Source organism: Canis lupus, chromosome 32 (assembly GCF_011100685.1).
Source record: "Canis lupus familiaris isolate Mischka breed German Shepherd chromosome 32, alternate assembly UU_Cfam_GSD_1.0, whole genome shotgun sequence".
Classification (NCBI taxonomy): Eukaryota; Metazoa; Chordata; class Mammalia; order Carnivora; family Canidae; genus Canis; species Canis lupus.
In genome coordinates this window covers 38,280,030-38,352,118 of record NC_049253.1, presented here as the reverse complement: position 1 = coordinate 38,352,118, position 72,089 = coordinate 38,280,030, and the positions used below count along the sequence as shown (strand labels likewise).

General features: G+C 38.2%; 1 long non-coding RNA gene across 1 annotated transcript; it reads right to left on the bottom strand.

The window, feature by feature from the left end:
* Positions 1 to 17,901: 17,901 nt before the first annotated feature.
* LOC111093629 lies at positions 17,902 to 50,039 on the bottom strand. The gene is made up of 3 exons (XR_005382935.1): positions 49,915 to 50,039; positions 49,582 to 49,679; positions 17,902 to 18,482 (listed from the first exon to the last, which is right to left on the bottom strand). It is a non-coding gene; the product is annotated as an uncharacterized LOC111093629 (long non-coding RNA).
* Between the last annotated feature and the right edge of the window lie 22,050 nt (positions 50,040 to 72,089).

Here is a 72,089-nt window from a genome sequence, read left to right as displayed (position 1 = left end):
CTCAATAAGGGTATACTCTGTATACTTCGACCAGTCCCATATAAATATATGAAGCTTTCTTAAGAAGTCTGGTTTCTACCTACTGTCACTCTGGAATTAACCTTACTCTCACTGGCAGCAGGAATCATGTCTTAAAATTCTATATGAAGGCAGATCTGCACTTAATAACCTGGATAGTTCTTCTGTAGATACCCTCACCTGGCTTATTTGACTAGATGGGTCAAAAACCAGGATAGGTGGGCACCTGGGTGGCTCAGTGGTTGAGTATCTGCCTTTGGCTCAGGGTGTGATCCCAGGGTTCTGGGATTGAGTCCCACATCAGGCTCCCTACATGGAGCCTGCTTCTCCCTCTGCCTGTGTCTCTGCCTCTCTCTGTGTGTCTCTCATGAATAGATAAATAAAATCTTTAAAACAAAACAAAATAGGCCATTTACGTTGGTCTTACTCTGTGAGTGAGGTGCTTGTAAAGTCCAGAAATGACGACATGTGAGTTCATAAGTCATTGTTATTGGCTGGTTTTCTAAGAACTATGCCTTCAAAGATGTGGAATTCCTGAGGTCTTCTCCCATCCTAGCTGGAGCATGGGTGGAAAATTAGAAAAGGCCCAAGGGTAAACCATGGGGTAGACATATGGGGATTACACTCAGTATTTTGGCCAGGAGATGGTAGCACTCAATCATACAATAGAGCTCCATGTTTCTTTTTTAAAATTTTATTTATTTATTTTTTAATTTTTTTTTTGCGCTCCATGTTTCTTGAGACCCCCATCTGTTTGGCTGTTTTTGAGATGGCTTCTGTGTGGAAGGAACCAGCAGTGATGGACTAGTTGGTCCTAAGGGAGATCTTGGTATACAGCTCTGGATGAAGGCAGTTTTTGGTAAAGAGAATGAGTGAAAAGGAAAAGGGATCTCTGTAGATGAGGTAAAACAAATGCTGTTAAGCAGAAAGAAGGGGACCTAAACAGACTTTGAAGGCTAAGGCAGAGCAGAGTACTCCCAGAGAAGTAAGAATTATCTCTTGCCATGTTATCAGTGACACACACCTAGATGAGTGGATTGTGTTGTCGTAGTAGGAGATATCGCATTTTTAAACCTACCTATGCTTGAACAGCGTGGTTCCTTTTCTACAAATACACATTTTTCTCTTGTGCATAGAGAAAATGGGCCACCAGAAGCAGTAAGTGTATGGCTAAGTATGTCTTTGGGTTCATCTTTCAGGATGTTTTATCACGTACTTCTTCCCTGAACACAGGAGCTTTTCTAGGCCTCTAGGGCTCATCTAATTTTCTTCCTTACATGGGGATTCAGGACAAGACACTGTAAATCCTACAATGAGAACATGAGGTGTGGACCTTGGGGGTTGGGGAAGCAGAGAAGACAGCAGCTCATCACCATCCACCCTTGACCATGCACAGCTGTGCATCTACAGGTTCTTTAGTGTGTTTTGAACTTGCATAGTGACTCCTGGGTAGAAAGACTTGCCAATCATAATAAATTACAGATGATAAATTCAGATTGCAGGGGATACCTCTGTTTGAACTTTGGTTCAAATTTTTTTTTTTTTGTATTTTCCACTTTTTTGGAAAAGCTGTAAAATAAAAGATGGAATGCTAGTTAAAGGGCTGTATATTAGTCAAGGCAGTTCTTATATAGTTCCATAGGATTTTTTTCTTCTCTGGGGCTATGATCTGTGACTATCTCTGGAAGTTATAGGTAAAGATCTTCAGGTAATTCAGCTTGGTGTGAGACTAGGTATAAAACCCAGTTCTCTGTGTATTTTATAGACAATGTTAAATTTACATGAGCAGAGAATACATTTACATTTTCTCAAGTATTCTGGAAGATGTAGCAGTAGAGTTTTCAATTTCTGAGAACTTCAGTGGTGGGAACACGGATATTTGGTAACTCATTTCTCTTTGCTGGTGGTACTACCCTCCTTGACATTACAGAACATATGGAGTCAGTTCTTGAATTCTACCCAGACCACTGATGATCCTTAGTGGGTTATGCTCTCCCTTAACTCTAAAAGAAAGATTTAGCTTTTTAGACATTTGTCTATTTGGGCTGGATAGAGAAGATACAGAATCCTTAGATGAGGTGCTAACATGAGGCAGGAAAGCATAACAGAAAATAAAATTATTGGAATCTAGGGCTATAAACATCCATAAGAATTGGCATGTAACTAATAACTAGAGGAGTCTGGAAATCCTAGAAGTGCTAGGTCTGTGCCAATTTCTTAAATTAGAGGTTAGAGTTGAAGCACCTTGTAATGATAATGGGTAGGTATCCTGGAAAGACAGAGTGGAATCATGTTCCTCTAGACCCCTGTTGCCTAATGTTACAGGTTTTGGTTTTTCAGGATTAGATATTGAAGTGGAATTTAGCATAAAGAACTCTGTAAAAGGAATGAAAAAGAGAGCAGGATTGGGAAGTGGTTGCAGTTAACTGTAGTGTAGATACAACAGTGTTTGCCTCAGGAGCATGGGCATGTGTAGGGTCCATCAGAGTTGCTCCATAGTGGCCTGAAGTGGCCAGCTTTTGTATGCCCTTTGCAGTCAGTAATTGGTTATAGGCTGCTAGGGTAAGGGCGTGACCTTATAGCAGAAAAAAACCCTTTGGAGATGACACCTAACAGCACTCCCAGCAGCTGGAGCAATAAACCCTTTCTTGTGGGGAGGTTGTGTTCTTCCAAGTCCTCTGTATCAGTGACTTCATGAACTTTATCCTGTCTAGTGTCTGGCCTGTTATATACATGAATGTGCTCAGTGTAAGGTTTCCTCCTGAGGGCTACTGTCTTTCCTATAGAACCCCCCCCCCCCCCACCCAAAGTGGGATCTGATTTTAATTACTAGATGCTTGGCAAATGAGACAGAAGCCACCGGGGACTAGGATTAGTTGTGTCCTTAGGAGAATGTGAAGATTTTTGGAGGGCAACTAATCTTTCAACTTCTTTCATCCTACATAGAATATAGTTTGTAGGAATCTAACTCTTCAGAACATATAAAGCACATATTTTAGGAATATTCTGCATATTTTAGGAATATTCACACTTCTCTTAAGTGTGGCCTCTGTAACTTATATAAAATAAGATAGTTCAACATATTTTCCAAGTGCCAGATGGTTTGGACTCAGTGCAAGGCTTGTTTTCCCTGATCTGGTTTGAAAGTCCTAGGACCTTTGGCAGAAGGCAAATCTGCAATGGTTACCCCCTGTAGCCCCTCTCCAGTAAAATAAAGTCCAGAATTTGTCCTAGTGCCTGGACAGGAGCATTTTAGGCCACTTGCCCAGTCCTCAGTTTGGAGTATCATCCAGGGCATAGCAGCCTTATGCTAGTGGTCTCAGAGGCACAAGGAAAAGAGCAAACCAAAGTGGCTTTACCTGTGACAGTGACCAGAACTTTGTTTGCCTCATGATAACTTAAGTCATAAGCTTTGAACCTGAGCTTTCAGGACAAGAGAAAGAGCCCACAAAGACTCCTTATTGAAATAATTATCCTAGTGTAAACATGGGGGACTGATAGGGGCCATATGGGCTGGTTAGAGGTACCAGTGATCTCTTATGGGAGGATCTCCTAGATGAAGGCCAATGTATCAGCCTCACAAACATGAAAAACATCTCTTAGTTCATAGTGACATTGTAAAGGGCAGAGAGGTTATGTGTTAATGCAATATAGGAAAACCAACTCCTGGCCCACATTCTGGGAAGTGTCAGCCCATATCTTTATCCACACTGTTCCTTACTTTAAATTATCTAACTTTCCTTGTAGTTCATCAACAAGGTAAAGCCTATTTAAACCTAAATAGAATGGTTGCCTTAATATGCTTAGAAATCTTGGTATTGTCTTTTGAAAAAGGGATTGGAGGGAAGTGGGAATAACACAGAGTACCTTCCAGAGAGCAGAGCAGAACAAAAAGGAGCAGGCATACCAGGGCCTTGCCTAGAGCATCCACAGCCTGGATGGCCACCCTTTTGTACCACTATAGATATCGGCCTCCTGATACTTGGGAATTGTTTTCAGCACAGGGAACTACCTCTTAATTGCCTTCAGGGCAGCTCTGTCCAATAGAGAGATAATTTGAGCCACGTGTTATTTTAAATAGTTTTGTAAGCATAATAAAAAATAATCAGATGAAACTTAAAAATTATTGGTTGAATTCAGATTTACGTTCAAGTCTCAACTACTCCCATTTTTTAGTTGTACTTGTGATTTTCATTTAGAAACGTCTGGCCTGCAATTCCCTGTGTACTTAAAGGGAACTGCCCCCACAGGCTTTCTGAAGATCAGCTGATAAAATGCCATCCCTTCCTAAAATGTTCCAGCTTTTAGGGATCTTGGTAGATATTCTAAAAGGCACAGTGAAATCTAAGTGCCCCTATTTTTCAATGGGTTCGGGTGGGGGTTTGGCCCAGAAGAGTTAACTTTCAAGACTGAGAGTTGACAATTGTCAATTCTTATGCTGTTCAGTTGAGGATGGATAGTGACTCTCTAGAGAAAATGTGGTTTAGAGGTGGCAGCAGGGACTGGGTCAGCTGTGGTGGCAGCCAGTGTCCAAACAGTGAACAGAATATTGGCAGCATTCACCAATGTGAGGGCCACCTAGTTTTCTACCTAGGAGGAAAGTACGTTGGAATGGCATGCACTTGATTATTCACTTCCAAGTGAAAAAAGTGAAAAAAGCTAGCCTGCAGAGGATAAGGGTAGATGTGCCATGATGAAGTGTGCCAGTCTCACCATGGTAAGGTCTGTGCAGAACTTTTCAGAGAAGTCTTATTGTTTTGGATCTAGAGCTCAGATTTATGTGGCTTTGGAGTACGACGGAGGGATGCTTCACTAATGGTTAATTGTTGAACGACTCAGAAGAAACCTTATTCTCTGCTTTCAATTGGCAGGGAGATTTTGAATGAGAACTGATCTTGAGTTGATAGCTCATGGTGGACAATCCTAAAGTGGACCCACTCCTTTAGCCTGAACTCCCTACCTCCCTACCTCCTTGTGTCAGGTGTGAGCTATAGTCATGAAAGTTATATATTGTGTGCTTACAATGAGACAATTCTATAAACTAGGATTCTTTTTTTTTTTTAAAGATTTTATTTATTCATTCATGAGAGACACACAGAGAGAGGCAGAGACACAGGCAGAGGGAGAAGTAGGCTCCCCAAGGGGAGCCCGATGTGGAACTCCATCCCGGGGCCCGGGGACTATGACCTGAGCCAAAGGCAGACGCTCAACCACTGAGCCACCCAGGTGTTCCAAAACTAAGATTCTTGTACTAACCTCACACATTTGGCTGTCAGGACTTCTTATGCTTTACTTTTTAGAGTAGACCTAATGCCAGCCTAACATTTTTGTTTTGTTTTATCTTATTTGTTTAAACTAGACCTAGTAGCAACAGGTCAGGATGGCATAGTCTGGCTGGAAAGGGGGCAGAAGTACAGAAGTACTTTAAATACTAGCCCCTTGACCTTCCCTGATGCTCTGCCCTGACAGGCATATGACCACCTGAGCCATATGTCCTACTCAGCCTTGGGGGTGTCTGTGACAGAAAGAGAGATCTTCTTACTAGAAGAAGGGCACAGCTTATTTTGGTGCTTGGCTTTTGTTGTCTTGTGATACGTTCTGCTAGTTTCTAGTAAGAAGTATCTTGGAGCTAGGATATTGGATATTTGGGTGCTAGTCCAATGTTTACCACCAACCTATTCTGAGTCTTGGTGAATTCTACTGGATAATTAACAATTCAGAAAAGACCATACTGGTTTAGTTACCTCTTTACCTCCTCTACCTTTTCATTTCTTCCCAGGAACTTCTAGAGACTACTACCACATTTGTCCCTTAGCTTCTCCAATCTTCAACTTTACTTAATTCATACTGGACCAGAAGCAAAAAGAGTCCAATTTGGGCAATTATTGATATGGTTCATGTGTATCTTCATCCTTCCTAGCCCAAAGGTTGAAGATGCTTTTTATCCAATAGATTTCAGCTGAAATGTTGCTGTCTCAGCTTTAGGTGCCTCAACTTCATTCCTTGTTTACCACCTTATTTGCTACTTCCCACTTATTTATGAACTAAATATATTCATTAATTTACTTTCTTCCACCAGACTGAGCATCTCAAGGATAGATCATGTCTCTTGGCAACACTCAAGTTTGTAATGTGTAGCTCCATGTTTTAAACACAGTTATTTGTTAAAATATCAGAAAGGAAGCTGGACATTAGATAACATGCTTGCTGGTCCTATGAAGGCTTTTGGACATTATCTTTTATATGTAATATGGAAGCTAATAAAAAGTTTTAAGTATAGTTGGGGATAGAAGGTACATTTATGACAAAACTTCTTTTTAAAATTATTCTTGGGATATTATAGAAAATAAAATTGGAGCAAGTTGTGGGCAACTGATATCCATTTTGACTGAGTCCTAGTGTGTATAGGTGGTGGCTTGGACCAGCATGGCAGGGTTGAAAATGGAGGAAATGGACTAGCAAGAAGAATGTTTAGGAAGTGTAATCAACTGGATTTGACAGCTGGTTATGAGAAAACATCTTTCATGGAATTCATGGGATTCTGAGCAGAGCTTCTTTGTGAATGGTGGTATCATTTACTAGGACATAAGGCATGATAGAAGGATCTGATGTTTACATTTAAAGGCAGCTATTCTTGGGGTGCCTGGGTGGCCTAGTGGGTTAAGTGACTCTTGATTTTGGCTCAGGTCATGATCTCAGGGTTGGGAGATTGAGCCCCCACATTGGGCTTTGCAGTCAGCGGGGAGTCTGCTTGAGATTCTCTGTCTTTCTCTCCCTCTGGCACTCCCTATATGCTCTTGCACTGTTGCGCTCATAAATCTTAAAAATAAATAAATAAATAAATAAATAAATAAATAAATAAATAAACAACAAACCAGCTATTCTCAAAACTAAATTCCTTGAGAATGGACAATGTATAGGGTGAGGGATTAGCTATATAATTCTTTATCAAGTAAATCATAAACTTCTATTGCATAAATCACCAGTATTTCATTCAGTTCCTCAGGGAAGCATTTCCCAACTCTTTAATGAGGTCAGCTCCTCTCATTTTTTAGGAACAACCTTTCATTACCTAGCAAGATTGTGACTAGTATGTTGTACAAACTTTGAATGACTTATATTTGTCTACTTCTGGGAGACTACCCTAAGGAATTAGGGCAACAGAGTCAAGATTTAGGTATACTTTCCAATTCTTTTATGTTAATTGCCCTTAGAGTTGCACTAGCAACAGGCAGGCCCACCTTCCTGCATCCTGTCCAATTCTAAGTGACATTTCCTAATCCTTGCTATCCTGAAAGTTGAAAAATGAGAAAGCACATTTCTTTGCTTGCTTGGGGAATTGAGTACAATTCATAATGCTTAATGCCTATTTGTTTCTCCCACAAGTTACCTATGCCTGTCCTGTACTCCTTACCTTTTGAATATTTTATTCGTAAGATTTTTGAGTATTGGAGATATTAGTCTTTTACCACACTTTTTTTTCACCAGCTTATCTTGACCTCATAATTTTTCATCTTTTGAATTTCATGATATTTATATGTAAATCAATTACTCACTGAAAAATTTTAGTCTCTTCCGAGTCTTTTCCCCTAGCAATCCGACTCCTCTTTCTAAAAGAAATCATTTTTATTTCCTTCTACAGGTTCTATGTGTATACTTAATTTTCTACAAAGTGGAATCCTAGTACAAACACTATTTCATACCTTAGCACACTAAAAATAATTTATAATTCTTTTCAACATATTGTAAAGATCTTTCTCTGTCAGTACATCCAAAGCTTTTTGGCTTACTTTGGATTCTCCAAAAACAGAACCTGATATCAGGGGTTTAGTAATTTTTCCATCATGGGTTCTATATAGGTGATAATGTATGATATAATATGGTATGGTTCTTGGTAGCTCATCTGTCAAAAAATCTAGCCTGTTGGCTGTAGTTGACATCTATATACAAATTTTTAGCATTTGAGATTTTCCTTTCTTGTACAATCACTGTCACAACAAGAAGAGCCTTAGCTTACTGTGCCAGCTACCTCTATAGGAGTAGATCTTAGTTGCCTCTGTCCAGATCTAGCCCTTCAGGGTTAATCAGGTGCTCCTATGTTGTTAAACCAAGCTCAGTCTCTGGTGTGAAGTTAGACTAGTTTAGCCATAGGCCTAAATGTCCAAAAGCTTAAACTGTTAGCTTCGTAATTCTGTGGTATAAATGAAAATAATTACATACCTGGTTAAGTCAATTATCCAAATAAGGTAATATAATATAAGCAACCATTTTTGGAATTTATAAAAACTGTTACATAAGAAATGTAGCATTTCTAGATAAACTAAAGCTAAAGCAATTCAGATGTCTTCTATAACTGTAATTTCAGTTTGAAACCATGATATGGTGATTATTTGGGTGTAAATGGATCTGAGTTGAGAGCCCATCTTTATTTAACTGCTATGTGACTTTTTCTTTCCTAATCTATCAAGCATTATACTTAATCTACATGACCAGAGACTACCAGTGTAAAGTGATAAATAAAAATACAACCTAAATGCTTTTCTATGATAATGTAAAAAAAAAATCATTACAAGGAGCAAGAGAATGTGAAATCTGAACTACAGTTGACTCCTGAACAATGTGGGGGATAGGAGTGCTCCCTGGCTGTGTAAAAATCTCCCAAAACTTAACTACTAATAGTCTACTATTGACTGGAAACCTTACTAAGAACATAAACACTTAACATGTATTTTGTATGTTATATATATTACATGCCATGTTCTTTATGCTAGAGAAAAGAAAACATTACTAAGAAAATCATAAGAAAGTAAATACATTTGCAGTACTGTGTTGTTGATCAAAAAAATTCATGTATAAGTGGACCTGCATAGTTCACACCCATATTGCTCAAGGGTCAACTGTATATTCAACTCTCCAAAGTTGGATATGCTTTTAAAGGAAGAATGGCAGAAAAATTACACCTTTTATAGACCAAAACTTGCTGGATTCCTTCAATTAATTGGGGGTTCACTAGACCCTGTGGTTGGACAAAATAGATCTTTTTTTTTGTATTTTTTGTATATTTTTTTATTGGAGTTCAATTTGCCCACATACAGTATAACACCCAGTGCTCATCCCATCAAGTGCCCCCTCAGTGCCCGTCACCCAGTCACCCCGTCCACCTCCCCTTCCACTACCCCTTGTTCATTTCCCAGAGTTAGGAGTCTCTCATGTTCTGTCATCCTCACTGATATTTCCTACTCATTTTCTCTCCTTTCCCCCTATAATCCCTTTCACTATTTTTTATATTCCATGTATGAGTGAAACCATATGATATTTGGACAAAATAGATCTTAAAGTGAGGCAGGTCTCTGTTACATGCTGGAAGACCTTAAGCACCTAACAGTCTCAGACCACCCACTTTCTCACACCACAGTATGTGTGTTCTGTCACTTGCATTCTATAATGAAATAATAGTGGTAAAAGTCACCACCTTTTTATTTGGGCTTAGAGCTAAACCCAGACATGGAAACCATACAAATAACCAGATGTGTGCACAAAAGCTATTTGAGTGTGCCAAGTAAAAGAAGGGGAAGTGAAAATGACAGCAAATATTTCAAAACGTAATCGTTCAGTAATAGTCAATGCCAGACTCCAGTAATCTACATGTGCCTTTCTCATTGGCAACCTTATTTAATATAGCTTCCTTCCTCTCACTCCTCAGTCCATAACCTGTTGTCTCCTGTATAGTACTCACAGTACTACCTAATTGTCTCCACCATTACAGTTCAAACTCCATGAGGGCAGAGACTTACTGTTTATTGCTGTATCCCTCAGTGTCTACGATCACACCTGCCTGATACCCAGTAGAGCTTGATATATTGATTATTGGATGCAGTGGGCAGATAGGCTATTATACAGAATATTAGTCCTTTTTTGGGAGGGGGGGTCATTGCTTAGAAAATGAATTTTTGTGCTTCTGAGATTTTTTTTTTTTAACCTATGTTCTCCTAGAAAAATCCTGTGACAAAACTTAGGTACATTAGTTTATTGGGAGAAGATGTGTGTGACCCTAGGGCAGAAAAGGGGGGATTGGGGATGCTTGGATGGCTCAATCAGTTAAGCATCTGCCTCAGCTCAGGTTATGATTCTGGAGTCCTGGGATCCATCTCCACGTTGGGCTCCCAGTGCTCAGTGCGGAGCCTGCTTCTCCCTCTCCCCACCGCTCATGCTCTTTCTTACTATCTCTGTCACTGTCTATCTCTCTCAAATAAAATCTTTAAGAAACAAAAGAACTGGGATTAAAAGTGAGGAAGGAGTAGAAGGAATGCACATAAAAGGTGTTGGGTGACTTGAGCTGATCATAGCTTTATAAGAATACATATGGCTGCTTATGTCATGCAGATGGAATGAAAAAATGAAAACATTTTGTGGGGTGGAGCATATTTAAAATTTTTGAAGATGGGATGCTTGGGTGGCTCAGTGGTTGAGCATCTGCCTTTGGCTCAGGGCATAATCCCGGTGTCCTGGGATAGAGTCCTGCATTAGGCTCCCTGTGGGGAGCGTGCTTCTCCCTCTGCCTATGTCTCTGCCTCTCTGTGTCTCTCATGAATAAATAAATAAAATTAAAAAAATAAAATTTCTGATGAAAAGTATAACATACAGGATATAGTCAATAAGATTGTAATGTTTGACAGATGACCACACTTACCATGGTAAATGTGGAGTTAAAAAAAATTCCAATAGTATTGGTAGATCGATCAATTTCTCAATTTTTCAACTAAAGTAAGTTGTAAACTTAAGCCTCTATGAATCTAATAAACTTAAAATTAATTTCTGGTGAAGTGAAACTTGTTCATATTAGGTAATGACCTTAAGATAAGTAATGATCTTGATTTTTAACTATATACTACTATTTTGTTGATACATTACCATTATCTAATTTTCCAACTTTTTGCTTTAAAAGTGACATACTTAACGCTTAAGGTATCAGACATTTGATTATCAAATGCAAGTATCCAAAGAATCCAAGCCTGGCAATTTTACTCTAACCAGAATTCTTAGAAATCACAGAGGTCAGCTTAACATTCTACTTTGTGCTTTCTGTTCTGCTTTTCTGCTCTAACTCTGATATCCCTGAGTTTCAGAAAAAGCAAAAAGGTGCTGTGTTACCAAACTGGTCATTCTCTCATTGATCCCATATGACCTCTCTCATGGCTTGGATTCTCTTGAAGTCATTGGTTTGAGGGACATTGGGTTCAAGAATGTCCACCTGTGAAAGGAAAGGAAAGGAGGTAGAGCTAGGCAGAGAGAAAATGAAATGTGATTCAGGCCAAAACCTTGACCAACAGGGTGGGGTGCTCTGGAGTTAATATTGCTCATCAGTGTCCTGTCAGGACTCAGTGGCCAGACACCAAATGCAGGCTTCCCTGGGAGAGTGCAACCTTAGGAAAAGGAGTTCTCTGCAGCTGTCACTTAGGGGCTGTCTGATAATAGTACTTCTCCAGCTTAGAATCAAGCCCTTACTTGAAGCAGAGTCTGGTTCAAGAATCTCCATATCTACCACCACATCTATTTCCAAAGTATGGTGGTTCCTTGTGGTTGGTATGGAGGAATGAAGGTGGGATAACATGCTGGATTCCACTTACCCTTATTTCCTATTGGTGTCAAATCTCCTGCATTTTGAGGTTGTCACTTGGCCTCTGCAGGAATGCTGGAAAAGCTAGATTGCATTCTCCACAGTGCATGGTGTTTTGCCCAAGTCCACAATGGTAAGTGAAACTACAGACTCTGGATCTTATCAGGTTGGGCTTGGGTTCTTGTGTCTCCTGCCACAGTAGATGCTATGGACACAGGGTCAGAGTCCAGTCTTCTCTCTGGGGGGAATCAGGTGACTGATAGAGCTGGAGATGAGAAGATGATGGCAGTTGGGACTCTCCATTGCAGTCAAGCACCAAGAAGCAGGTAGGTGTGAGCAAATTTGAGAAGTGTATTCATTTGGTATTTGTGAAATGTAACTTCTTCTGTTTTAAAAGTTCACAGGGCATGGTTTAGGTAATATGTACAATAGTGGCCACAGTTGATATTATTCTAGGCCCCTTCTCATAAACAAAAACAAACTTGAATAGTCTTTTCAATATTAGCATATCTTAACAAGGAAAATTAATTTTTACTTTCATATTAAATATTACAAATAGGCATAATTATGATATTAACATAACATTTAAAAATAACTACAACTACAGCAAGGCAAATGACTGCTTATTTTCCATCTCTAAAATAATCTATCACTAGGATAGAAGACACATTGATTGCAGTAAAGTCTGAGTTCATAGAATAAGCAGTGAGAGAAACAAAGCAGTATGAGAATAAGAATCTCTAATGTTGCTCTCCAAGGTCACACATTATATAAATGGAGATTACTTGGAAAATAACTCCCCTCCCCAAAGAATTGCCTTCATATGCTGTTATAGGCAAAACTTGCTGCAGGAGTTAATCTATATTTCAGTTGGGTCAGATTTCAGTGAATGCTATGTCATTGGTAGAGATTGTTCACTATAGAACAAAAATCCCAGGGCAGAAAACATGAAGGGAAGAGAATCTTAAATTATTTCTTACCACTAAAATGTCAGAAACCTGATGAACAAGCCTTAGGAAATCTTTCAGTTAACCTTTCTCTCTCTTTTTTTTTACTTTTAAGATCTTATTTATTTGAGAACAGAGAGGGAGAAGCAGATTCCTGCTGAGCAGAGAGCCCAACTCAGAACTTGATCCCAGGACCCCAAGTTATGACTGAGCTAAAGGCAGACAGACACTTAACCAACTGAGCCACCCAGGCACCCTTTCAGTTTTCTCTTAGCTTATTGCATCAGGAATGAAATTTCCCATATGGACTATGAATTATATATGACAGATCAACTGGAAGCAAATTGTTGGGAGAAGCAATGGTCTCTCAGAGTTCATTGCCACTCAGTTATGGGCCTTGAGTGTTCCTATATGTGTTTGAGTATTCCAAGAATGCAAAGCCCTGATCATTCTTGACCTGGACCAAGTCTGAGTTGTATTTTCAGTGAGCAACTCTGAAGGATGAGAATGTTCTCTTTCCAGGGAAAAGAACAGGTTTCTTTACCCTTTGCTCTAAAATAGTGGGTTTCTGAAATTGAGTGTTCCTTGGCTGCAATGCAAACCCACTGCCTGTGACCTATGCCTAGGTTCTGCCACGTTTTTCTCATGGGATATAGGGAGGCGTAGGGACGTGGAACCAACATGCTTATGTTGCTTGTTTTACTATTAGTATAAAATTCTTGTCTCTCATGTCTCTTTTGTCTGTTACATTTAAATATTTTATTTATTCATAAGAGACACAGAGAGAGGCAGAGACATAGGCAGAGGGAGAAGCAGGCTTCCCGCAAGGAGCCCGATGTGGGACTCGATCCCAGATCCCGAGATCAGGACCTGAGCCAAAGGCTCATGCTCATGGATCAGGGGTCCTCTCGGCGTCACCTGGGAGATGCGTTCAAGCCGGACCCCAACAGCAGCAGCTTCAAGAAGCCCACTGGGGAGATGAATATTGCCTCTGGCTGCCCAGTGTTCGTGGCTCAAACTGTGCCATCTTGTGGTTGTAGTGGCAGGTGGGAGGTTATTAGCATCCCTGATAAGCAACGAGATGGAGCCCATGGCACTTTTTTTCTTCTCCGTCTCTCCTTCCTTTCTTTCTGTCTTCCCTTCCCCCTTTCCCAAGCAACAATAGTTTTGCTTGTGGTCTCACTGAGCATCCATAAAATGGTAACAAGCAAGCTTATTAGCTTGCAGGAAGGGTAAAATTCCAAACCCTGACCAACATGCCTGACTTTAGACAAATGTGATGTCCAACTGGAAATAGGCAATATATTGTAAAATAAGTAGTGGCATGAGAAAGTGGCATAGGTAGAATGATGTGAGAACTGATGTGATATTGGAAAAGGGAATGTCTCTTGCAGAAATGAAATGAGATGGTACAAAAATGAATCTTGGAGTTTATAAGCATTGTGCTTTGTGAAAGGGGATTTTTTTAAAAAAAGATTTATTTACTTAGAGCACAAGTGGGGAAGGAGCAGAGGAAGAGGGAGAGACAGAGACAGAAACAGAGATAGAGAATCTTCAAGCAGACTCGCTGCTGAGCACAAGGCTGACTCAGGGCTCAATCCCATGATCTTGAGATTATGACCTGAGCAAAGTCAAGAGTCTGACACTTAACTGATTAAGCCACCCAGGTGCTCCTGAAAGGGGAATTCTATGGATGTTTCTTGGCTGTACATAAGTTCAGTGGTGGTAATTTAGGGAATCATCCAGAGAGAGTTACCTATAATCCAAGTTTGTGGTAACATCAGAATTATGGATAAAATGTCTGTTATAAATGGCCAACAGACACATGAAAAAATGCTTCACCATCACTCAGCATCAGGGAAATACAAATCAAAACCACAATGAAATGCTATCTCATACCAGTCAGGATGGCTAAAATTTCTAACTCAGGGAACAGATGTTGGCAAGGATGCAGAGAAAGGGGAACTCTTACACTGCTGGTAGGAATGCAAGCTGGTGCAGCCACTCTGGAAAACAGCATGGAGGTTCCTCAAAAAGTTAAAAATAGAGCTTCCCTAAAACCCAGCAATTGTACCACTAAGTAGTTACCCGAAGGATACAAACATAGTAATCCAAAGGGGCACATGCACCCTAATGTTTGACAGCAATGTCCACAGTAGCCAAACTATGGAAAGATCCCAGATGTCCATTGACAAATGAATTGATAAAGAAGATGTGAGATGTATATACTACTCAGCCATTAAAAAATTAAATCTTAGCATTTGCAATGACATGGATAGAACTAAAGGTTATGACGCTAAGCAAAATATGTCGGAGAAAGATATGATTTGATTTCACGCATCTGTGGAATTTAAGAAACAAGACAGGATTGTGGTAGGGAGGGAAAAACGAGACAAAATCAGCATGAACTTCTCAGTGGTAAGACTTTGGCCTGCAGGTCAATGTGGGTCAGAACCCTGATCATCACTGTAGTGGTACTGCCTCTCATAGTAATTATACCTACCTTGCTTCTGCCAGTTAAATGCTGACTTGTGGCTGCTGCTATTCTACAGCCCTATGCTATCCACGGAATACTCAGTGCTATAATAGTGCTCCTTTTTGTCATCAATGTTTTGGGCTGCATTGGACAGCCAACACTAAATCTCTCAAAGATTTCTATCTTCCCCTTGCTACCACAACTCACAATGAGCGAAACCATATGATAATTGTCTTTCTCTAGTTGATTTATTTGACTCAGCTTAATACCCTCTAGATTCCCCTTTGAGGAATCACTTCAAAATCCCAGCTACTAGGGGTATAATCTCCAGCTGTTTGTTTGCCCTTTCAAACTTTGCCTCACCCACAGAGACACTTTACTCAAAAGTGTGCTCTTCTAATCAAATGGTTGATTCTATTAGAAGTATAAAGACCCAGCCATTTTCATCCACCGTGGGATACGTCTAATGAATTGTACATTCTCCAGAACTCTCTCTGGATTTGGGTGAAGTTTGTTTCAGGTCTCCATTGCAATTCAACTTTTCCCTCTGACCAACTCCACTACCTACCCCTCCCTTACATACCTGTTCATTTCTTTCTTTCTTTTTTTTTTTTTTCATTTCTAATAAATATCAAACTTTTCTCAATATCTGTCTGGAGAACCCAGCCTAAGACAGTTGGTACCAGGAGTGGTCCAAGAAAGCAGATGATATATTATACTCAGGCTAGATTTAGGATGGGTTGTTCACTGTCCAGATCATTTGGACTTTACCATTGTTTTTTTTTTTAATTTTTATTTATTTATGATAGTCACACACAGAGAGAGAGAGAGAGGCAGAGACATAGGCAGAGGGAGAAGCAGGCTCCATGCACTGGGAGCCCGACGTGGGATTCGATCCCGGGTCTCCAGGATTGTGCCCTGGGCCAAAGGCAGGCACCAAACCGCTGCACCACCCAGGGATCCCTGAACTTTATCATTGTTAATACTTGCACAGACAGCCCTGCCACAAGCTAAGGTTCCAATTGTTAAATGGTCTCTCTGGTGGTGAATTAAGATGATGTACTGGTAGAGGGAAATGCATAAGCTGATACTTCTCAAACATACCATGTATTGTATCAGAGAAGTAGTCTTGATTCTTTTGGCTAAGCCCCATTGACATTAGAGATCCAGAGTGTCCTCATGGCTCCCCTGTTATGGTAGGGGCATTTTAGGGCCAGGTTATGAATGCAGTCCTGGCCAAAGGTCAGTTTATGGTGGGTCATTTTTTCTCTGGACCAGCCCAGTAATCATGTCTCTATTCCCTGCAAATAAGTGACAACTTATAGCACCCCTGCAATGAGTTCTTAGCCTTCTCCACCTATAGGCCAACTTGAAGATGCTGGAAATCCTTCCAAAGAAGGGATGGTAATATAAGTGCCACGGTTGAGATTAAAAATAATGCAGCATTGGTAGTTCTTATCATAACTCCATGGACTTCACAAGTCTGACCCCTTCAGAGCTCACATGAATACTGCAGGATAGTAGTAGACAAGTGTAAACTCAGGTAAGTACTAGTCTCAACTGTAGTCACTGTTCTAGATGGCTGTCTATCGTTGATAGACAAGATTAATATAGACTTAAGTGTGTGATATGGGCTGTTTCGGTAAATGCATATTTGTATTCTGATTAGAAAAGAACATCAGACAGTTGGCCATTCATATGCAATATAAAAGAACATTCAGGGACAGTTTTGCCTTTGGCCTATATTAACTCTACAATTTATTTGATAATATAGTCTGAAGAGATTTGGACCACTTGGTCATCCCACAGAACGTTACGCTGATCTATTACATCAAAACATCATGAGTGACTAACTAGGAAAAACAAGAGGTGGCTAGGATGCTGGAGGCCTTGGTAAAACACAAGTGCATCAGATGGTGAGGGAGAAACCCTATGAAGATTTAGGGACCTCCTCCTTCAGTGAAGATTTTGGGGTTCAGTGGTTACGGGTGTTCCAGGATATCATTCCAACATAAACAACTGTTTCTTTTATCTCCTATTTTAGAGAAAGAAGCACAAAGCCTCTTAGGTTTCTTTGTGTTCTAGAGGTACCACATTCCAAACCTAAGAATACTGCTCTAGCCTCCTACTACTATTCTATGTTGTATCTAAATTTACAATTGACTCATAGTAACTGTGATGCAACAGTGTGCTAGGGTTATTACCCTGCTTTTTTACCAGCCTAGAGCCCCCTTTTTGCTACTTGACTAGCAAATAATTCACTTTTGGAATCCTTTTCTTAAATATCTCATTTTAAAGATCATTTCTGTAGCCGATTGGGTTAGTTTGGGCAGCCCCAGAAATAGAATCTGAAGCCAGTTTTCAAATATCTGTGGTTTGTTGATTACCTTCCCTTTGCTGTCTCAATCTCTCATCCCTTACTGGCATTTTCCTTATTTCAGAAATAGAGTGCATTATCAAGTTTGTTGCTATGAAAATGACTGAAGTTTAATTCTGCTGGGAAGCTCAGGTGCCACACGTGACTCAGAATCATTCCAACTTGAGCCAAGGGGATCTAAGATCTCTATATACTATTTCCCATCATTCATTGCTTGAGGGTTATTCCAAGGGGGTGTTGATTTCCTGACATTTTTCAGTCTCCCACGACTGCTTTGATTCTAAGTGGACTTTGGGCAAACAAAGATGCTGGATGATGTGCACAGAATTGGTAAGTGGGAGGTGACATAGATGGGGCACCAACAACATATGCTATAGCAAACTTGACCAAATTATTTACATAAATTTTTATGTTGAATAATTTTAGCTAATTCCTTTTATTTCTTTTCTTGCTCTCCATTGGGTAAGTCAAATTTTCTTTTGCTAGTTTTGGTAGTTATGCATTCTATTCATGTGCGTTAAACCTACATTTTTATGGCTATAACAAGTGTCTTTCCCCCAGATAGAAGTGAAATGTTATGAAAGATTTTTTTGGTCCATCTTCCCTCCATCATGCCCTCCCATCCGGATTCAATACATACACAGTGTTATTGTCTTGAATTTTGGTTCTGAGTTGGTAATGCAGTACTGTTCATGCTTGCTTTTCTTTCCACAAAACTTTGTGGTGAAAATGTAACAAGTAATGAAGTTGGTTGAGGAATCCAGGAAGTATTTAGAGAGGTGGCAAGACAAGGGAGACAAGTAGAGCTGTCAGCTCCTGTCACTATTCAATGTGACCAGTTCATAACTTTGACCATACTTCATGGGGAAGGTTGACTCTAGAGAAAGAGCAGAGTAGAATATGGCTGGAGACTTGGTAGATGTAGCTCTGGAGTCAGGTGACTGTATCACAAGTCCCTTGAATAAGCTCAGTAGTCGCTCCCAGGAAGCCCCAAAAGGCTTCTATTCTTCATCTCTAACTTCTTCTCTTGACTTTTCATATGAGGAGCTAAAACAAGAGGGAAGAAGAGTGAACATGCTTAGTACCTCATTACCAGAAGTGAGTTCTTACATAGTTCTTACATATTCCCTTACATAGTTCTTACATATTCCCTTTCTTACCCTAACTGGACTCAGGTCACTTTAAGTTATTATGAAAGTTTGGGACCATCTGAGTAAAGAGAGTATTACTTTATTCCCTGACCTCTATCATGTTGTGTTCAATTTCCTATTTTGTACTTCACAGTACAGACGAGTTCAGTAAACTGGCTACAAAGGACTATATTTCTTTGCTCATCCTCTGCAACAGGTCCAAAACTCCACTTGCCATGCCGCCTCAATTTTTGTATCCCTTCTCCTTCGTCCCATCCTTTGTATAAAACTCAACTGCATCTGATTGTTCTTCCCTCTGATCTCAGGATATCCTGGGGTCAAGGCCAACTTTTCTAGTGTTTTAATGTTTTTAACATTTCCCACCTAACACTTAACTCATCAGTTATGCATTCTCTTCAGATCTCCAGCCCCACTTGTCTCTTTCTCAGCCCATAAATAAGTCTGTCTTTCTACTTATTTCTTTATTTCCTTCTGACTTTTCATCCTCTGCAATCTGGCTCAGCACCATACCACAAATTATAGACCTTCAACTCCCCCAGTCACAAATAAATGCATTTCATTAATGAGGTTTAAAAAAGTGCCTACTCCCTGTTATTCCTCTATGCTAATTTTTATATGCTAACCTGGCTAGCCTACAGTCCTCAATTATTCAAGGACTAATCTAGGTGTTGTTGGAAAGGTAATTAATAGGTGTGATTAAGTCCATAATTCATTGTTCAGGATAATATCACTTACTTAAAATCAATCTAATGAGCCTAATTCAATTAGTTAAATGGTCTTAAAAGCAGACCTGCGGCTTCTCTGATGAAGTAATTCTACTCATGGACAGAAGTTTCAGCTGTGCTTCAGTTCTATTCTGAGTTTCCTAAAAGCTTTTCCTATGGATTTGAACTTGCATAGCCAGCCTTTGCAATGGGGTACTAGCACAGTTGGATACTAATAATCAAATACATATAGAAGGCGAGGTTCTAGATGACCATGTATTTGCCACTGTAACACATTTTTGTCAAATTAGGAAGTATAATGGGGTTGGCCAAATGCTTTTTTTTTTTTTTTTTTCAAATGCTTTTGACTGTCCTAAAGAAGTGAAAACTGCTCAAGGCTTTAAATTGCCAGCTAAAACTCTATATAAAATCCTGAAAATTTTCATATCTGTCCTTAAAGAAACCTTTGCCTACTGTAGCTATAGGGCCAAAACTTCTGAAAACCAAACCCAGAGTCTCATCCTATGAAGGGCCAAATCTCAATGCAAATTGAATTCCCAACCTCACAGGATATCTTCTGTTAATGTGAGTACATTGATAAAGAATGAGATTCCAAATATTGGAATGGAGACATTTGGGCAAATCCCAACAAACTGGAGATATCAAACCCCTAAATGAGTCTTCTTGACAGTAGAAGCTGCCTTTCTACCCATCTGAGAAGGTTAGCACTTTGCTTGAGATACTTTCCTTTATAGGCACTGCTGATTCTCTTTAAGACCTGGCCCTGGAAAAAAAAAAAAAAAAAATAAGACCTGGCCCTGCCACCTCTCCTGATTTCCAAATCTAGAAACAAACTAGACTCAGGTTCTAGAAACTCCCAAAGGATGAGATAAACAAGTGACCCATGAGGAGGTATACTACAAACATAACTGCATGATTTTTTTTCTGTCCAATTTCTACTCTAAGGAGATCTCTAAGGATCTCAGTGTGGGATGGTGATGGAAAGAATATAAAGTTGGATCAGTCTGAACCTATTGATATGGCTAAGCCTTAATTCTGGGTCCAATGTTTTAGGACTAGAAAGTTTCTAGTATTTTGTCTGAAACATAGACTGAAAGGTGGTGGCCTATACTAAATGAAATTGAAATGCCAGAATTGCCTTGATATACTATAGAAGATGGTATCCAAAGCCTTAAAGAAAATGGAATATTAGAATAGCTTTATAAGGTAGGACCTTCTCACTTACCCAAGAGGGTCTAGAGGACACAATTCTCAACTCAATTTTGAGAGCATCATTGAAGAGTTCTGTAGTCAACTTGTTGTAAATCAAATTACAATGGGAACTGCTGCCATACAACTAGTATCTCAAAATGCAATGGGAGATAATGGGATCCTGGGGTGGTAGGAGCTTACTGGCAACACTTAATCACCAAATACAGGGTAAGCATAGCTACCAAAGTAGACAGTAAAGCCAAGGCAGTAATCAGAATATTTTGACTTGCAAAGATGTGTGTTGTTGTTTAGTTGATCATGATATCCCCAGAGAAGAAACAAATGGGCAGCCTGGTAAATTTCTGTTCTATTAAAGTAGAGGGTCTACTTCTAAATGGTAAAGTTTAACTTGAATCTCACACACAAAAGTAATGGGCATTCAATTTCCAGGCTTGAGCCAGTGTACAGATCAAAAATTTCATGGAGTCTTGGTCCCTTTGAGAAATCACCTTCCTACACTGCCAGATTGAACACTTTTAATCTTTTCCCCAGCATTCCCTAAATAGACCACAGTGACGTTGAGGACCATTGTCTAATAATAATTCCTGAGAAGTCTGTTTCCTTTTCCTCAATGCACAGTCACACCGGGAAATGGCCACGGGTCCACCAGTCACAGTAGGGGCTAGTTGAGGTAATGTAATGGGATTTAGCTAAGGTATATCTCACAGTGGGTCCAGTGAATCCCAAACCCATCCTTTGGTTCTTTCCTCAGTTCTAGAATGTGTGATGGTAATAGATCTACTTAGTAATAGGCAAAATCTCCACATTAGTTCCCTGACCTATAGAGCAAAGCAACTTGTATTGCCTTTACTTACAAAAATAGTAAACCAAAAGCAATGCCACATTCTGGAGATAAGTACCACTACGAAGGACTTGAAAGACACAAGGATGGTAATTTCAACCATGTCGCTATTCAAGTTGCTTATTTGGCTTGCACATAAAACAGATGGATCTTGGAGAACCAGAATTGTTACAAACTTGGGTGGTGATTCCAAATTCAGCCAATGTTACAGATGTGACTTCTCTGTTTGAGCACATCCTCTGGTACCTAATATATAGCTATTGATTTGGCAAATGCATTTTACTCTGTACTTGTTAGTAAGAAAAGAAAAGAAAAACAACCAGAAGCAGTTTGCTTTCAGGTGGCAAGGCCAGTGATATACTTTCACTGTTCTACCTTAAGACCTCACTGTGTCATAATATGTCATAATTTAGTACAGAGGGATTAATCACCTTTTTCTTGAGACGTTATGCTGGTTCTTTACATTAATGATATGCTGATTGGACCTGGTGGTCAGGAAGTAGTAACTACTTTAAAAATAATGGTAAGACATTTGCATATTAGAGGGTAGGAAGTAAATATTACAGAACTTTAAAATCCTTCCACTTAAGTGAAAATTCTAAGAATCCAGTGATATGGGGTGTGTGAGAATATTTACTAAGGTGAAAAAGAAGTGGTTGCACCTAGATTTCCTACCACTGAAAAAGCACAATGTTTAATGGGTCTTGTAGATTTTGGAAGCAATAAGTGTATCTTCATTGGCACATGCTACTGTAGCCCGTTTACCAAATAACTTGAAAAGGTGCTAGCTTTGAGGGTTACCCAGAGCAAGAGAACCTTTTTCTATGCAAACTTCTCTGTCACTGGCCATTTGATCCGGCAGATGTAACGGTGCTTGAAGTGCCATTGATTGGAAGAGATCTCATTTAGAGCCTTTGGTAGGCCCCTAGAGGCGAATCACAGCACAAACACTTAGCATTTTGGGATGAAGCTCTATCATCCTCTGTGGATAGTTAATTTCATTCTGAGGAATAGCTCTTGATCTGCTACCAGGCCCTAGAAGAGACTGAATGCATAACCGTGTGCCAACAAGTTATCATATGACCTGAGCTGCATCGTAAACTGGTGTTGACTGACCCAACAAACCATGAAACTGAGCATGCATAGCAACACTACGTTTACAACAGAAGTGGAACATACAAAATCAGGTTTAAGCAGACCCTGAAGGCACAATTAGCCTGAGGAATTAATTGGTCTAACTATCCAGGGCTCCCACGGTTGCTATATTACCTTCTTTCTCCCATTCATACCTATAGTCTCATGGTGATTTCAGTTGACTGAAAACAAAATTCAGGCCTGATTGACAGATTGTTCTGCATGATATGCAGTCATTAAAAGTGACAGCTGCAGCATTATAGCTCCTTTCTGGGACATTCTCAAAGGATAGTGGTGAAGAAAAATACTGCCAGTGGGCAGAACTTTATAAACAATGTACCTGGTTGTTCACTTTGCTTGGGGGAGAAATGTTTAGAGCTACGAGTCTAAACAAATCTATAAGCTGTGGCCCATGGTTTGACTGGATACAACCAAGGAAGTGAAAGACCTATACTCTGAATACTTTAAGACATTGATGAAAGAAATTGAATAAGACAAATACCATTTCTTTTATTTTTTTAGAATGATTTGGAAGAATAGGTATATTAACTATTTTTTAAATACTTGGTAGAATTTACCTGTAAAGCTATTTGGTCCTGAACTTGTGTTTGTGAGTTTTTGATTACCAATTCAACTTTGTTACTAGTAATTAGTCTGTTCAAATTTTCTATTTCTTTTCATTTCAGTTTCTTTTGTTTTTTTTTTTTAAGTATAAAACATTATTTATTTTTTTTTAAAAAATGGTTTATTTAATTATTTTTATTGGAGTTCAATTTGCTAACATATATAGCATAACACCCAGTGCTCATCCTGCCAAGTGTCCCTCTCAGTGCCTATCACAAAGTCACCCCAACCCCCACCTACCTCCCCTACCACTACCCCTTGTTCATTTCCCAGAGTTGGGTGTCTCTCATGTTCTGTCATCCTCACTGATATTTTCACTCATTTTCTCTCCTTTCCCTTTATTCCCTTTCACTAATTTTTATATTCCCCAAATGAATGAGACCATATAATGTTTGTCCTTTTCCGATTGACTTATTTCACTCAGCATAATACCCTCCAGGTCCATCCACATCGAAGCAAATGGTGGGTATTTGTCATTTCTAATGGCTGAGGAATATTCCATTGTATACATAGACCACATCTTCTTTATCAATTCATCTTTCGATGGACACCGAGGCTCCTTCCACAGTTTGGTTATTGTGGACATTGCTGCTAGAAACATCGGGGTGCAGGTGTCCTGGCGTTTCACTGCATCTGAATCTTTTGGGTAAATCCCCGACAGTGCAATTGCTGGGTCGTAGGGCAGGTCTATTTTTAACTCTTTGAGGAACCTCCACACAGCTTTCCAGAGTGGCTGCACCAGTTCACATTCCCACCAACAGTGCAAGAGGGTTCCCTTTTCTCCGCATCCTCTCCAACATTTATGGTTTCCTGCCTTGTTAATTTTCCCCATTCTCACTGGTGTGAGGTGGTATCTCATTGTGGTTTTGATTTATATTGCCCTGATGGCAAGTGATGTGGAGCATTTTCGCATGTGCTTGTGGACATGTCTATGTCTTCTTTGGTGAAATTTCTGTTCATGTCTTTTGCCCATTTCATGACTGGATTGTTTGTTTCTTTGCTGTTGAGTTCAGTTCTTTATAGATCTTGGATACTAGCCCTTTATCTGGTAGGTCATTTGCAAATGTCTTCTCCCATTCTGTAGGTTGTCTTTTAGTTTTGTTGACTGTATCCTTTGCTGTGCAAAAGCATCTTATCTTGATGAAGTCCCAATAGTTCATTTTTGCTTTTGTTTCTCTTGCCTTCATGGATGTACCTTGCAAGAAGTTGCTGTGGCCAAGTTCAAAAAGGGTGTTGCCTGTGTTCTCCTCTAGGATTTTGATGGATTCTTCTCTCACATTTAGATCTTTCATACATTTTGAGTTTATCTTTGTGTATGGTGTAAGAGAATGGTCTAGTTTTATTCTTCTGCATGTGGTTGTCCAATTTTCTCAACACCATTTATTAAGGAGACTGTCTTTTTTCCAGTGGATAGTCTTTCCTGCTTTGTCGAATATTAGTTGACCCTAAAGTTGAGGGTCCACTTCTGGATTCTCTATTCTGTTCCATTGATCTATGTGTCTGTTTCTCTGCCAGTACCACACTGTCTTGTAGTACAACCTGAAATTTAGCATTGTGATGCCCCCAGCTATGGTTCTCCTTTTTAATATTCCCCTGGCTATTTGGGGTCTTTTCTGAATCCACACAAGTCTTTTTTTTTTTTTTTTATCTACGATAGTCCACACACACACACACACACACACACACACACACACACAGAGGCAGAGACACAGGCAGAGGGAGAAGCAGGCTCCATGCACCGGAAGCCCAACGTGGGATTTGATCCCGGGTCTCCAGGATCACGCCCTGGGCCAAAGGCTGGCGCCAAACTGCTCCGCCACCCAGGGATCCCAATCCACACAAGTCTTAAGATGATTTGTTCCAACTCTCTGAAGAAAGTCCATGGTATTTGGAGAGGGATTGCATCCAATGTGTAAATTTCCCTGCGTAACATTGACATTTTCACAATATTAATTCTTTCAATTCATGAACATGGAATATTTTTCCATCTCTTTCTGTTGTCCTCAATTTCTTTCAGAAGTGTTCTGTAGTTTTTAGGGTATAGATCCTTTACCTCTTTGGTCAGGTTTATTCCTAGGTATCTTATGCTTTTGGGTGCAATTGTAAATGGGATTGACTCCTTAGTTTCTCTTTCTTCAGTCTCATTGTTAGTGTATAGAAATGCCACTGACTTCTGGGCATTGATTTTGTATCCTGCCATGCTGCCAAATTGGAGTATGAGCTCTAGCAATCTTGGGGTGGAGGCTTTTGGGTTTTCTATGTACAGGATCATGTTATCTGTGTAGAGGGAAATTTTGACTTCTTCTTTGCTAAATTGAATGCCTTTATTTCTTTTTGTTGCCTGATTTCTGAGGCTAGGACTTCCAGTACTATGTTGAATAGCAGTGGTGAGAGTGGACATCCCTGTCGTGTTCCTGATCTTAGGGGAAAGGCTCTCAGTGTTTCCCCATTGAGAATGATATTTGCTGTGGGCTTTTCGTAGATGGCTTTTAAGATGCTGAGGAATGTTTGCTCTAACCCTACACTCTGAAGAGTTTCGATTAGGAATGGATGCTGTACTTTGTCAAATGCTTTCTCTACATTTATTGAGAGGATCATATGGTTCTTGTTTTTTCTCTTGCTGATATGATCAGTCACATTGATTGTTTTACGAGTGTTGAACCAGCCTTGTGTCCCAGGGATAAATCCCACTTGGTCAAGGTGAATAATCTTCTTAATGTATTGTTGGATCCTATTGGCTAGTATCTTGTTGAGAATTTTTGCATCCATGTTCATCAGGGATATTGGTCTATAATTCTCCTTTTTGGTGGGGTCTTTGTCTGGTTTTGGAATTAAGGTGATGCTGGCCTCAGAGAACGAGTTTGGAAGTACTCCATCTCTTTCTATCTTTCCAAACAGCTTTAGTAGAATAGGTATGGTTTCTTCTTTAAACGTTTGATAGAATTCCCCAGGGAAGCCATCTGGCCCTGGACTTTTGTGTCTTGGGAGGTTTTTGATGACTGCTTCAATTTCCTCCCTGGTTATTGGCCTGTTCACATTTTCTATTTCTTCCTGTTCCAGTTTTGGTAGTTTTTGGTTTTCCAGAAATGCGTCCATTTCTTTAGATTGCCTAATTTATTGGCGTATAGCTGCTCATAATAAGTGTTTAAGATTGTTTGTATTTCCTTGGTATTGGTAGTGATCTCTCCTTTCTCATTCATGATTTTATTAATTTGAGTCTTTTCTCTCTTCTTTTTAATAAGGCTGGCTAATGGTTTATCTATCTTATTAATTCTTTCAAAGAACCAACTCCTGGTTTTGTTGATCTGTTCCACAGTTCTTCTGGTCTCTATTTCATTGAGTTCTGCTTGAATCTTTATTAACTTTCTTCTTCTGCTGGGTGTAGGATCTATTTGCTGTTTTTTCTCCAGCTCCTTTAGGTGCAAGGTTAGCTTTTGTATTTGAGTTCTTTCCAGTTTTTGGATGGATGCTTGTATTGGTGATGTATTTCCCCCTCAGGACTGCTTTTGCTGTATCCCAAAGATTTTGAACGGTTGTAGCTTCATTCTCATTAGTTTCCATGAATCTTTTAAATTCTTTTCTAATTTCCTGGTTGACCCTTTCATCTTTTAGCGGGTTGGTCCTTAAACTCCACGTGTTTGAAATCCTTCCAAACTTCTTCTTGGATTTAGTTCTAATTTCAAAGCATTATGATCTGAAAATACGCAGGGTATGATCCCAATCTTTTGGTATCAGTTAAGACCTGATTTGTGACCCAGTATATGGTCTATTCTGGAGAAAGCTCCTTGTGCACTTGAGAAGAATGTGTATTCAGTTGCGTTTGGATGTAAAATTCTGTAGATATCTGTGAAATCCATCTGGTCCAGTGTATCATTTAAAGCTCTTGTTTCTTTGGAGATGTGCTTAGAAGATCTGTCGATTGTAGAGAACACTGTGTTCAAGTCACCAAGTATAAGTGTATTATTATCTAAGTATGTCTTAACTTTGGTTATTAATTGATTGATATACTTGGCAGCTCCCACATTTGGGGCGTAAATATTCATGATTGTTAGGTCTTCTTGTTGGATAGATCCTTAAGTGTGATATAGTATCCCTCTATAGTAAAAGTGTTATTCAAACTACAAAAATGTTATTTTATGTTACTGTAAAATAATAACGTTATATTATGGGATATTGAGATATAAGCTCTAAACAAGGTGTAGATGGTTCTCTAGTTCAATACATTTTCATATTTCATCTACCTGGAAAATGTCTGTTCTGCATGTTTTCTATCACGTTTAACTTGCAATATGGTGTCTATTATAATAGAAGTAGTTTTATCTGATTTTTGCTATTTATTATCCTTTCCTGCTTTTCAGGTTGAGGAGGCATTATATGTGTTCATAAGTCCTTCTGATATAAAATTTCTTTCCTTCTGATATAAAATTCTTACTTTGTTCCCATTGAAGGCGCTTCTGCGCCCACAGATGGGAAGTGTGTGTGGATGCTTTGAAGGTCATAGGGATATTACTAATTTTTTTTGTGTGTAATGTACTAAAACTCTGGATGATACTTATCTAGATCTAGATCTACATCTACATCTTAGTTCACCTGATGTATTTGACCCGCACTTCTGTTTCTCAGCACCTGGTTAACTGAATATTTTTCCACTTGGAGAAGCAGACCCCTCACAGCTGAGGCCCCTCAGATGCCCTGATCATAAGGAAACCTTGAAAATACAAGGTCCACAAACTTTCCTCCCTGCATGTGTATGCATGCCCGTGTGCATACATGCGTGCACCTGCTGGAGGTTACTCGTGAAAAGTATCTTACTCGTGAAAAGATCTCTTACTACAGACTTTGGGATAAACTTTAATTTATCTGATATAAGGATGGCTACCCCAGCTTTATTTTGAGGACAATTTGAATGGTAAATGGATCTCCAACCTTTATTTTCAGGCTGTAGGTGTCCTTATGTGTAAAATGAGTCTCTTGTAGACAGCAAATAGATGGGTCCTGCTTTTTTATCCAGTCTGAAACCCTGTGCCTTTTGATGGGGTCATTAAGCCCATTGACGTTCAGAGTTACTATTGAAATATATGAATTTAGTGTCATCATGATACCTATTCAGTCCCTGTTTTTGTGGATTGTTTCCTTGCACTTCCTCTTTCTTTTACAGAATCCCCCTTAATATTTCTTGCAGAGCTGGTTTGGAGGTCACATATTCTTTCAGTTACTGCCTATCTTGGAACCTCTTTATCTCTCCTTCTATTCTGAATGAGAGCCTTGCTGGATAAAGTATTCTTGGCTGCAGGTTCTTCTCATTTAGGACCCTGAATATATCCTGCCAGCCCTTTCTGGCCTGCCAGGTCTCTGTGGAGAGGTCTGCTGTTAACCTAATACTTCTCCCCACAAAGGTTAGATCCCTTGTTTCTTGCTGCTTTAAGGATCTTCTCTTTATCTTTGGAATTTACAAGTCACTATTAAATTTCGAGGTGTTGAACGATTTGTATTGATTTTAGGGAAGGATCTCTCTATCTCCTAGATCTGAATGCCTGTTTGCCTCCCCAAGTTAGGGAAGTTCTCAGCTATGATTTGTTCAAGTACACTTTCTGGTGTCTGTCCCTTTTGGCGCCCTCAGGAACCCCAATTAAATGTAGATTTTTTTCCTCTGAGGCTTTAATTTATTTCCCTTAACCTATACTCATGATTTTTTTTATTTTTTTTTATTTTTTTATTTTTATTTTTTTTACTCATGATCTTTTAATTGTTTGTCTCTTTTCTCTTCAGCTTCCTTCCTTGCCATCAACTTGTCTTCTATGTCACTCTCTCTTTCTTCAACCTTGTTAACTCTAGTCGTTAGTTCCTCCAGTTTGGATTGCATCTCATTTAATTGATTTTTAATTTCAGCCTGGTTAGATCTACATTCTGCAGTCGTGAAGTCTTTTGAATCGTTTATGTATTTTTTCTAGAGCCACCAGTAGCTTTATAATTGTGGTTCTGAATTGGCTTTCTGACATTGAATTGTAATCCAAAATTTGCAACTCTGTGGGAGAGAGAGGGCTGTTTCTGATTCTTTCTTTTGTGGTGAGTTTTTCTCTCTAGTCATTTTGCTCAGTGCCGAGTGGCTAAAAACAAGTTGTAGTGGAAAAAGGAGAAAGAGAGAGGGAAAAAAAAGGGGGGGGGGAACAAACAGAAAACAAGGGGGGGGGGTTATCCCCTGATTCTATATACTATAAATCCCTCAACTTCCCCTGGAACTTTCCAGCACTTCTTGGTCAAGAACTTGTTCTTCTCCTGTCCTTCCAGTTGGTCTTCTGGGGCAGCGGGGGGGGGGGGGGGGGGGGGGGGGGGGCTGCTGTGCTGATTTTCAGGTGTGTGCACCTGGGGGAGCTGCCCAGCCCCCTGCCAGGTGCACGACTCAGTGGGAGCTGTTTATCCCGAGGCTCCTTCTCCCTGGTGGCCCTGCTCAGTCTCAGGTACAAGGTGACACCAGGAGGGACAACAACACTGGCAGCGTCCAGCTCTCCAGCCCTGGAGTCAGCTCCCGCAGTCACTACTGCAGCTCACAGTCTGCTGGGGCCTGGATGCTCCGGGGGCGGGGGCGCTGATCTGCACAGCTCGGGGCCTCCGGGCAGCAGGAGCGTCCTCACTGTCCTGTGTCCTCCCGACCTCCGTCTGTCCCGAGGGGAGCGCCGGATCTTGGGCTGTGTCCCCTGGTGCCCTGGTCTCCGCAGGCCCCTCTGTGCGGAGCTGCCACCTGAGCCGCCGCCTGAGCTGCTCCCAGGCCGCGTATCCCCCTCCGCGCAGAGCTGCTGCCCCAGCAGAGGCTTGGCTCCTCCTGGGGTCCCCTGGGTGCCGCCAGCCCTTTCCGGTGCAGGTGGTGTGGCTGCTCTCCCCAGGGCGCAGGTGCTCTGTTAGTGCCCCTGGGAGCCTGAGGGCACCCCCGCCCTCCTGGGATCCTGCCTGAGCTCCCTGCAAGCGCCTTTCCATCCGGGAAGATTGGTGAAGCTCCTGCTTCTCCAGGCGGGACTTTCCTGTCCTGGGGGCACCTGCCTTAGCCCGGCTCTTCGCGGGGCCCCTCCCACTTGGATGCTTTTTTTTTAAAAAAAGATTTTATTTATTTATTCATGAGAAAGGGAGGGGGAGAAGCAGAGACACAGGCAGAGGGAGAAGCAGGCTCCATGCAGGGAGCCCCATGCGGGACTCGATCCTGTGACCCCAGGATCACACCCTGGGCCAAAGGCAGGCGCTAAACTGCTGAGCCACCCAGGGATCCCCTGCTTTTTATTTCTTTATTTTTTTCCCCATCTTCTTACCTTTATAAAAGCGCGAACTCTTCTGTCTGTAGCATTCCAGCTGTTCTCTCTTTAAATCTCAGGTCGAATTCGCAGGTTTTCAGGATGATTTGAAAGTTATCTAGGTAAGTTGGTGGGGACAGGTGACTTGGGGGCCCTACTCTTCTGCCATCTTGCCTTGCCTCCTCTGATTTCAGTTTCTTTTGATTCAGAATGTAAATTCTAGGAATTTATCCATTTGTTCTAGGTTGCCCGATTTTTTGGCATGTAATTTTTCATAATCACCTCTAATTCCTTACATCTGTAGTGTTGGTTATTTTTCTCTCATTTCTGATTTTTGAGTCCTCTATTCTTTTTTTTCTGGATGATTCTGGCTAAAGATTTATCAATTTTGTTTATTTCTTTTCAAAGAATAAGCTCCAGTTTTATTGCTCCTTTTTCTTTGTCTCTCTTTCTGCTCCAATCTGTATTATCTTCCTCTTCCTCCCAGCTTTGGGCTTTGTTCTTTTTTTTCCCCTAGATTTTTCTTTTCTTTTCTTTTCTCTTCTCTTCTTTTCTTTTCTTTTTTTCTTTCTTTTTTTCTTTCTTTCTTTCTTTCTTTCTTTCTTTCTTTCTTTCTTTCTTTCTTTCTTTCTTCTTTCTTTCTCCTTTAGATGTAAGGTTAGGTTGTTCACTTGAGATTTTTTGTTTGAGGCAGGCCTGTAACATCATAAATTTCCATCTTAGAGTTGCTTTTGCTGCTTCCCAAAGATTTTGGACTATTGTGTATTTTCTGGTTTCCTCTGATTTCTTGGTTGACTCATCACTCAGTAGCATGTTTAGCCTTCATGTATGTGTGTTCTTTCCAGATTTTTTTGTAATTTATTTCTAGTTTCATATTGTTGTAGACTAAAATTATATTAAGCATCTTTTCTATCTTAAATTTATTGAGACTAGATTTGTGTCCTAACATGTGATTGATTTTGGAGTGTGTTCCATGAGTGCTTTATCATTATGTAATGCCTTTCTATGTGTCTTGCTACAGTGTTTTTTAAGTCTGTTATGTCTCCTTTTTGAACTTGGCCACAGCAACTTCTTGCTAGACACATCTATGAAGGCAAGGGAAATAAAAGCAAAAATGAATTATTGGGACTTAATCAGGATAAAAATCTTCGGCACAGCAAAGGAAACAATCAACAAAACTAAAAGCAACCTACAGAATGGGAGGAGATATTTGGAAATGTATCAGATAAAGGGCTAGGATCCAAGATCCATGAAAAACTTATCAAACTCAACACCCAAGAAACAATCCAGTCATGAAATGGGCAGAAAACATGAACACACATGTCTCCGAAGAAGACATACATATGGCCAACAAGCACATGAAAAAATGTTCCACATCACTTGCCATCAGGGAAATACAAACAAAACCACAATGAGATACCACCTCACACCAGTAAGAATGGCAAAAATTAATAAGACAGCAAACGACAAATGTTGGAGAGGTTGTGGAGAAAGGGGAACCCTTTTCCACTGTTGGTGGGAATGCAAACTAGTACAGCCACTCTGGAAAACACTATGGAGGCTCCTCAAGTTAAAAATAGAGCTACCCTATGACCCAGAAATTGCACTACTGGGTATTTACCCCCCAAATACTGATGTCGTGAAATGCCAGGACACCTACACCCCAATGTTCACAGCAACAAGATCCACAATAGCCAAATTGTGGAAGGAGCCATGATGTCCTTCCACCAATGAATGGATAAAGAAGATGTGGTCTATATATACAATGGAATATTACTCAGCCATCAGAAAGGACGAGTACCCACCATTTGCTTCGACATGGATGGAACTGGAGGGTATTATGCTGAGTGAAAAAGTCAATCAGAGAAAGACAATTATCATATAATTTCACTCATACATGGAATATAAGAAATAGTGAAAGGGATCTTAAAGGAAAGGAAGGGAACTGAGTGAGGAAAAATTAGAGAGGGAGACAAACCATGAGAAACTCCTAAGTCTGAGAAACAAAGAGTTGCAGAAGGGGAGGTGGGTGGGGGATAGGGTAACTGGAGGATGGGCAATGAGGAGGGCACTTGATGGGATGAGCACTGGGTGTTATACTATGTGTTGGCATATAGAATTTAAATAAAACAATTTAAAAAGTAAAGTCTGTTATATCTGATGTTAGTAATGATACCCTGGTTTTTAAAAATTATTTCATTATTCATGGAATATTTTTTCTATCCCTTCACTTTCATTTTATATGTATCTTTAAGTTTGAAGTGAGTCTGTTGCACACAGTGTACAGATTGATGGTGGTGGGGTTTTTAAATCCATTATCATCTTCCATCTTTTGATTGGAGCATTTAATCCATTTACATTTTCTTTGTCATTTTGTTCATTGTTATCTGGTTGTTTTTGTAGCTCTTCATTGTTTTTTCTCTTGTTCTCTTCCCTTGTGGTTTGATGGTTTTCTTTAGTTTTATCCTTGGATTTCTTTCTGTTTTGTGTTTCTGTTAGAGGTTTTTGATTTGTGGTTATCTTTGAATTTATTATAATATCCAATTTATGTAGAAGTCTCTATTAAGTTGGTAGTCATTTAAGGTTGAACATATTCTAAGAGCACTAAATTTTTATTCCTTTCTCCACGTTTTATGTATATGACATTTTACATTTTTATTTTGTGTATCTCTTGACTATTTTTAATAGAACTTATTTTACTACTTTTGTGTTATAAGTTCCATTCTGGGTTTATAAGTAATTAATCTACTACCTTTACTATATGGTTGCCTTTATCTGTGAAATTTTTTCTTTTATGATTTTTATTTTTTTTATTTTTTATTTTTTATTTAAAATTTTTTATTTACTTATTTATGATAGAGAGAGAGAGAGAGAGAGGCAGAGACACAGGCAGAGAGAGAAGCAGGTTCCATGCACCGGGAGCCCAATGTGGGATTTGATTCCGGGTCTCCAGGATCGCGCCCCGGGCCAAAGGCAGGCGCTAAACCGCTGCGCCACCCAGGGATCCCTGATTTTTATTTTTAGTTATGACCATTTTTTTTCCACTTAAAGAATTGTCTTTATTTCAAAGGCTGGTTTAGTGGTGATGAACTTCTTTAACTTTTGTATGTCTGGAAAACTCTTTCTCTTTCCTTCAACTGAAATGATAACCATGCCAGATATTCTTGGTTGTAGGTTTTTTTTTTTTTTTTTTTTTTTTTTAGTTGTAGGTTTTCTTCCTTTAGCTCTTTGAATGCATCATGTCACTCACTACCTTCTCTCATGCAAAGTTTCTGCTAAAAAGCCAGGTGATAGCCCTATGATGTTTCCCTTGTATGTATTTGTTTTCCTTCCTCTTGCTGCTTTTATTTTTATTTAAAGATTTGAGAGAGTGAGCAAATATGAACAGGAGAGGGGGTGCAGAAGAGAGACAGAAGCAGACTCCTCACTGAGCAGGGAGCCTGGCAGGGCTTAATCCCAGGACCCTAAATCATGACCTGAGCCAAAGGCAGACACTTAACCAACTGAGCCACCCAGGTGCCCCCATACCCCACTTGGTGCTTTTAAAATTCTCTTTATCATTACTTTTTGCCATTTTAATTATTATGAGTCTTGTTGTGGACATCTTTGGATTAATGCTGTTAGGGACTCTCTCTGTCCTCCTTCTGAGATGCCTATAACATAAATGTTATTACACTTGATGTCACAGTTTCCTTAACCTATTCTCACTTTTAATTTCTTTGCTCTTCAGCTTAGCTGATTTCCAAGATCACCATTGTCCAGTTAATTTCCCATTCTTCTGCATTCTCTAATCTGTTGGTTCTCTAGTGTATTTTTCATTTCAGTTATTGTATTCTTCAGCTCTGACTGGTTCTTTCTTACATTTTCTTTGTTGAAGTTGTTGTGCCCAGTTAACATCATTATGACCATTACTTTGAACTCTTCTAAAAAATTTTTATTGATTGATTCATGAGAGACACACAGAGAGAGAAGCAAAGACACAGGCAGAGGGAGAAGCAGGCTCCATGCAGGGAGCCTGATATGGGACTCGATCCCGGGTCTCCAGGATCAGGCCCTGGGCCGAAGGCAGCTCTAAACCACTGAACCACCCGGGCTGCCCTACTTTGAACTCTTCATCAGATTTATTGCTTATCTGTTTCATTTAGCTCTTTTTCCTTCATTTTTTTTTTTGTTTAATTTGGGACATATTCCACTGTATCGTCATTTTGTCTGTTTCTATGTATTAGATCACCTATGTCGTCTTGTCAAGAAAGACCAGAACCAGGGGTGTTTCCTTGAGTGTGCATTCACTCTCTTTTTGTGCCTAAGCCATGCTTGCTGTGGATGCACTGGCTAAAGGGGCTGGCCTTTAGCCCAGCCAGCTGCAATAACTCACATTGTCTGCTGCGGGAACACTAGGCAGGGTTCCCTGTAGTTTTGAGAGGCCTGGCTCATTGGTTGGCAGGGGTGGTACTATTTTGCTGTCTGAAATTAGCTTTTACTATAGCTATGGGCACAACAAATGGAAGAGCTTGCTCCTTGTATAGTCAGCTAAGAGACTCAGCTGCAGAAACTACAGGTGTGTAAGTATGTGGACTTATCTCCCCTTATCTCCAAGGCAGTAATCACTTTGGGGTAGTAGTGGTCCTAGCTTGGGTTACCCACCAGGTGTTTGGGGCAGGACCTGCTTTGGAGCCATGTTTGCTGAGGCCATTACATTGGGTGGGACAGACCTGAAGGGGAATGCCAGGGCTGGGCACACAGTGCTATCTAGCCTGGGAGAGGGGAAGAAAAATGGCATCTGTCAGATTATCCAGAGAAATCTCCTACAGATTACTGCCCTCTGGCATATGTTCTAAGATTACTCATTTTATTCATATATATCACAAATGCTTTGACTTAACTGAGTTATTGATGTTACTGGTGCTTTGAGAGTGCAAACTCAGTTTCCTTCTGGCTTTCCTGGAGTTAATTCAGAGAGCTTTAAAAATCAGCAGGGCTTAAGTTCCATTGATTTTACATAGCTAAATATGAGGACTTGTCTTCTAGGATGGGTCCCCAAGGCTTGGGGTGCCTAGTGTGGGGTCTGATCTTGCTCCTCCATGCTTGTGTGGCCCTCCTGTTTGTGGTTAGTTGCACTTGGGTTTGGTTCCTGATAGCATCTCCTTATATATGTGGCCTGCTCTCAACAAATAGCTGTGGAAAATCTATTCTTCAAGTCTTTAGGTGATTTTCAGAGCTTATTGCATAGATGTAGGTATTGGCTCAGTGTGTCCATGGAACAAGGTGAGCTCAGGAACTGCCTACTCTACCATCGTCCCTAGTTCCCTCCCAAAATCAAATTTGTTATTGATTTGTACATATTCTTCAGGCTGTAGGTGTCCTTAAGTCTAAAATGAGTCCCTTGTAGGCAGCAAATAGATGAGTCTTGCTTTTTTATCCAGTCTGAAACCCTGAGTCTTTTGATGGGATCATTAAGCCCATTCACGTTCAGAGTTACTATTGAAAGATATGAATGTAGTGTCATCATAATACCTATTCAGTCCTGTTTTTGTGGATTGTTTCCTTGGACTTCCTCTTTCTTTTACAGAGTCCCCCCTTAATATTTCTTGCAGAGCTGGCTTGGTCATCACATATTCTTTCAGTTTCTGCCTATCTTGGAAGCTCTTTATCTCTCCTTCTATTCTGAATGAGAGCCTTGCTGGATAAAGTATTCCTGACTGCATGTTCTTCTCATTTAGGACCCTGAATATATCCTGCCAGCCCTTTCTAGCCTGCCAGGTCTCTGTGGAGAGGTCTGTTGTTAATCTAATGTCTCTCCCATATAAGTTAGGGATCTCTTGTCTCTTGCTGCTTTAAAGATTTTCTCTTTATCTTTGAAATTTGTAAGTTTCACTATTAAATGTCGAGGTGTTGAACGGTTTTTATTAATTTTGGGGGAGGGCACCTGTCTATCTCCTGGATCTGAATGTCTGTTTGCCTCCCCAAGTTAGGGAAGTTCTCAGCTATGATTCGTTCAAATATGCCTTCTGGCCCTCTGTCTCACTCGGTTCTCTCTGGAACCCCAATTATTTGAAGATTTTTCCTTCTGAGGCTATCATTTATTTCCCTTAACCTTTCCTCATGGTCTTTTAATTGTCTCTTTTTTCCTCATCTTCCTTCCTTGCCATCAACTTGTCTTCTATGCTGCTCACTCTTTACCTCATTAACCCTCATCGTTAGGATCTCCAGTTTGGATTGCGTCTCATTTAATTGATTTTTAATCTTGGCCTGATTAGATCTAAATTCTGCAGTCATGAAGTCTCTTGAATCCTTTATGCTTTTTTCCAGAGCTACCAGTAGCTTTATAACTGTACTTCTGAATTGGCTTTGTGACATCTAATTGTAATCCAAATTCTGTAACTGTGGCAGAGAGTAATGTGTCTGCTTCTTCTTCTTCTTTTTTTTTTGTGGTGAGTTTTCCTTCTAGTAATTTTGTTCAGTGCAGAGTGGCTGTAAGAGCAGGCTGAGTCAAGAATATCAACCATGACCTTAGTAAATTTCACCCTAGATGATTTTGCCGAGATCAGAGACCCGAAATTGAAAACAAAGATCAGAATGAAATAAAACAAAAGGACCACTAATGTGAAAAACAAATTTTAAAGCAAAGTAATAAAAATAAAAGGCCAAGAATCTCAAAGAAGAAGAAAAAAAAGAGAGAAAAAAAGGAGAAAAAAGCAAAAGTAAAGAGGGAAAAAAAAGAAAAAAGAAAAAAGAAAAAAGAGAAGAACAAAAAAAGCAGGGGGGGGGGGGGTACTGGGAGATGGTGGTGGTGACTAAGTTGTAGTGGAGGGAGAATGTAGTCTATCTGAGGGTCCTGTAGGAGGGTGATCCTCTTGGTTCTGAGTATATTAAGTTCTGTATGTTAGAAGATGCTCAGTCCCAAATTTATATACCAGAAATACTTGTAGAAAGCTCCAACATTTACCTTCAAAAACATAAATGAGATAAAAGAGGGGGGAAAACGGGAATGAGGAGAGAATATAATCTCACAGAATGAACCCGTATGGTATACCACTTGTTTCTGGGTGCATGCTGGTCATGTTTTAGAAGGTATTAACTTCTGCCATTATAGAACAAAATGAGGCAGAGAAAATAAAAAAACACAAAATAAAAAAAAGCATATCTTGTATATCTCCCAAAATTAGGTTGAGTATGTTGAAGGGAATCTAGAAATGGAAAATATATCTAGGACCTTTAATAGTAGAAATGTGTAAGTCAAAAAGGAGGAAACTTAAAAATGAAGAGGTGGTAAAATATTGTAGTTAAGGTGGGAAAAGAGACAAAAAATTGGAAATTACAGTCTGATATAAAAAATGAGTTGTCCTGGAAAAAGAAAGAAAAAAATAAGAGGGCTACCCTCTGGTTCTATACACTGTAAATCCGTCGACTTCCCCTGGAGCTTTCTAGCACTGCTCGGTCAAGAACTTGCTCTTCCCCTATTCTCCCAGCTGGTCTTCTGGGGGAGCAGCTGCTGTGCTGATTCTCAGGTGTGCGCACCTGGGGGAGATGCTCCCCCCACCCCCGCTGCTGGGAGCTGTTTACCCCATGAGGCCCTGTTCCCTGGCGGCCGGCTCCGTCCCAGGCACACGGCGACACCGGGAGGAACACCACTGGCGGCGGCCAGGTCCCCAGCCCTGGAGTCAGCTCCCGCAGTAACCACCCGCAGTCTCCCAGTCCGCACTGGCCTGGATGCTCCCGGGGCCGGGCGCTGAGCTGCACAGCTCGGGGGCGCCTGGTGGCAGGAGCGTCCTCACCGTCCTGTGCCCTCCCCGCCTCCGTCTGTCCCGGGGGGAGCGCAGGATCCTGGGCTGTGTCCCCGGCGCCCCGGGACGGGGCCTGTGCTGCTGGAATCCTGCTCCTGGAATCCTGCAGGGCGCAGCCCCTCCGCCCGGAGCCCCCTGCCCCACCGGCTTCTCCCCGAGGCCCCGCCACGCTCCGGCCCTTTCCCGACATCGGCTGCGGGGTGGGTGGTGGGTGCGCTCTCCCCGGGCGCACCTCCTCTGCTGGTGACCCCGGGACACTGGAGGTGTCCCTGCCGCCCTGGGGATCTGCCCGGGTTCCCTGCTCAGCGCCTTTCTGTCTGGGAAGCCGGTGCGGGTTGTTAAAGTTCCCCGTCCCCGGGGCTGGGCTCTCCTGGCCCAGGCTCTCGCCGCCCCCCTTAGCCCTGCTCCTCGCGCCCCTCCCCCCCCCCACTGGATTCTTTTTAATTTTTTCCCGCCTTCCTGCCTTGTTAGAAGTGAAATCCCTCCTCTCTGTAGCGTTCCAGCTAGTCTCTCTTTAAATCTCAGGTAGGATCTGTGGGTGTTCAGGATGATTTGAAAGTTACCCAGGTGAGTTGGTGGGGCCTGAGCTGAGGACCCTACTCCTCCACCAGCTTGCCCCGCCTCTCGGCTTTTATGATATGGAGGTATGTTTCCTCTGTCCATACACTGTAGAGTTTTAACCAAGGAAGGATGCTGTATTTTGTTAAATACCTTTTCTGCATCAACTGAAAGGATCATATGGTTCTTGTTCTTTCTTTTATTAATGTGCTGTACCACATTGATTTTTTTGTGAATAATGAACTACTCTTGCCCAGGAATAAATCCCACTTGGTCTCAACGAGTAATCCTTTTAATGTACTGTTGGCTCCTATTGGCTAGTATCTTGGTGAGAACTTTTGCATCCATGTTCATCAAGGATATCGGTCTGTACTTCCCCTTCCCTTCGGTGGAGTCTTTGTCTGGTTCTAGGATTGAGGTAATGCTGGCCTCATAGGAGTTTGGAAGTTTTCTTTCCATTTCTATTGTTTGGTATAGCTTCAAAAGGATAAGTATTAGTTCCTCTTTAAATGTTTGGTGGAAGCCATCTGGGCCTGGACTCTTGTTTTTTGGAAGACTTTGATTACTGTTTCCACTTCCTTGCTTGTTATGGAGCTGTTCAGATTTTCTCTTCCTATTTCAGTGGGTATCCTTATCTTGATCTTAGAGAAAAAGCTTTTTGCTTTTTACCCTTGAGTATAACATTAGTTGGGGGCTTATGTTACATAGCCTTTATTATATAAGGTACTTTTCATCTATACCTACTTTGTTGAGCAATTTTTAATCATAAATGAACATTGAATTTCATCAAATGCTTTTTCTCTACCTATTGAAATGATTATATGATTTTTATCTTTCATTTTGTTAATGTGGTGTATCATGATTTATTTGTGCATCTTGACCCATGTATTCCTGGAGTAAATCCCATTTGATAATAGCATATGATCCCTTTAATGTGTTGTTGACTTCAGTGGGCTAATGATGCAAAAATTCTCAACAAAAATGTTCATCAGGGATACTGGCCTGTGATTTTTTTTCATTGTGTCCTTGTCTGGTTTTGGTGTGGAGGTAATACTGATCTTGTAAAATGAGTTTGGGAATGTTCCCTACTCTTTAATTTTTTGGAAGAGTTTGAGAAGGATACGTTTTGCATATTCTTCAAATGTCTGGTTAGTAATAAAGAGATTGACTTAGTAATCATAAAACTCCAAAAAATAAAACTCCAAGATCAGATGGCTTTACTGGTGAATTTTACCAGTCTAGACTTTTTATTTCTTCATGATTCATTCTTGGAAGATTTTGTTTCTAGCAATTTGCCTATTTCTTCCATGTTTTCCAATTTTTTGACTATAAGAGACTACTATATACAATTATATGTCTTTTCCATTTCTTTATCATTTGTAATTTCTAACTTTCAGTCATCTTTTTCTTAGAGCCTAAAGTGGCAATATAAAAAAAATCAAACTAAGAATTGGTTCTTTGAAAAGATAAGATTGGCAAATCTTTGGTAACTCACCATTTCATTTGTTTCTGCTTTAATCTTTATTATTTCCATTCTTCTAATTTTTGGCTTTATTTCTTGTTCCTTTAGGTATAACATTTGATTGTGTATTTGAGATTTTTCTTCTTTCTTGAGGTAAGCTTGTATCATTATAGTCCTTCCCCTCAGAATTGCTATGCTACATTCCATAGATTTTTGGCATGCTATATTTTCATATTTATTTGTCTCAAAGTATTTTTAAATTTCTTCTTTGATTTCTTCATTGACCCACTGGTTGTTAAAGTAGCGTGTTGTTTAATCTCCATATATTCATGATTTTCCAGTTTTCTCTTTGTAATTGATAACTAGCTTTATATAATTATGGTTGGAAAAATGCTTGATATGATTTCAATCTTAAATTTATTGAGACTTGTTTTGTGGCCTAACATATAATCTATCCCGGAGACTGTTTTGTGTGCACTTAATGTATATTTTGTTGCCTTTGGGTGGAATTTTCCATATATATTTAATCCATCTGGCCTAACATGTCATTTAAGGCTGATGTTTCATTACTGATTTTATTTTCTTTTTTTAAAGATTTTATTTATTTATTTATTTATTTATTTATTTATTTATTTATGAGAGAGAGAGAGAGAGAGAAGAGAGAGAAGCAGAGACACAGGCAGAGAGAGAAGCAGGCCCCATGCAGAAGCCTGATGTTGGACTCAGTCCCGGAACTCCAGGATCACGCCCTGGGCCAAAGGCAGGCGCTAAACCGCTAAGCCACCCAGGGATCCCCATTACAGATTTTCCGTCTGAATGATCTATTTATTCATTGATTTAAGAGGGGGTATTATGGTCTCCTACTATCATTGTTTTGTTGTAAATTTCTCCCCTTAGATCTGTTAAATGTTCGCTTTATATAGTTAGATAATTCTATGTTGGGTAAGTAAATATTTACCAATGTCACATCTTCTTGTTTGACTTTTTAATTACAGTATTTGTTTGAAAGACAAAGAGGAACATTATCTAATGATAAGAGTCTATTTTCTAAGTATAGCTACTTTTGGTTTCCATTTTTTATGAAATACCTGTTCTATCCCTTAACTTTCAGCTTATGTCCTTACATTTGAGTTGAGTCTATTGTAAGCAGCATATAAATGAGTCTTCATCACTACTTTAAAAAGTATTCTTTTAATTTTTTTGAAGTGTAATTAACATGATGTTACATTAGTTTCAGGTGTACAAAATGATTCAGCAATTGTATACATTTCTTATTGCTCAACAAGGTAACTGTATTATTTTTTTTTAATTAATTTATTTATTTATGATAGTCACACACACACACACACACACACACACACACACAGAGGCAGAGAGAGAAGCAGGCTCCATGCACCGGGAGCCCGACGTGGGATTCGATCCCGGGTCTCCAGGATCGCGCCCTGGGCCAAAGGCAGGCGCCAAACCGCTGCGCCACCCAGGGATCCCGGTAACTGTATTATTAATCCTCCTTATTTATTTCACCCATCCCTTTCACCCACCTCCCCTCTGGCAACCACCAGTCTGTTTTTTTGTATTTAAAAGTCTGATTTTTTTCTTTTCTTTTTTTCATTTGTTAAATGAAATAAATTTCATGTAAGTGAAATCGTATTGTATCTGTTTTTCCCTGACTGACAAATAACTTGGCATTATAACCTACAGGTCTAGCCATATTGTCAAATGGTTAGCTCTCATTCTTTTTTACAGCTGAGTAATATTCCAGCATGCGCACACACATGTATGTATGTTCATCACATCTTTATTCATCTATTGCTGGACATGGGTTGCTTCCATATCTTGGCTTTTGTAAATAATGCTGGCAATAAAAATAGGAGTACATATATCTTTTACAAATTAGTGTTTTTTCTTTGGGTATATGCCCACTGGTGGAATTACTGGATCATATGGTAATTCATTTTTTAATTTTTTGAGTAAGAGCCATACTGTTTTCCACAATGGTTGCATCAATTTACATTCCCACCAATAATGCATGAGGGTTTCCTTTTCTCCACATCCTTATCTATACTTATTATTTCTTGTCCTTTTGATACTAGCCTATTCTGGCAAAACCTATAATGGTTTTAATATCTATTTCCCTGTAACTAGTGATATTGGGAATCTTGGACTATCTGTATATCTTCTTTAAAAAAATGTCTATTCAGGTCCTCTACCTGTTTCTCCAATCAGGATTTCTTTCTCTCTCTCTTTTCTCTCTCATGTTGCATTGTATGAATTCTGTATTTATTTCAGGTATTAACACCTTATTGGATTTATCTGCAAATATCTTTTTTCATTCATCAAGTTGTCTTTTCATTTTGTTTGTTTCCTTTGTGGTGTAAAATTTATTTTATTTTATTTAGTCCTAATAGTTTATTTTTGCTTTTCTTATGTGTGTGTGCCTGAAGATACATATTCATAAGAATGTTGCTAAGGCTGATGTCCAATTGAGTACTGCCTATGTTTTGAGTTTTATGGTTTCAGGTCTGACATTGAGGTCTTGAATCCATTTTGAGTTTATTTTTGTATATTGTTTTAAAAAGTGATCCAGTTTCATTCTTTTCCATGTAGCTGTGCAGTTTTCCCAATACCACTTATTGAAGAGACAGTCTTTTCCCCATTGTATATTCTTACTTCTGATGTCATAGATTAATTGATCATATATACATGGGTTTATTTATCTTCTTTTCCATTGACCTCTGTGTCTATTTTTATGCCAGCACCATACTGTTTTGATTACTATAGATGTTTATCTTGAAATCTGTGATTGTAATACCTACAGCTTTGTTCTTCTCCATCAAAATTGCTTTGGTAGTTCCAGGTATTCTGTGGTTTCATACCAATTTTGAGATTATTTTATCTATTTTGTGAAAAATACTTAGTATTTTGATGAGGATTGCATTGAATCTTTAGAGCTTTGGGTACTATGGACCTTTGGACCTTTAACAATATTAATTTTTCTGATCCATAAACATGGGGTGTCTTTCACTATCTCTTGGTGTCATTTTCAATTTCTTTCATCAATGTCTTATAGTTTTCAGAGTGTAAATCTTTGACCTCCTTTGTTAAATTTATTCCTAGGTATTTTGGGTGTGTGTGTGTAATTATAAATAGGATTGTTTTCTAAATTCCTTTCTGCTACTTAATTATTAATGTATCGCAATGTAACATATTTCTATATATTTATTTTGTATTTATAAGTTTACTGAATTACTGGTTCTAATAATTTTGGGGTGGAGCCTTTCAGGTTTTGTATATATAGTGTGTCAGCTGCCAATAGGGATAGTTTTACTTCTTCCTTATTAATTTGGATGTTTTCATTTTTCTTATGTGGTTGCTGTGGCTAGGACTTCCAACACTATGTTGAATAAAATTGGTGAGAGTGGATATCCTTGTATTCCTTCTGATTTGAGAGGAAGACCTTTCAGTTTTTCACCACTGACTATGATGTTAGAAATGGATTTGTCATATACAGCCTCAATCATGTTGAGGTATGTTTCCTTACTTTTTGAGCATTTTTATCATAAATGGATTTGAATTTTGTCCATTGTTTTTTCTGCATCAGTTGAAATGCATCTATCCTTTTTGTTACTGTGGCGTATCATATTGATTGATTTGCAGATGTTAAACCATATTGTATTCCTGCATTAAATCACACTTGACTGTGGTGGGTCATCCTATTAATGCATTGTTGAATTCTGTTTATTTTCTTGAAGACTTTTGCATCTATGTTCATCAGAGATATTGGCCTACAGTGTTTTGTTGTAGTGTCTCTGTCCAGTTGCAATATCAAGGTAATGCTGGCTTCATTGAATTTGGAAGCATTCTTTCCTCCTCTCATTCTAACTATTCAAAAAAAAAGAAGAAGAAGGATAAGTATTAACTCTTCTTGAAATTTTAGTATATTGTACACTGGAACAATATTACACTGTATGTTCACTAGTTAGAGTTTGAATAAACACTTTTAAAAAGTTTAGTAGAATTCACTTGTAAAGCTACTGAATTTTTGTTTTCATTGTTTTTCACTGATTTAATTTGTTAATAATTGGTCATCCATATCTTCTTGATTCAGTCTTAGAAGACTGTTTCTAGGAATTAATCCATTTCTTCTAGGTTCTTTATTTGTTGGCATATAATTTTGTGAGGTAGTCTCATAATCTGTTATATTTCTCTGGTGTTGGTGTAATTTATCTTCATTTCTGATTTTGAGTGTTTTTTCTTGATGAGCCTGGCTAAAGGTTTTTCAATGATCTTTTCAAAGAACCAGCTCTTAAAGATTAAAAGGCGAGAAAAGATCAACGATACTATTTCATTTACTTCCACTGTAATCTTTATTATTTCCTTCCTTCTACTAACTTCAAGCTTTATTGCTAATTAGTGTTCTTTTCTGCTTTCTTTAACATTTCCTATAGGGCAACTTTAGTGGTGAAGAACTCCTTTAGCATTTTCTTCTCTGGAAAACTCTTTATATTCTTTTCAAACCTGAATTATAACCTTGCTGGATAGAATAATAGTGGTTGGAAGTTTTTTTACTTCCAACGTTTTGAATTTATCATGCCACTCACTATTGGTCTGCAAAATTTCTGAGAAATCTGGTGATAGTCTTATGTATTCACTTGTACATAACAAGTTGTCAATAGTTAGACAAGAGAAAAATATTTTGTCTGAACCAAAGCTGAGGGCATCACAATGCTGGATTTCAAGCTGAACTGTAAGATTCTAATTAAAATGTGTCTTGGTGTGGGTCTCTTTGGATTTATCATGTTTGGAAAGTTCTGGGCTTCCAGGACCTAGATGTGTTTTCTTCCCCATATTAGGGAAGTTTTCAAATAACTTTTCTGCCCCTTTGTTTTCCTCTCCTTTTAGGACCCCTATAATGTGAATGTTCTTCCCCTTGATATTGTCTCATAGGTTTCCTAAGCTATCTTACTTTTTATTTTTTCTTTTTGCTGCTCTGTTTGGGTGAGCTCTGCCATCTTATTTTTCATATCACTAATTCTTCTGCTTCATCTACTCTGCTGTTGAACACCTCTAGTGTATTTTTCTGTTCAGTGTTTCATTCTTTAGCTCTGCCATGTTTGCTACTTTATTTTCTTTTTCTTTGTTGAAGTTTTCACTGTGTTCATCTATCCTCCCAAATCTGATAAACATCTTTATGACCATTGCTTTGAAGTCTTTTTTTTTTTTTTTAAGTTTTTGTCAGGTAAATTACTTCTCTCTCTTTAAATATATTTTTTCCCCTGGGGCTTTGTCTTATTCTTTTGTTTATAACCTATCCCTGTTTCTTCATTTTGCTTGAATCTGTTTGGGAGAGGTAGCTGTTTCACCTAACACCTAGAAACAGTCTTGAGGGCTGACCCTATGTGGGCAATGAATCTTATCAATTAACCTTACCCTAATTTTTGTGTTTTTCTTAATTGTGCCTCCTAATGGCTGAGTAATATTCCGTTGTGTATATATATCACATCTTCTTTATCCATCCACCATTTGCTTCAACTGGATGGAACTGGAGGGTATTATGCTGAGTGAAGTAAGTCAATCGGAGAAGGACAAACATTATATGGTTTCACTCATACAGGGAATATAAGAAACAGTGAAAGGAGTTATAAGGGACAGGAGGGAAAATGACTGGAAAATATCAGAGAGGGTGACAAAACATAAGAGACTCCTAACTCTGGGAAACGAACAAGGGGTAGTGGAAGGGGAGGTGGGCTTGGGGATGGGGTGACTGGGTGACAGGCACTGAGGGGGCACTTGATGGGTTGAGCACTGGGTGTTATACTATATGTTGGCAAATTGAACTCCAATAAAAAATATACAAAGATTGTGGGGCACAGATCCCATTCCCCTCAGGGAGAAGTTCTGTATTTTTGAGACCCCTTCCCTCTGTTGGGTTGCCACCCTAGAGATGGGGTTTTTGATGAGACTGCATTTCTGCTTCTCTTACTCATTTTGATGTTGTTCTTTATCTTTTGCTGTGGAGTAACTGTTAAGCTAGTTTTCAGAAGAAATTGTTCTATATGTAGCTTTAAGTTTATTGTCTGTCAGAGAGGAGTTCAGGATCTTCCTACGCTTGAACATCTTGAACTGACTTTTCTCTTATTTCTTAATGTAGGTATTTATTACTATAAACTTTTCTTAGAATTGCTTTTGTAGTATCTCCTAGATTTTGACATTTTTAAACAAATGGAAGCACAACATAGTTCTAGATTTTCTTTTGAATTTTTTGACACATTGGTTGTTCTGGTGTGTATTGTTTAATCTTGAGATGATTCCTAGTTTAATATCATTGTGGTTTGAAATCATACCAAGTATCTAATTTAAATTTGCCAAGACTTGTTTTGTAACCAATTATGTAACCTATCCTGGTGAATGTATCATGTGAACTTGAGAAAAATGTATATTCTGCTGCTGTTGAATGGACTGCTCTATTTATGTCTGTTCTAGTTGGTCTAAAGTTCAAGACCATTGTTCCCTGATTGGTAGTGAAATCTCCTACTTCTATTTTATTATTTTCTCCCCTCTGATCTGTTAGTATTTGCTTAATATAATCACATCTTCTGATGTTAGTCACAAATATATTTGATTTACCTTCTAGTCAAATTGATGCCCAGATCATTATATAATGACCATGGTTGGTTATTGTTTTGTTTTATAACTACCTCTGCTGTCTTTTGGTTTCTACTTTCATGGAATATGTTTTGCTCTCTCTTCAGTTTGAGTTTATGTGTGTCCTGAAAGCTGAAGTCTCTTCTAGGCAGCATATAACTAGGTCTTGTTTTTGTATCCATCCATCTCTTTGCCTTTTGATTGGATAATTCAGCCCATTAAGATTTAGATGACAGGAGTGAAGTGTCTTTACCTATCATTATTCTGTTTTCTGGCTGTATTATAATTCTGCTTTCCTAGTCCTCCTTTCTTGCTGCCTTCCTTTTATAAATTAATCATTTTTCACAGTGGTATGCTTTAATTCCCTTCTATTTATTTTCTGTGTAACTTGTCAATTTTTGCTTTGAAGTTTTATGTAAGCCTCAGGGAATCACAAATGATCAGTGTAAAATATAGTCATATACATAACTTTAATGACATACAAAAATTCTTTTTACTCCCCCCTTATATCACCATTTATATCTTTGTATATTGTGTATGCATTAACAATTTGTTAAAGCTATATCTATCTTTAATCTTTTGTCCCTTAATCTACTGATGTGTTAACTACTTAATTCTAATATACAGTATTACAGCATTAGGACATTCTTACTGTACTTTACCAGTGTAAGAAACATTATCTGTTTTCAATTTACTAGTTTGTATACTTTTATTTCAGATTGAAGAACTTCATTCAGCATTTCTTATAAGGCAGGTAAACTGGTGATAAACTCCTTAGCCTTTGTTAGGGAAGGTTTTACCTGGCAAATTTATCCTTTAGAAATGAAGGTCAGATAAAGTATTATTGGTTGGAGGTTTCTTTTTAACACCTTAAATATATTATCCCATTCTCTACCGGCCAGAAATATCTCTACTCATAAATCCACTGGTAGCCCCATGTGTATTCCTTTGTATTTCTTATCTTACTGCTTTAAAAATTATTTGTGATTGGCTTTAGATAGTTTTATTATGTGTCTTGGAGAAAATAGTTTTGGATTGAAATTTCACAGTGACCTATTAGGTTCAGAAAAAACAAAACAAAACAAAAAAAAACTTGGATATCCAAATTTCTCCCTAGGTTTGGGAGGGTCTCAGCCATTGTTTAATATTTATACTCTCTTCTCCCACTGGGACTCCAGTGATATGTATATTATTTTATGGGGGCAGGGCAAGTATCAAGGACTCACTCATAGTTGCAGGGGCCTTAGCTATTGGCTTTCTCCCTTGTGGTTGCACATTTAAGTGAGGAAGAGTGATAGGAGTTAGTGTAGGGATGTGCATGTGCACAACTGGAAGAAATAGCTACAGAATTGGTGTGGTGGTGCAGGCAGGGCCAGATCCAGACTCATAGCCAAATCCTCTGCAGGTGCTTATCAGTGTATTCACCTGTGGCTGCACAGCCCCTCCACCCTCACCATCGGGCATGTACAAAGCAGTGGAAGCTGATGACAGTAGTCAGGCTGGATGGCATGCAGGTACAGAGCTGGAGAGGTTAGCCCAGAGTACAGGCCCAGTGGTGGTAGTCAGCCTAAGAGACTTAGGTTGTCTTCTTGCATTCATACAACTACAGCAGCCTGAGCTGGCTTTGAGCACAGCTGCTGGGCTCCGGTGAGTACAGGAAAAAAACTTACGTGGCTGACATTTTATAATTTGGCCAGAGAGACCTTGGGTAGCTATAGTTATGGGTCCTGGACTCTCTTCGGGAAAAAGGAGTAGGGAAGGATTCAAGTGGCTGGTGTCCGTTAATTAGAATAACTATGGGGCATAAGTGGGTGAAATCTGAAAGGTGTCTGCAGTGGCTAGTGGTAGTAAGTCTACAGTGCAGGTCGCTAGGAACTGTGATTTCTCAGTTACAGGGCTCCTAGTGGTAGCTTCGTCTTTTCTTCTTTGTTCCTACCATTTCTCCCCATCCCAGAGAACTCTCTGAGAGCTATTTTTGTTCATGGATAGCTGCCTAATTGTTGATCATTGAGAAACTAGGGTCTCCTATATTGTTATTTTGGTGATATCATAGGATATTGAGTGGTTTAAAGTGATATATAAGTTGACAGGGAGTGGACTATGGTCTTTTGATGCATCAGTGTGGCCAGGCTACAGTCCTCAGTTATTCAAATATTAATTACATCTGCAAAATATCTTCACAGAAGCATGCAAAGCACATAATCAGTTAACTTTACAGGCGGGATTTTAATCTCCCTTACTTAAAGATACCTAAAATAATCAGTTTAAAGGACTTAAAAGCAGTGTTGAAGTTACCCACAGGCATAGTTTTATCTTCAAGTGAATTTCAGCCATGTCTAATAGTTCCAACTTACTCTTCCTGGCAGTCTGCCCTATAGATTTTGGATTTCCCTTATCAACCTCCAGAATTGAACCACCTAATTCGTTGAAACTGATATGTTACTTTGTCTCCTATTGGTTCTGTTTCTCTGATTAAACCTTGACACATTTTCTTAAGTATTTGATTAACTAGAGAGGGAGAAGAGTGCCTGGGTGTCTCTTCAGTTAAACATCTGCCTTCAGCTCAGATCATGATCTCAGATTCCTGTGATCACCCCATGTCAGGCTCCTTGCCCTGTGGGGAGTCGGCTTGTCTCTCTCCTTCTTTCTCTCAAATAAATAAATAAAATCTTAAACAACAACAACACAAAAGGAGAGAATGAGAATGACTTATACCATCTTATCCCTTACCCATCTGAGTCTTCAATGTCAGTTGTCCCATGATTTATCTTCTGCCATCTTGTGATGATACTTGGAAGTTTACAATCATGACTGCTCAAGGAATGCTCCTGAAAGTTTTTAAGAATTCTGTGAGTCACCATCTCATAAGAAAATAGGAAATCAGAGAAATGCATTTCACTTGGTTGTTATCTAAGCCTATTTCTTCAATAATTGGAGTTGAGTACCTAAATATGTAATGTGTTACCCTTGTAGCTGAAAATATACTTTAAAATGTAAACATTTTGTGGCAACACTCAGAATAAGTGTTCATTTCTTTAAAGTTTAAAAGTAGAAAAGTTATACCTTCTCTGCAGGAAAGCTTTATGTATTTATCTTGAGGTTCAAAGTCAAGTTCTTCCTTCCTTTCCCCATCCCACTCAATCAATGTCTCCTGTCAAAAGGTCCTAAGGTCATGCTTCAGAAAGGCTGAGCAAACAAAAGTGAACATAAAGGCTTGTAGAAGCACAAGAGTTATTTTGTAAAAACTTACAAAAAACATGTACATTATAATAAAGTTCCCTTTTATACTAAAAAGTCTTGGTCACTTTTCATTGAAAGTCTACATATTTCTTAATGCATGCCTAGTATTCTATACTATGAATGAACCATGATTTAATTTTCTCCTTATTGGTAAACATATAGGTTTGTCTAGCTTCTTGACAATTAAAAAATAATACACTGAACAAACTTACAACTCTAGCCTTGCTACGTGCCAGTATTTCTGTAGGGTAGATTATTAGAACAGTAACAACCTCTTTTCAATACTGATGCTGAGTAACTCAGCATGCAAGAGGTAACAAATCTAGCCTAGGACAGTGCTTAAGTTTTCTATCTGTCTACCCTTCAGTTTGTACAGTTAAAGAAAAGTGTGACCATGGAAGTATTCTGTGTGAATCTCCAAGAAATGACTTTCCATTCAACTGCTATGAGTACAAATGGTGGGACAACTTCTAGCTGTGGTCCTTGAGCAAGCATGGTTTTCTTGGGTAGCCCCCAGCTGATGACAAAGCATTGCAGTTTTAACTCAGAGCAATTTCTGCCCAAATGTGTGACCCTGCTAATAGCAATCTTTAATGTGGAGGTTTCTCTTGGGTTGGCTGGAACTTTGGATCACAGTGAAGTCTTTCCCTTTCACACTAGCTAGATCTGCACAGCTGCTTGAAGGATTTCCTTCTCATGAACCTATGGCACAGGGGATTTTCAGATGTGATTATTGAGGATGATGAGATGGGGACATAGCATTGGGTCTACCCAGATAATCCAAGGTAATCACATGGGTTCTTGTAAGAAGGGAAATTGGTCAGAAGGAGAGGAGGTAGAGGTTAGAGTAAGTCAAGGCCACAAGCCAAGGAATATAAGCAGCCTCTTGGAAGATGGATAAAATAAGGAAAGTGGGTACAAAATACAAGCTGAGGTAGAACAGATTAAGCAGACTTTAAAATAAAGACTGCAATAAGAGACAAGGGCATTATATAATGATAAAGGGATCAATCCAAAAGGAAGATATAACAATTATAAATATCTATGAACCCAATATAGACCTAAATATAGTACCTAATATATACCTAGTACCAATATAGTACCTAAATGCATAAAGCAGGTATTAACAAAGAAGGAATTGATTATAATACAATAACAGGGGATTTTAATACCTCACTTATATCATTGGATAGATCACTCAGACAGAAAATCAGCAAAGAAAGTGGTTTTGAACAACACATTAGGCCAGATGATCCTAACAGATATATGCTGAACAACCCAGTCCAAAACAGCAGAAAACACATTCTAAGTGCACCTGGAACAGTCTCTAGGATCAATCACATGGTACGCCACAAAACAAAGCTTAATAAAATTTAAGAAGATTGCAATTATACCAAGCATCTTTTCTTTTTTTTTTTTTAAAAAAATATTATTTATTTATTTATTTCATGAGAGACAGAGAGAGAGGCAGAGACACAGGAAGAGGGAGAGGCAGGCTCCATGCAGGGAGCCTGACGTGGGACTCGACCCCGGGTCTCCAGGATCAGGCCCTGGGCTGAAGGCGGTGCTAAACCACTGGGCCACTGGGGCTGCCCCCCCAAGCATCTTTTCTGACCACAATGTTATAAAGCTGGAATTACAAGAAAATAATTGGACAATACACAAAGTCATGAAGGCCTACATACTACTGAACAACCAGTGAGTCAATGAAGACCTTGAATAGGAAATCAAAATATCATAAAACAACAAAAATGGAAACATACCTCTTTTGCTGAATCCTATAGATTTTCAGAACACTGTAAGATGGAAGTTTGTTAGGCCCACTTCAAGAAATAAGATGGATCTTAATCTAAAACCTACATTTAGAGGAACTAGAAAAAGAACAAAGCCCAAAATAGGAGAAAAATAAGGAAGACTAGGGCAAAAATAAATACAAAAAAGGGATGAAAATCCAAGATCTGTTTTATTTTTTTAAGGTAAAACTTTGATAATGTTATACATACATATGGAATATTACTCAGCCATCAAAAGAATGAAATCTTGCCATTTGCAACAACATGGAACTAGATAGTATTATGCTAAGTGAAATAGTTTTGTCTAACTGCAGAGAAATATGATTTTACTCATATGTAGAATTTTAGAAACAAAACAAATGAGCAAAGGGGAGAAAACAGGCAAACCAAGACACAGATTCTTAACTATAGAGAACAAATTGATGGTTATCAGAATAGAGGTTGGTGGGAGGATGAATAAAACAGATGAAAGAGATTAAGGAATGCACTTGTGATGAGCACCATGTGTTGTATGGAAGTGTTGAATCACTATATAGTATACCTGGAACTAACATAACACTGTATGTTACCTGACTGGATTTTGAATAAAAACTTAATAGCTGAGAGGCATGTGGGTGGCTCAGTGGTTGAGCATCTGCCTTTGGCTCAGTGTGTGATTCTGGGATCCTGGGATGGAGTCCCACATCAGGATCCTCACAGGGAGCCTGCTTCTCCCTCTGCCTATGTCTCTGCTTCTCTCTCTGTGTCTCTTGTGAATAAATAAATTTAAAAACTTAATAACTGAAATGAAAAATACTCTAGGGGGAATCAACAGATTATCAGATACAGAAGAATGGATCAGTGACCTGAAGGGAGGGTAATGGAAAGAACCCAAATAGTAAATAGAAAAAAGAATTTTAAAAATGAGGAGTTAAGGAATCTCTTGGTCAACAACAAGAGAACAAACATTCACATTATAGGGATCCCAGGAGCAGATGAGAAAGATAAATGAGCAGAAAATTTATTTGAAGAAATAATAGTGAAAACTTACCTAACCTAGAAAACGAAGCAGATATCCAGACTCAGACTCAAAGCACAGAGTTCATCTGAACTGAAGGAGGTTTGCAACAAGACACATATTAATTAATTGAAATGGCTAAGGTTAAAATAAAAGAAATGTTTTAAAACATGGAAAAGAAAACACAATGGTCCCCAAACCTTTGAGATACAGCAAAAGTGTTTCTAAGAGGGAAATTTATAGTAATATAGGCCTATTTCCAGAAGCAAGAAACATCTCAGTCTTACCTTTCACCTGGAAGAGCTAGGAAAAGAACAACAAAACCAAAAAACCAGTAGAAAGAAGGAAATAACAAAGAGCAGAAATAAATGATATAGAAACTTAAAAAAAAAAACCACACACAATAGAACAAATCAATGAGAACAGGAGTTGGTTCTTTGGAAAACAAAACAAAATTAAATCTCTAGCCAGAGTTATCAAGAAAAAAGAGAAAGGACTCAAAGTCACAAATGAGAGAGGAGAAATAAAAGCCAACACCACAAAAATATAATTATAAAAGAATATTATGAAAAATTGTATGCCAGCAAATTGGACATCCTAGAAGAAATGGATAAATTCCTAGAAAATACAACCTACCCAAACTGAAACAGGAGGAAATAGAAAAATCTAAACAAACCAATAACCAGCAAAGAAATTGAATCAGTAATTTAAAAACTACCAACAAACAAAAGTCCAGGACCAGATGACTTCACAGGTGAATTCTATCAAACATTTAAAGAGTTAATATCTATTCTTTTCAAACTATTCCAAAAAATGGAAAAGAAAGAAAAACTTCCAGATTCATTCTATAAATCCAGCATTACCCTAATACCAAAATCAAATAACGACTCCACTGAAAAAGAGAACTACAGGTCAATATCTCTGCTGAACACAGATGTCAAAGTCCTCAACCAATTACTAGCAAACCAAGTCAAATAATACATTTTATTTTATTAAGTTCTGTGTTTTAAGATTTTATTTATTTGGTAGAGCACAAGCGGCAGGGGGGGGGGGGGGGAGAGGGACAAGCAGATTCCCTGCTGAGTGGGAAGACTGATATGGGGCTTGATCCCAGGATCCTAAGATCATCATGACTTGAATTGAAGTCAGATGCTTAAAAGAAACATACAGGCACCCTCAATAATAGATTTTAAAAAATTCACCATAGTCTAGTGGGATTTATTTCTGGGTTGCAAGGGTGGTTCAATATTAGCAAATCCATCAACATGAAACATTCACGTTAATGTGAAAAAGGATAAGAACCATATTATTTCAAGATGCAGGAAAAAGCATTTGATAAATTACAACGTTTATTCATGATAAAAAACCCTCAACAAAGTAGCTTTAGAAGGAACATAACATAATAAAGGCCAAGGATGAAAATCCCACTGCTAACATAATCCATAATGGGGAAAAATGGAGAACTTTTCCCCTAAGATCAGGAAAAAGACAAGAATGTTCACTCTCACCACTTTTGTTCAACATAGTGAATGCTATGGAAATCCTAGCCACAGCAATCAGACAACAAAAAGAAATAAAAGGGATCCAAATCAGGAAAGAAGAAGTAAAACTTTCACTATTTGCAGATGACATATATAGAAAATCTGAAAGACTCCACCAAGAAACTCCTAGAACTAACAAATGAATTCAGTAAATTCCTAAGATACAAAATCAGTGTACAAAAATCCATTGCATTTATATACACCAATAATGAAGCAGCAGAAAGAGAAAGTAAGAAAACAATCCCATTTACAGTTGTACCCAAAATAAGACATTTAGGAAATAACCAAAGAGGTGAAGGAACTGTACTCTGAAAACTATTAAAACACTGATGAAAGAAAATGAAGACGACATAAAGAAATGGAAAGAAATTCCATGCTCTTAGATTAGAAGAATAAATATTGTTAAAATGTCTATACTACCCAAAGCAACTCTCCTAATCAGTGCAATGCCATCAAAATACCAAGAGAGTTTTTCATGGAACTAGAGCAAACCTATCCTAAAATTTTACCCCAATAGCCAAAGCAACCTTGAAAAAGAAAAAGAAAGCTTGAGGCATCACAATTCTGGGCTTCAAGTTATATTGCAAAGCTGCAGTAATCAAAACAGTATGGTATTGGCACAAAAATAGATACATAGGTCATGCAACAGAATAGAAAACCCAGATATGAACCCACAACTATACGGTCAATTAAAGTTGACAAAGCAGGAAAGACCATCTAATTGGAAAACAACTGTGTCTTCAACAAATGGTGTTGGGAAAACTGGCCAACTACCTGCAAAGAATGAAAGTAGACTATTTTCTCACCCCATACACAACAATAAATTAAAAATGGATTGAAGACCTAAATGTGGGACTTGAAACCGTAAGCCATAGTTTTCTTCATTTATTTTTCAGTTATTTTGTTGTTAGTGTATAGTGACCTGTGTATGTTGATTGTATTCCTTGAAAATTTACTGAATTCATGATTAGTTCTTTTTTTTTTTTTCATTTTTTTTCATCTTTTTTTCATGATTAGTTCTAACAACTTTTTTTAGATTGAGTTTTTAGAGTTTTCCTTACATACAATTACACCATCTCCAAATAATGACAATTTTACTTTTTCCTTTCTGATTTGGATGTCTTTTATTTGTTTCTCTTGCTACAGTGTTCATTACTATGTTGAACAGAACTGAATAAAGTGATGGAGAGTGAGCACCTTTGTCTTATTCTTGATCCTAGAGGAAAAGCTTTCAACCTTCACTGTTGACCATAATGTTAGCTATAGCTTTGTCACATATGGTCTTTATTATGTTATGTTTATTTTATACCCAATTTGTTGAGTGTTTTTATCTTGAAAGGATATTGTATTTTGTTAAATACTTTTTCTACATCCTTTGAGGTGAGTATGATTTTTATCTCATTCTATTATATTTTATCACATTTATTGATTTACATACGTTGAATCATCCTTGCATCCTAAGGATAAATGTCACTTGGTCATGGTGTATGATTCTTTTAATGTGCTTTTGTATTAGGTTTGCAAATATTTTGTTGAGAGTTTTAAAATCTACTTTCTTCAGGCATATTGCTCTATAATTTTCTTGTAGTATTCTTATCTGGCTTTTGTAGCAGGACAATGCTGTTCTTGTAAAATGGGTTTGGAAGTATTCCCTCCTCCTCCTCAGCTTTTTGGAAGAATTTGAGAATTGGCATTAATTCTTCTTTAAGTGTTGGTTGAATTTACCTGTGAGGCCATCTGTTCCTGGGTTTTCCTGTGTTGGGAGGTTTTGGATTACTGGCTCAATCTTCTTGTTACTGGTCTGTTCATATATTCTATTTCTTTCTGACTTAGTTTTGGTTTGTTGTATATTTCTAAGAGTTTATCTAGGTTTTCTAGGTGATTTAGTTTGTTGGCCTATAATTGTTCATAGCATTCTTTCATAATCCTATGTATTCCTGTAGTATCAGTTGTAATGTCTCTTATTTCTAATCCTGTTTATTTGAATTCTCTTTTTAAAAAATTTAGTGTAGGTAAAGATTTGTCAGTTTTATCTGTGTAAAAAAGTCACCTTTTGGTTCTGTGAGCATTTCTAATTTTTTGTCTCTATTTTTTTTTTCTATTTCTTTAAGGCCCTGGTCTTTATTTCCCTCTTTCTGCTCACTTTGGGCTTAGTTTGTTGTTTCTCCTTGAAGTATAAAGTTATTTGAGATCTTTCTTTTTTTTCTTAATTTAGGCATTTATACCTATAAATTTCCTCCTGGAACTACTTTCACTGTATCCCATGTTTTGGTATATTGTGTTTCCATTTTTATTTGTTTCAAGATTTTCTTGAATTCCCATTGGATTTCTTCTTCGACCCATTGGTTATTTGGAAGCATGTTGTCTAATTTCCACATATTTGAATTTTCCAGTTTCCTCCCATTGTTGATTTTCAATTTTACACCATTGTGGTCAGAAAAGATACTTGGTATGATTTCACCCTTTTAAGATTTGCTGGGATTTCTTTTGTGACTGATCACATTATCTATTCTGGAGAATGTTTCCTGTGCACTTGAGAAGAATGTATATTCTGCTGCTGTTGGATGGAATGTTTTGTAAATGTCTGTTAGGTATATTTGATCTAAAGTATACTTCAATTCTAATGTTACTTGTTGATTTTCTGTTTGGATGGTCTATGCATTGTTGAGCATGGGGTATTAAAGTCCTTTACTACTATTTTAGTGTTGCCTGTTCCTCCCTTTATCTTTTAATGTTTGCTTAATATATTTAGGTGCTCTGATGTTGGATTGATAAATATTTATGATAGTTATATCCTCTTGATCAGTTGATCCTTTCATCATTTATATAATGGCGTTCTTTGTCTCATTAAAGTTTTGATTTAAAGTCTATTTTATCTAATATAAATATAGCTACCATTGCTCTTTTGGTTTCCACTTGCATTGGAATGTATTTTTCTATTTCTTCAGTTTGAGCTTACATGTGTCCTTGGAACTAAAGTGAGTCTCTTGTAAGTAGCATATATTTAGGTCTTATTTATTTTTAATCCATCTAGTTACTCTGCCTTTTGATTGGAGAATTTAATCCATTACATTTAATGTAGTTCTTGGTGAGGACTTCTACTGCCATCTTCTTGTTTTGCATGCTCTTGTACTTCTTTTGTTCATTTCTTCCTCCCTTGCTATTTTCCTTTATAAGTCGATAATTTTCTGCAGTGGTATGCTTTGATTCTTTTCATTTTGTGTCTATCTACTTTAGATTTGTTTTGGGATTGCCTTCTGGCTTACTTGAAGCATCTTATAGCATCTTATAATAGTCTGTTTTATGCTGATAACACCTTAGATTCAGTTGAACATAAAAATTCTACCCTTTTACTCTCCCGAATACATTTTGTTTTTGATGGTTAAAGGATACTTAATCAGCAGTTTCTATGTGACCATGCTGGCACCTGATCTTGGACTTCCCAGCTTCCAAAACTGTAAGAAATAAATTTCTGTTGTTTATAAACTACCCAGTTTGTAGAATTTATTACAGCAGCCCAAATGGACTGAGGCAATGTCTTTAAAATATTTAAATCATAATAGAACTACAAATGAAATTCTTTTTAATATTTCCCCCACCCTATTTCATATATTAGACACTTCAGTTTTGGTGTATTCTACTGAAACCATTTTTATGCACAAATACACATATTTATGTACAGATTTTTAAAGTGTTCAATAGGATCATAAGTGCATTTGTTTAACATTTTCCCCCACCAAATGGGACATGACAGGTTTCCAAGCTAGTTCATATAGTTATGGTTCAGTATTTTTTAGATGATGTATAAAACTAGGTGGTACAGATATCACATGATTTTGTAAAACCTTTCCATGTAATGAAAATTTTGATTGTGTCCAGTTTTTAGCTTTTATATAGTATGTTCATTGGAAAAGTTACAAAATAGTGTTAGAATTTCTAAAGAAAGATTCCTAACAGTGCAACACAATCCTCTTAATTCAAGGAACTGAAATCTGGAGGACAAGAAATTTATCTAAGGCCAGATTCAAACCATGACTGATGCCAGGAATCATAAAATTTCCATGATACCCTGCCAGCCTTTCAACTTAGTTAAGAAGGAAGAAAGGATGTTTCCTTAATTAATGTGATTGATAGATTTCTTGAGAACCTAGTCATTAATTGTCATGCATTTTCATTTTGTCACTCTTTTTCTAAGTATGGTTCTTAAATGTCAGGGACATTTTTGTTGGCAAGATGAATATTACTTTTTTTTTTTTTTTTTTTAGAATAGAGATTTGAGCTTTTTTGTGACTTCAGATTTTTTTGGTTTTTGGTTTTACTATTCCTCCAAGGCTGTCTGTATTTATGATTTGAGTACTCTAGTGTAATAGCCTATGACATGAGGATATAAGAGAACTCTGAACAGTAGGAGAGACAACAAGATATCAATGCTCTATAGTAGAGATAGGGTTAAATATATAGCAGGGCTGCAAGATCAGGTAAATGGGCAATTTGGAGATTTATATAGTGGGTGATGCTTGAGTTGAGATTTGAAGGATGAGTAAATATTTATTAAGTGGGAAGTACATTCTAATCATAGGGAACAGTATGTGCAAGTACTTGGTGTTCTGAAAAAATTGGTATTATTGGGTACTTTCTATCTTGGGATTGGCAGGAGTTGTAGTGGGAAGTAAGCAGAAACCAAATCACAGAAGGCCTATCCCCTATTATAAACTTGGTCTTTCTGCCTCCAATTTTGTCCCAAGTTGTTGTGATTGTCTAGATGAGAGATGAGAGTCTAAACTATGAAATGAGACATGATATATTCAAGAGATTTAAAGATTGAACAGATGCCAGTTGAAACTTATCCAGGGTCCTAGTTCTGTTAAACCTCAAACTAATTGGGAGACAACTGGCAGCCAAGAGATGGAAAAATTGGTAGTTATCCAATTTCTTGCCTGATTCAAAATTTCCTGAGTTATTTGAGATCCATATACAAGATACTTTTTTAGGGCCTATAGAAGACATTTAAGCACACTGCTAATATTTGTGATCCTAAATTTATTTTCAAGACACTGTGAGAGCAGTCAAAACATATAAACTACATACCTAAGGAAGTAGTACATTAAGAATAGAATTCAAAAACTCGAATCCTGGTCATTTATTCATGAGAGACACACAGAGAGAGGCAAAGGCAGAATCTGGCTCCCTGTGGAGAGCCTGATGTGAGGGACTTGATTCAAGGTCCCCAGGACCACAACCTGAGCCAAAGGTAGATGTTCAACCACTGAGCCATGCGGGTGCCCCGAATCCTGGTTATTTCTAATATAAAAAGTTGTTAGGGCTTGAATCTTGATACAATTCATTTCCAATGCAAAGGCATACAATAAATTAGTTCTATTCTGTTTATACTTTGTCATCATAATAGAGATATATTGATCTCTTTTTGCTCATGCTTCAAAGACAAATACTGTAGAGGCACATTAGTACTAACTTTGCTCCTTTCTTTCCTTGTAACTTCACCAATGTTATAGTTTGGAGTGTCCATACCAGAAGATCTCAGGCTAATCAATTTCAAAAATTGTCCAAATGAATGACATTCAACTTAACAACAAAATGGCCTGCCATTCTCTGTAAAGAGAAAATAAACTTAATTCCATAGCCTGCCCAATATCTTCTCATTATCAGAAGCAGGAAAATCAGTTAAAAAAAAAAAAAAAGACAGCTAAAAATTCAATGCAAGAAGTGACTGAAGATACAGACATCAGATCTAGGACCTCACACAGCTGGCAATGCCTCCCTCAATTAATCTGGAGCAAGCAACACTAAGAAACTAGGATACTGGAGAATTTTGACACTTTGATTAGCAGATGCACAGCACTCAAAATCCCATATGCCAGCATTTGATTAATTGAATCTTGGTAATATGCCCATGTCCAGCTGCCAAGAGTACAAGGGAAAGTTGAATATACTTTTGGACTTCTAGGTTTATAGCAGTAGGCAAGCTCTGTTATAAACCAGGACTCACACAGGACCTAATAAATAGTTCATGCTGAGTATTTATTATCTATTGCCACACTAATGCTGCACTAAAAATCATCCCGAATTTAGGGGCTCACAAGACTGTGGGTTCATTGGGTGATTCTGCTGGTTTTAGCTGGGCAGTTCATTTAGTCTTTGCTGAGCTCACTCTGGTGGTTAGCTGTTAGCTAGTCTAGGATGGTCTCAGCTGGGATCACTGGCTCACTTCTATGTATTTCATCTTCCATCCAGATTTCCTGGGCACATTCTCTTGGCAATTGCAGATGTCTAATACCTAGACTTGGAACTGGCACACCGCCAGTTCTACCACATTTAATTGGGCAAAGTCTGAATTCAAGCAATGGGGGAAATTATGATTTCTCCCATGAAAATGTAGAATCTACATTTTCCAAAATGTAGATTTTAGATTAGATTAATTTTGGAATTAGATTCCAAAAATAGAATTCTTCACCCCTCCTGAATCACCTCTCACTATGCCTTTAGAATGAGGAACAAAGTCTCTTGTCTACCCTTTCATCTAGCCATTCAGCTTCTTTTCTCTTAGACATTATCAGTAATTATAGGTGAATATGTATGCATGTTTCCTTTTTTATACAAATATTTACATATTTCACAGTTCTTCATTAAATTACCTTTCATGTAACTTGAAGATTACCCCCATATTCATAAATATATATCTGTAACATCAATTGTTAAAAGTAGAATTACTAGGTCAAAGGGTATACATATTTTAAAATTTAATAGTGACCAATCATCCTTCATAAGAAACCTTATATATGCCTTCTCGTCATGAAATCTATGTGATTACTTGTTTCTCCAACCCCTTGCCAAAATGCCAATCATCAAACCATTTTATATTATAAACATATGAATTTTTAAAAGGCATCTCAGTGGATTTTTAAGGTTTTACTTAAGTTTGAATTTTTTAATAAAGTTGTAAGAACAGAAAAGTACTACCATGTCCCCTTCACCAAAATTCTCCAATTATTAGTAATTTAACCTGTTTGCTCTGTAATCCTCTCTATATAAATAGCCATTGTCATCGTTTGTTTTCCAAACCACATGACAGCAAGTTGCTAATGTGATCCTCTTCATTCCTCAATACTGCAGTGTGTATTTTTGGAACACAAAGACCTTCTGTTACCTAAAAGGCCACAATACAACCATCCTAATCAGGATTTTAGTACTGATGAAACACTACTGTTTATAAATGATGCTGTGTTCTTCTCAGTGCATCACACCAGGAGACAACTAACAGTGATTTACCCCACCACTGTTGATGTTAACTTTGATCACCTGCTCAAGTTGGTGTCTGATGGATTTACAGGTGGCAAAGCCTGCCATTTCCCCCTTTGTAATTGAGAAGTATTCTGTGAGAAGATCTCTGGTGAGAAATCTCAAATTTCAACTCACCAGCCTTAGCATCCATTGATGACTTGACTAGAACCAATCAGCATTATAATGGTTGCCAAATGGTGGGTGCTTTCCCCCATTTCCTCTACATTAGTTAACATTCAATTTTAAGGGAAATTATTTCTTTCTCTCTCATATTTATGTCAGTATGTGACATACACATATACATACAATTTTATTTCATCATAATCCATTACTGCCCTTTATTTTGAGACTTGAATTGTCCCAGATCTGGCCATTGGGAGCCTCTGAAAGCTAACCCCAGGTAGTTGAGCATCTCCTGACTTTCTGGCACAAGATATCTCAGGTTCATCTTGTACTTTCCCTGACCTAGCCCTGGAATCATCCATTTCTCCAAGGGGTCCTGGTTTAAGTTAGAGTTCAGCATTTTCTGGAAAGGGCTGAATAGTAAATATTTTAGGCTTTGTGAGTCATTGGATTCTGTCACAACTACTTAATTCTGCTGTTATAGTGCAAAAACAGCCATAGATAATATGTAAATGAATGGCCACGGCTGTGTTCCAGTAAAAGTTTATAAAACCAGACAGTGGGCCCAATTTTGTCTAGAAGCCATAGGTCACTCTTTTTAGAGAAAGATTGTATTTATTTAATTTTTTAAAAATTGAGATATAATTTACATTTAACGTTGAGTTAGCTTTAGGCATACAGCATAATTATTTGATATGTTTATATTATAAAATAATCACCACAATAAGTCTAATTAACATTCACCACCTCACATAGTTATAAATTTATTTTTCTTGTGGTGATGAGAACTTTTAAGATTTACTTTTAGCAACTTTCCAACATACAATACAGTATTAACTATAGTAACCATGTGTATATTATATTCATAGGACTTATTTATCTTAAAACTGGAAGTTTGTACCTTTTGAGGATGGTATTTTGAAACCAATATCTGGGCATTTAGAATGCTCATTCTTACTGGGATATCTTTTAGGTTCTTGCAAGAAACAGAACTAGGAAATATATGTATGCACACACATATCCCTTCATCTATTTCTTTATGCTATAAAACCATAAATTCACACTGTTATCTACAACTCCAACATCTCAGGGTTCTTTCTAGCCTTCACCCCTTCCATATTTGTAAATCCCTTCTCTGGCTGTCATTATTATTTAGTTTCGTTTTATGCAACCAATTTCCAGACCATGCTGGGCACATTCTTGGCTTCATGCCAGGTCTCCAGCCCCACCTTCATGTTTCTGTCATCTTTTCAGCTACCTATTTGCCACTTCTAGGGAAAGAAAGAAGAGCTCAATGTAGTTTTAATTTACATTTATAAGTGAAGGTAATCATCTCACATGGTTAAGAGCCATTATTTTTTGTGAATTTTCTGTTCATAGTTCATACACTTTGCCCATTTTTTTTTCTCCTAGATTACTCTCATTTTACATATTTTGCCGATTTTTCCACTGGGTCATTGGTCTTTTTCTTATTACTCTATTGGAGTTTTGTTTTTTATGAATGCAGGGAACACAATCTGCTCCTAGGAAACAAAGAACGGTAAAAAAAAACCCCACAAAAATAGGCGGAAGGTGGGATCAAGATAGTAGAGTAGAAATATCCAGAGCTCATTTTTTCCCACAGACACACCAAAATCTAAATTTAGAATAGCATCTCTATATTGTTAAGACTGAATGAGTACTGAGAATGACAACTAGCAGAAAAGATCATACACAATTAAGGATATAAAGAAAAAGCCACATCAAGACAGGTAAAAGGGTGAAGATACACTTTAATCAGGACCCATGTATCCTCCAACCCAGAAACACACAAGTGGGAAGGATATCAGAACCACAGAGGCCTTCCCTGAGGAACAAGGTGTCTAAGCCCCACATCAGGCTGGGGGACCTGCATCAGGAAGATCAGCACCCACGCTGGTTTTTAAAACCAATTGTACTTCTGTCCAGGAGAGTTGAAGTTCATAGAAAACCAATACTCTTCTCTTAAAGGGCATGTGTGCTTTCTCATTTACTCCAAGTCCCAGTGCAGGGACAGCAGTTTGAAAAGTGTCTGAGTTATGCATGAATGAGATACACTGACTAATATTAGGACATGTGCCAGATGGGCAGGTTTCTACTGGAACATTCTATGGGGACAAAAGCACTATTGGGCTGCATTTTAAAAACTTCTCTTCTACTTGGGTGGCCCAGCACTGACAAGTATCATTTCTGACACTTTCCATCTACTATGCTGGTACAGCTAGCCTTACCACCCCCCTCAGCATTCCACTGGAACTTACCCCTCTCAACCCACCCACCCTGCCTTAGAGCCCCTGCCAAGTAGCTCCCTACTCCCACCACACCTGGATAGTGCGCTCAGCCAGTGCCAGAGCACCTTCCAAATGCTCCCACCTCAGGAGGGGATCAGCCCCACACAATATAATGTCTGTAATACTCATAGCTAGACCTTGCAGTAAGTCGTGCCAGAGGTCAACCCCACACACCAGCATGAGTACAACAGAGAGAAACTGACAGTAATATAATGATAGTAGGACTTTAACATCCCATTTACACCAATGGATAGATCATTTAGATAGAAAAATCAACAAGGAAATAATGACTTTAAATGACACATTAGACCAGATGGTCCTAACAGATATGTATAGAACTTTCCACACCAAAACAACAGAATATACATTCTTTTCAGTGCACGTGGAGTATTTTCCAGGATAGATCATGTCTTAGGATACAAAACAAGTCTCAATAAATTTAAGAAGATTGAAATCCTATCAAGCATCCTTTCTTTTTTTTTCAAGCATCCTTTCTGACTACAACAGTGTGAAGTTAGAAATCAACAGTAAGAAGAAAATTGGAAAATATACAAACACAGGGAAGCTAACAACATGCTACTCAACAACCAACAGGTTAATGAAGAAATCAACAAGGAAATCAGAAAGTACTGTGAGACAAATGAAAATAGACACAGCATTCTAAAATCTATAGAATGCAGCAAAAACAGTTCTAAAAGGGAAGTTTAAGCAATATAGAACCATCTTAAGAAACAAGAAAAATCTTAAACAATCTAACCTTACACCTAAAGGAACTAAAAAAGAACAAAAAAAGTCCCCTAAGTTAGTGTAAGAAATGAAATAATAAAGATTGGAGTGAAAATAAATGAATAGAAACTAAAGAAAAACATAGAAAAGATCAATGAAATGAAAAGCTGGTTATTTGAAAATACGAACTTGATAAACTTTTAGCCAGATTAATCAAGAAAAGGAGAGCCCAAATCAGAAATTAAAGAGGAGAAATTATAGCAGATACTACAGAAATACAATGGATTATAAAGTGACTACTATAAAAAATTATGTGCCAACAAATGGAACAACCTAGAATAAATGGAAAAAATCCTAGAAACATGCAGTTTTCCCAGAATGAATCAAGAAGAAATAGAAAATCCCCCAAGAGACCAACTACTGGTAATGAAATTGAAACAGAAATCAAATAATTCCTGAAAAATAAAAATCTAGGACCAGACAGCTTCCAGATAAATTCTACCAAACATTTAAAACATAGTTAAAGCTTTTTCTAATTATTCCAAAAAATTGACATAGAAAGGAGACTTCCAAAGTCATTCTATAAGGCCAGAATTGGCTTGATACCAAAACCAGACAAGACCACAAGACTGTGTGTGTGCACGCACACACACACACACACACACACACACACACACAACGTAGGCCAATATCCTTGATTAATATTGTTGCTACAATCCTCAACATAATATAGCAAACTGAATTCAACAATACATTCAAAGGACCATATACCATGATCAAGTGGGATTAATTTCAAAATCCACAAATTAGCCAGTGTGATGTGCCACATTAACAAAAAGAATAAAAATCAATATGATCATCTCAACAGAGGCAGAAAAAGCATTTGACACAACATTCATTCATGATAAAAATTCTCAATAAAGTGTAGATGAAACATATCTTAACATAAAAAAGATCATATATGACAAATCCATAGCTAACATCATACTCAATGAAAAGCTGAAAGCTTTTTCTCTAATATCAGGAACAAGACGAAGATGCCTATCATTTCCACTTTTAGTCAACATAGTACTGGAAGTCCTAAGAATAGCAATTATGCAAGAAAAAGAAAAGGCATTCAAATTTGTGAGGAAGGTGTAAAACTGTCACTATTTGTATCAGATGGCATGATACAACGTTATAGAAATTCCTAAAGACTTCACCCAAAAACTATTAGAACTAATAAATGAATTCAGTAAAGTTGTAGTATACAAAATTAATATACAGAATCTGTTGCATTTCTATTATGAAATAGCAGAAAGAAAAATTATGAAAAAATCTCATTTACAATTTCATCAGAAAGAATATGGTATTTAGGAAGAAATTTAACCAAGGGGTGAAAGACCTGTACATTAAAACTATAAGACATTAAAAAATAATAATAAATAAATAAAATTATAAAATGATGATGAAAGAAATTGAAGACACAAACAAATGGGAAAATATTCCATGCCCATGGATTGGAAGAATTAATATTGTTAAAATGTCCACACTACCCAGAACAATCTACAGATTCAGTGCAATCCCTATCAAAATACCAATGGCATTTGTCACATAACTAACTAGAATAGTCCTAATATTTACATGGAATCACAAAAGACCCCAAACTGGCAAAGCAATCTTCAAAGGGAAAAACAAACCTGAATCACAGTCCTAGGCTTCAAGTTACAGAAAAAGCTAAAGTAATTGAAACAGTAAGTACTGGCATGAAAAAAACACAAAGATCAATGGAATATAATAGAGAGCCCAGCATTAAATCCATGCTTACATGGTCAGTTAATCTTTGACAAAGGAGGCAAGAACATACAATGGGGAGAAGATAGTCTCTTTAATAAATAGTGCTGGGACTGAGGGGGGCACCTGACGGGCGCGGGGTGAGCACTGGGTGTTATTCTATATGTTGGCAAATCAAACTCAATAAAAAATATATATATATAAAATAAATAGTGCTGGGAAAATTGGATAGCTGCATGCAATAGAATGAGACTGGACAAGTTTTTTATACCATTTACAAAAATACATTCAAAATGGATTAAAGACTTGAATGTAAGACCAGAATCCATAAAACTCCTAGAAGAAAGCCATAGGTAGTAAGCTCATGGACATTGGTATGAGCAATATTTTTTGAATCTGTCTCTTCAGGGAAGGGCAACAAAAGCAAAAATAAGACTATATCAAACCAGAAAGCTTATGCACAGCAAAGGAAACCAATAAAATAGAAATGGAACCTACTAAATTAGAGAAGATATTTACAAATAACATAATTTATATGAGGCTAATATCCAAAATACGTAAAAATATCATATAACTCAGTATCAAAACACCAATCAAATTTAAAGAAATGAGCAGAATACCTGAACAGACATCACTACAAAGAAGACATTCAAATGGCCAGTAGACTCTTAAAAAGATGCTTAATGTCACTAATCATCAAAAAATACAAATCAAAACCATAATGAGAGTTCACATCTGTTAGAATGGCTTTTATCAAAAAGGCAAGAAATAACAAATCTTAGTGAGGATGGGAAAGAAGAGAACCTCTTGTACTGTTGGTGAAAATGCAAAATGGTGCAGCCACTACGGAATATAGAAATGTGGGTGCCACCAATTCTACTTCTGGGTATTTGTCTGAAGAAAAATATCCCTTATGTTCGATGCAGTATTATACAACAGCCAAAATATAGAAGCAACCCAAGTGTTTCTTGATAGATAAATGGAAAAAAGATGGCATGTACATGTGCATACGCCCCCCCCACACACACATATACACAATGGAATATTATTCAGCAATAAAAAGAATGAAATCTTGTCATTTGTGACAATGTAGATGGACCTAAGTGGTATTATGCTGAGTAAAATAAGTTGGAGACAAATACCATATGAGTTCGTTTATAAGTGGAATCTACAAAAATAAAACAAAACAGAAACAGACATAGAGAACAATCTGGTGTTTGCCAGAGGGGAAAGAGGAGTGAACTAAATAGGGAAAGGATATAAAAGGTGCATACTTCCAGTTATACAATAAATAAGACACAGGGATAGAATGTAGTGCATAGGGAATATAGTTAATAATCTGTAACCACTTTATATGGTGACTGACCATAGTCAGATTTATCATTGTGATTACTTTGCAATGTATAGAAATGCTGAATCACTGTGTTGTACTCCTAAAACGAATTTAACATTGTATGACAATTATACTTCAGTTAAAAAAAGAAAACTGTAAACTATGAACTAATACATTTACTCATTAACTGCCCTGAAAATGGCACTCAAATTTGTAATTATCAAGTTCCAAATTTCAAAATTCATTAAAAATTTTTACCTTGTAATGAGCTTTCCTCTGACCACAAAATTTAAATGAGATTAAAGAAAGTAATGTTATAGCAGCTCCTCATAAAGGGAAAATTAGCCCTTCAGAAATGTATTTTTATGTAATCAAATTTATAAGCTCTTGCTGAATTTGCACCTTTTGTCAGCTTTGTCATGGAGGTTAGGTATATACCCCATGTGTTCTTGATACACAGGAAAACCAATTATACCAATATTTATTATGACAGAAACAACTTGGCCTTATAGCCAGCAGCTATACTGACCACTTAACAAATTAGTAGGCAATATCCAATCACAGCTTTTAAAATTTAAATTCAAACAGGCAACATATAGTACATCATTATTTTTTAATGTAATGTTCAATGATTTGTCAATTGTATATAACACACGGTGGTCATCACATCATGTGCTCCCCTTAATGCCCATCACCCAGTTACCCCATCTGCTCACCCACCTCCCCTTCAGGAACCTTCAGTTTGTTTACTATAGTTGAATCTCTCATGGTTTTTCTCCCCCTCTGATTTCTTCCCAGTTTTCCCTCCTTTCCCCTGTGATCCTCTGCACTGTTTCTTACATTCCACATATGGGTGAAATCATATGACAGTTGACATTCTCCAATTGACTTATTTCATTCAGCATGATACCCTCCAGTTGTATCCATGTCAATGTAAATGGTAGTTCACAGCTTTCTGATTATAACTGTTCATCTTCATTAGAGTCCAGAACAGATTGGGACATAGAGGTAGAAGTTGGTAATGTGAGGCTGATTAAGCTGTTGGGAGAAATGTGATTCAGAGTTTTGGTTAAAAAGACTTATGCACTCAAAATTAAGTGTACTCATCAAAGGTAGAGCTGGACACTGGCAGGTCTCCCCAGCAAGGTCCAGCCTCTGAAAAGTTTATGCCATGACAGAGCAGAACAGATAAGAACATGCGCTTTCCTTATAGATGGGCGGATCAGAGAGAGAGGAGATGAAGCATCTCCTACATCCTTTCCCCAAACTCATCAGTCACCAGCATGGAATCTCCATCTCTCCAGTTTTCGGGTGGAGGAACTTCCACTTATGGGATGAGTATTCCCTGTACCTTCCAAATTATACGTCTCCTAACTTCCCTTTAGTCATCTCAACCAACTAAACTATTTTTTCGGGGTTTCTTAAGCCCTTTTCCCCCTCTGAATTATTTTTCTGGGAATGAAAACAGTGGTCTGTCTGAACTATTTCAGTCTTATAAAAATAAGCTAATTTTCAATTTTGATCAATGATAGGCATAGTGGATGATGTCTGTATCACACAGACATTTCTTTAGGAGTGAAGTATTTTTTCTTTACTGCTGAGTGCTTAGCTATAAATCTTCACATCTTGCCTAAAAGAGAGGCACCTTGCCTGAGGGCACAGCTCCTTCCTAAGATAGTCCACATTTAATGGTTGACTGAGGATTCATTATCCTCATTGAAGCCTCTGATTTTTTTTCATTTTTTAAAATTTAATTTAATTTGTCAACATACTGTACATCATTAGTTTTAGATCTAGTGTTCAATAATTCATCAGTTGTGTATAACACCCAGTGCTCATCACATCACGTGCCTTCTTTACTTCCCATTACCCAGTTATCCTGTCCCTCCACCCATATCCCCTTCAGCAACCCTCAATTTGCTTCCCAGAGTTAAGTCTCTCATGATTTGTCTTCCTCTTTGATTTTTCCCCATTCAGCTTCCCCTCCTTCCCTTATGGTCCTGCACTATTTCTTATATTCCACATATGAGTGAAACTAATGTTCATAGAAGCTTCTGCTTTCTTAACCCAATGCAGAATACTAAGGGATCATCTCAGCTTCAGAGATTCCTATGGGATCTGGCAAGGTCTGTTTAAACTGTATGGTATAGTCAACTCCCCCTTCTGTTGAATCCTGCTTTCTATCCAACCCTTGCATACGTGTTCAATTTAAGAGAAACATTTAATAGAGGCACTTGATCTCAGAGTTGTGAGTTCAAATCCCATGTTGGGCATAGAGTTTACTCAAAAAAAATTTAATAAACTCCTAACATGCTATTATTGCCTCAGAGGTGGCTTCCTGGAACCCAACTTGCAACTGTTAGCATTGACTTTCCTGGGTCATTCCTGGTACTAAGATGGGACTCTGCAACTGGATTGTCAGCAGTTAGCTGGCAATAAGGACCCTGAAGTGAATTCAATAATGTCACTTAAAATTCATGCCTATCTAGAACCTCACGATGTGACCTTATTTGGAAAAAGCACTTTTGCAGATGTAATTATTTAAGGATTAAAAAGATGAGATTATATTAGGGGTGAGTCCTAAATTCAATAAGTGATGTCTTTATAAGAAGATGATGCAGATGCACAGAGGAAAAGGCCATGTGAAGATGGAGATTAGTGGTCTCCTTGTTCATGACAATGTAGAACCCTCCACCCCTGCCGCCATATCTACACTTAGTCAATAACTAGATTTCAGTCACAACGTAACCCAGCTGGGGATGTGCTAGGCTGATTATGGAGGAAAGGGACTCTACCGCAAAGGAACTGTGGAGGTGTTTTGGGTGAGAAAGGTGACATGTGGAATTTATGCAAGCCTCAATGGGAGAATCACAGTGCAGGCTGCTAGGGTTCTGAAGCAAGATCTTTTGTAGCAGAGAATTTCAAAACATTGTTTGGGTTTTTTTTTTTTTTGTACATTTTTTTATTGGAACTCAATTTGCCAACATATAGTATAACCCCAAGTGCTCATCCTGTCAAATGCCCCCCTCAGTGCCTGTCACCCAGTCACCCCATCCTCTCACCCACTTCCCCTTCCACTACCCCTTGTTTATTTCCCAGAGTTAGGAGTCTCTCATGTTCTGTCACCGTCTCTGATTTTTCCCACTCATTTTCTCAGCCATTAGAAACGATGAATACTCACCATTTGCTTCAACATGGATGGAACTGGAGGGGATTAGTCAATCGGAGAAGGACGATCATTATATGGTTTCACTCATATGGAGAATATAAAAATAGTGAAAGGGATTATAGGGGAAAGGACAAAACATTGTTTGAAAAGCAGCTTCTGACTTGCTTTTGGGTCTTGCTGCAGAAAAAGCATCTGAACATAGTACACCAAGTGACTACATGGCCAACATAATCCTTCATGATGTGGGTTAAATCAGAACCCACAAATCATTAGATTGGGTGGTCCCAGCAATAATCCTTTGGTGTATGGAATATAGTACATCCAGGGTCAAGCATGAGCAAGGCTGGAGGACAAAGCAGCAAAGCAGGTAGTCTGGACCTTGAGGTCATTTATCGCTGTGGCACTTGTGTCTTTCTTTAGGTCATAGGCAGTATCAGGGTACTTTCTAACTAAATGATGGAATGGAACAAAAAGGATGTCAATCTTTTGAAAGGCTCCAGCTGGCCTAAACTGCTCTGCAGGAAGGCACGTAGGAGACATTGTCTACCAAAGCAGTGAGTAATGTGCTGATGAGAGGGGCATCAGCATCACAAAGCAGTTTAAGTGGTGTCTATCTTCTCCAGGCCAGAGCTGACAGTAGGAGCTGCCATTGCAGAACTGGAGCCTCTGAGAGCAAAGGGAATTTCAGATTCTGAGCCAGTAGAGGCAGGTGACAATGCATAACCAGTCAGAAGCCAGGTGGACACAATCATTATAATCAGTGGAAGATCAGAATGGCAGCCAGACAGTGGCAATCTTTTTCAGAGACCCGAACCATGAGGATGTCCTGCAATGTGACATGGGTCCATTATATCCATGATATCATGGTAATCTGACTAGATGAGGAAAAAATGTCTATGAAATGGAAAGGAAGTCAGATGAGGCTGTCAGGCTGC